This window comes from Camponotus floridanus, unplaced genomic scaffold, assembly GCF_003227725.1.
Source record: "Camponotus floridanus strain SB8 unplaced genomic scaffold, Cflo_v7.5 scaffold87, whole genome shotgun sequence".
In the NCBI taxonomy this organism is placed as follows: domain Eukaryota; kingdom Metazoa; phylum Arthropoda; class Insecta; order Hymenoptera; family Formicidae; genus Camponotus; species Camponotus floridanus.
Window position 1 is genome coordinate 22355 of NW_020229857.1, and position 72089 is coordinate 94443.

At 28.2% G+C, this 72089-nt stretch overlaps 8 protein-coding genes across 12 annotated transcripts; 2 read left to right on the top strand and 6 right to left on the bottom strand.

Moving 5' to 3' along the window:
- Window positions 1-1671: 1671 nt before the first annotated feature.
- Window positions 1672-5602, bottom strand: LOC105247894 (probable cytochrome P450 12a5, mitochondrial). Its single transcript, XM_025414684.1, has 11 exons — window positions 5443-5602; window positions 4989-5264; window positions 4279-4390; window positions 4097-4219; window positions 3517-3658; window positions 3062-3309; window positions 2670-2853; window positions 2425-2597; window positions 2175-2253; window positions 1906-2115; window positions 1672-1837 (listed from the first exon to the last, which is right to left on the bottom strand). The coding sequence occupies exons 1-11, from the start codon at window positions 5600-5602 to the stop codon at window positions 1727-1729; spliced, it is 1818 nt and encodes a 605-aa protein (XP_025270469.1). The 3' UTR covers window positions 1672-1726.
- Window positions 5603-6486: 884 nt separating this feature from the next.
- LOC105253681 (H2.0-like homeobox protein) lies at window positions 6487-9914 on the bottom strand. The gene is made up of 4 exons (XM_011261847.3): window positions 9719-9914; window positions 9220-9426; window positions 6814-7001; window positions 6487-6666 (listed from the first exon to the last, which is right to left on the bottom strand). The coding sequence occupies exons 1-4, from the start codon at window positions 9822-9824 to the stop codon at window positions 6487-6489; spliced, it is 681 nt and encodes a 226-aa protein (XP_011260149.1). The 5' UTR covers window positions 9825-9914.
- A 1624-nt stretch (window positions 9915-11538) lies between these two features.
- Window positions 11539-12986, bottom strand: LOC105253680. Its single transcript, XM_025414690.1, has 4 exons — window positions 12954-12986; window positions 12455-12622; window positions 11997-12286; window positions 11539-11676 (listed from the first exon to the last, which is right to left on the bottom strand). The coding sequence occupies exons 2-4, from the start codon at window positions 12609-12611 to the stop codon at window positions 11539-11541; spliced, it is 585 nt and encodes a 194-aa protein (XP_025270475.1). The 5' UTR covers window positions 12612-12622; window positions 12954-12986.
- A 259-nt stretch (window positions 12987-13245) lies between these two features.
- On the top strand, window positions 13246-14986 carry LOC105253697. Its single transcript, XM_011261896.2, has 4 exons — window positions 13246-13387; window positions 13813-14066; window positions 14157-14267; window positions 14691-14986. The coding sequence occupies exons 1-4, from the start codon at window positions 13309-13311 to the stop codon at window positions 14952-14954; spliced, it is 708 nt and encodes a 235-aa protein (XP_011260198.1). The 5' UTR covers window positions 13246-13308; the 3' UTR covers window positions 14955-14986.
- Window positions 14987-16940: 1954 nt separating this feature from the next.
- Window positions 16941-32138, bottom strand: LOC105253679 (centrosomal protein of 164 kDa). 3 transcript variants are annotated; one of them, XM_025414683.1, is made up of 11 exons: window positions 31707-32138; window positions 27555-27803; window positions 25499-26290; window positions 24338-25206; window positions 23570-23989; window positions 22359-22681; window positions 20465-20892; window positions 19071-19243; window positions 18620-18851; window positions 17946-18140; window positions 16941-17672 (listed from the first exon to the last, which is right to left on the bottom strand). In XM_025414683.1, exons 2-11 carry the CDS (start codon window positions 27721-27723, stop codon window positions 17425-17427), a joined length of 3849 nt encoding a protein of 1282 aa, XP_025270468.1. In that variant the 5' UTR covers window positions 27724-27803; window positions 31707-32138; the 3' UTR covers window positions 16941-17424. The 3 variants fall into 3 exon arrangements, with proteins under 3 accessions (XP_025270468.1, XP_011260146.1, XP_011260147.1); XM_011261844.3 differs by lacking the exon at window positions 31707-32138 and adding an exon at window positions 30390-30468; XM_011261845.3 differs by lacking the exons at window positions 16941-17672; window positions 31707-32138 and adding an exon at window positions 30390-30846 and having other exon boundaries at window positions 17976-18159.
- Window positions 32139-57849: 25711 nt separating this feature from the next.
- LOC112639751 (28S ribosomal protein S5, mitochondrial-like) lies at window positions 57850-60178 on the bottom strand. Of its 3 annotated transcripts, none has more exons than XR_003123655.1 (5): window positions 60164-60178; window positions 59733-60071; window positions 59362-59583; window positions 59102-59286; window positions 57850-58005 (listed from the first exon to the last, which is right to left on the bottom strand). XR_003123655.1 is itself a non-coding variant. In XM_025414689.1 (4 exons), exons 2-4 carry the CDS (start codon window positions 59959-59961, stop codon window positions 59219-59221), a joined length of 519 nt encoding a protein of 172 aa, XP_025270474.1. In that variant the 5' UTR covers window positions 59962-60071; window positions 60164-60178; the 3' UTR covers window positions 59080-59218. The 3 variants fall into 3 exon arrangements, 1 of the variants encoding a protein (XP_025270474.1); XR_003123656.1 differs by lacking the exon at window positions 57850-58005 and adding an exon at window positions 58702-58721; XM_025414689.1 differs by lacking the exon at window positions 57850-58005 and having other exon boundaries at window positions 59080-59286.
- Window positions 60179-60999: 821 nt separating this feature from the next.
- On the top strand, window positions 61000-62138 carry LOC105256154. Its single transcript, XM_011265857.3, has 2 exons — window positions 61000-61186; window positions 61345-62138. Exons 1-2 carry the CDS (start codon window positions 61169-61171, stop codon window positions 62104-62106), a joined length of 780 nt encoding a protein of 259 aa, XP_011264159.1. The 5' UTR covers window positions 61000-61168; the 3' UTR covers window positions 62107-62138.
- Window positions 62139-62181: 43 nt separating this feature from the next.
- Window positions 62182-63898, bottom strand: LOC105256155 (proline-rich protein PRCC). Its single transcript, XM_011265858.3, has 4 exons — window positions 63610-63898; window positions 63329-63535; window positions 63197-63256; window positions 62182-63119 (listed from the first exon to the last, which is right to left on the bottom strand). The coding sequence occupies exons 1-4, from the start codon at window positions 63661-63663 to the stop codon at window positions 62250-62252; spliced, it is 1191 nt and encodes a 396-aa protein (XP_011264160.1). The 5' UTR covers window positions 63664-63898; the 3' UTR covers window positions 62182-62249.
- Window positions 63899-72089: the final 8191 nt, after the last annotated feature.

Below are 72089 nucleotides of genomic sequence, written 5' to 3' on the forward strand. Positions count from 1 at the left end.
AACTTTTCAAAAGTTTTCATATATGAGACAGTTCTACCAATCACTGATGCAAAAAACTCGTCAATTGGCCAGTAGGTGAAACTGTTTCAGTCCTGGGTATTTTCTTAAAACAGCTGTTGGCGCACATACATACGTGTATTATGTTTACGCGCGTCACGCGTTCGAACGTACCTTGACATTCTCACAGGAAGACTCGAGCAGCTCTTTCGAATTAAAAAGATAATAATTTAATTAAATGGTTTAGTTAAGTTAACAATTTTTTTCTCAGTGTACACACATTAATTATTTATTAAACTTCACGAGGTATATTAATCATTTAATAATATAAACATATTTATATCCAAGAATATTTTTGAAATCATACACACACGCACTCACGCACACGTACACACGGATTAATTATTTATTAAACGATTAATATACTTCACGAAGTATATTAATCGTTTAATAAATAATTAATCCGTGTGTACGTGTGTGTGCGCGCGCGTGTGTATGTGTGTGTGACTTTAAAGATATACTTGTATATAAATGTACTTGTATATAACTTTAAAAATATATATTTCCATTATGTTAATTATCCGATTTTTATTCGATCGTTTTATTGCGCGTTCTGAATCAAATTATATTTATATTAGATCAAATAATATCAGAGAGAATATTTATTTATAATATTAGAATTCTAAATGTATGTGTGTGTGTACACATATATATTAGAATAGAAACAAAATAGAAATAGAAGAATAATCATTGCTCGTAAAGATTGCAACAAAGTAATCATTTATAATGTTGATTCCTGTATCGAATAATCGAGTATCGTATTTCGAGATCAATCAACTATTTATTAGTAATAAAATTGTATATAACTTACGAATATATTCCACTTATTCCGGTCGTTAATATCGCGGCAACGACGAATAAACTTTTCAAGAAAGTTCTATTCAACGGTTTCATATATGAGACAGTTCTACCAATCACTGATACAAAAAACTCGTCAATTGACCAGTTGGTGAAACTGTTTCAATCCTGAGTATTTTCTTAAAAGAGCTGTTGGCGCACATACATACGTGTATTAAGGTGCAATTTCATTAATGCTACTTTTTAGCGTCAATGAAATTGCACCTTTATGTTTACGCGCGTCACGCGTTCGAACGAACCTTGACATTCTCGCGGGAAGACTCGAGCAGCTCGTACGTCGTTCGTCGAGATCCTTCAAAGCGCAATCGTTCTTCATCATTTTTGCAATGGGTGATTACTAATTTGTACGATATTTATTTGTGCAGCAAGTGGCGTGTTATTTTGATCCCGAGTGAATCATTCTTTGAGATTTTATTGCATTGTTGTCGCGTAGCAAAACGATTTATTTGTCTTTTATCTGTCAGAAGTAATATTCTAATCCGTGAAACATAGTAAATAAGTATAAGATGTAAAAAAAGTTATACTTTTTTTCTTACAAAAAATTTACTATATAACGTAATTAACATTTGATACATAAGCATAAATAGATACACATATTTGTTATTATCTTTAAATTATCCTTTCAATAAAATAATACGTAAGTTAAGATTAATTTGAGATTATATATCCAATATACTTTTATCTTATACATTGACTTTTTTACAGAAAGATAATTGTAATATGATTATAATAAAGAGATGCATGTTTTTATTTTACTATTATGTCCCTTAAATTCTTGTAATTGTTTAAGCTGTATATATTTTATCATCTTTTAATTCCTATCTAAGAATCGAAAACGAAGTGACTTATTTGGTACGTTAATCATAAGAAATCGACTTTGGATATCAGCATAATCATACTCAATTGTAAATTCTCGTACCAACTGTAAAGAGTAAAATATGTATACTTTTTATGTCACTTTTATTGCTTACTTTATTGCGAGAAATGTACCTTTGCAGTGAGTAACATCATTTGTATTTCAGCCATATCTTTTCCTAGGCAGGATCGTACACCATGCCCGAAAGGTAGACATGAATATTCTTGGTAGGAATTATGCTCATGTTCGTCCTGCTTCAACCATCTTTCCGGCTGATATTTGCCAGGATCTTCAAAATGCTCCTCACGCTGTGATGTTATTTGATTCGCCATTATGATGAAAGTCTAAAATAAAAATTACTTGTTATTTTGTGTATATATTTGAACTCTCACCTGCAACTTACTCCCTTCGGTATTGTGTATCCGTGTAGCGAAATTGCTGATGACAATAATCTCGTCAAGTAAGGAAATGCAGGTCGCAATCTTTCATATGAAAAAATACATATAGTAATCAATTTATTATATAACATTTCTTATTCATTTTTTTACATTATAGTCATTATATATATATATATATATATATAAATAAAGTTTTCTAAATTATGAGAAAAGTTAACATAATGAAACTATTGTTTCTCTTAAATTCTATTATACCTAAGGCTTTCTTTTATGCATGCTTTTAAATATGGCATATTTTTCAAGCTTTCCTTTGTTAGAGTTGTTTGATCTGTTTTAAGTAAAACAGAGGTGATTTCGTCATACAATCGTTTTTGTATTCTAGGATTTCTCGCTAAAAAATAAAGCAGAAATGCCTCGCAATTTATGACCTAGAAATAGAAAGAAATAAATTATTACATATATTTATATTATTTTGTTTGCAGCAGATTGTTGCATATTACAGCTTGGACGCCTAGAATAATCATGTCCATCAAAAGAGTAGCAATATCGTTCAAATGGATACTCTGAATAATCATCTTTTCGAGCAATGATAAATTTTTCTTTTCATTTATAGATTCTACTTGTTTTGTTAATGAAGAAGCTTGCAGCTTGTTCTGTGCTTGACGAATATATTTCCCAATAATCCTGAAAAGTAGAGATCTATGTAAATGTGTCATATTAATAAAACATAATATTACTGAAAGTAAAAAGTTTTGTGGTTAACGCACTCGAATAAAATGTTAAATAAATTTATAATTATTATTATATAATATAAAAATATATACAAAATGGAATAATATATTCGATAAATTCTATCAAATTCAAAATGCTATCAAATTTTTCATTGACTCACTCGTCAAGAATGTCGCAAGCTGCAAAAAGTTTTCTAGCGAATGGAGTTTCGAAAAATCTCCACACCTGAAATCCAGTCTCGCATCGAGCCATATAAGTGTGAGCAGTAATTAACGCATTAATAACTTTTGTAATCTCAGACATTGATTTCGAAGTGGAATCGAGAAAACCGAGATGCCTATTGAACATCACTACATAGAAGCATTCCAGACCCCATACGGTGAGTTCCTGATGAAAATTCGCTGGTACCTATTGTTTAAATAATAATTTAAATATTAATCTTCAAGCTATTATACATTTGATTATACTACATTATCGAGCGTGATATTTACAAAAGATTGTTATTATATAATATTATTCTACTTTTTAAATGTTATACATTTACATGTATACGTTAAATTTAAGATAATTAACGTTAATACACATTAAATAAATGTTTATTAATATGTAATGTACCTCGTCCTGTCGATTGCGTATATTACGAATTCTTTTAACGAGTTCGCCACACACTGAATTCAGTTCTCCGATATAATTCGAAATTGTTTCGTGTAAAGGCCGGTCAATTTTCTCTTTCACTTCTAACCACTCCGAACTTTGTCTAATATTTTATAAAGTTTACACTAAATTGCATTATTAAATACCTAATATAACAAATGATTTTTGTCAAAACTATATAAATACTTCTATGTACGAGAAAAAAATATTTTTTAAGTATATCATAAATGGATGGAGCAGCTGTAAATGGAAAAAATTAGTTTTTGATTGACAATGTATTGGCACAACTCAACATCAATAACTATATATCAATAACTATTTTTTTAATGTACTTACTAATTTTCTCTCATATAAATAAATATTATTAAATTCAAACACATTTATTTAATTCAAGAAAAATGTTTTGCTTATAATATATATTTAAATGTATTTTTTGTATAATTAGCTTCATTATTTTTTATATAATTCAATCTTCCTGCGTTATATATTCTATGTAAAGCCAATTATATTACACTTACAGAGAGAATTATATTATACTTACAAAGAGAACGCACCAGCAGAACGACACTTGCGATGATTAAGGTGATAGTGTTGAAGAATATCAATGCCACTACGAATAGCTGACTTGCTCTCTTGCTTGAGAACTTCTGCTATATGTTCAGGCCTAGAATAATTGATAAATTATTGCTTGAAAACAGAAACATATTAATTGCAATATCTCACCTGTGAATCATAATTATATCATTCATAAAAGGGCCATTAATCCGCACAATGCAGCCATATTCATCGAATAAATATTTAATCGGCGTAATATTGCGATTCCAAAATAATCGTCCTGCAAAATAATCCATGGTTTTAGAATAAAAAATACATTGTAAATTTGATCTCAAATAAAAAATAAGAATTAAATAAGAATTTATTTTTTATTTTAGTTAAATAAGAATTTATTTTTTATTTTAATTATTATAAGTAACTAATTTTAAGACACCTTTTTTATATTAGTTCATTAATTAAGAAAAATTAAAATAACTAAAAAATAATAAAAGTTCAATAAAAAAATGTATATATAATATTAAAAATTTATATTATAATCTTAACATTTTTATTTAAATTATTGACATAAATTATAATAAAAACACTTAATTTTTTTTAAATTTTTTGTTCTTTTTTTCTATCGACAGTAAATAATTTGTTTAAATATGTATCTATATATGTGTGTGTTTCTATAAATTCGAAAAACTTTGCACTTAATTAGACGTAGTTTTTCGACTCTAAATCAGCGAATTTGCTTAAAATTCCTAGAGCCAAAATTTATTTATTTATATTCTACGCATCTTACAAAATTGCGTAACTTTTATTTAAGTCATGGTCAATTTGAAAATACAAAATAGCTCTTCGAATTTTAAGCAATTGAATTCTTCAAGGGATCATACCCTGGGTAAATCTGCTGATTAGCAGACTGCAAAACAGTTGCGTACCCAGAAGTGGCACGTATTTCCAGTATTTTTCCCATAACTTGAGTATCATTGGGCCAGGAATATCCTCAAATGGCAACGGCGCTTTATCCACATGATCAAGTGACACAATTTTTGATGCAGAAATTTCAAAGTCTTCCGTGATCTCGGGATTTACTGCCTCCAATAATGGCATCGCTTTTGCCACAGTTGCAGTAATTGTTGGAATTGCATGTGACTGCGTCACGGTAGTAGCTGATGATAAAGGAAGTTTGAGATTATTAATACAACAATTATTGCAGGGAGGTATTTTCTCTTCTTAGATTTGAAAAGCATAATTTGACGAAGCACAATTTATGACTTAAATTCACTGAAAGTTATTGAATATATATATACGATTAAACATCAAGTAATTAAACACCATATTTCTTACTTATTATATCATTGGTGTTGAGTGGTGCACATTTTTCTTCCTTGTTAGCTGTCAATGTGTTTGCTAGTTTCGTTGTTAAGCGATAGAAACATGTTCCGTATATTTGCAAAGAAACATGCCGGGCAACGACAGTAGATCGTCGCATTAAACAATGTATCATCTTTGGAATTAGGATATTTTTATAAGACGTTGTTTATCTACTAAGAAAATTATGTTAAATATTTATACAATTATAGATATTTGTAAAATCAGACAAAGATGCAAGTAAATATATAATAATATACAATTACAGACTCGAGTATAAGTATATAATGTGTAATATATATATATATATATACTTAGAGATTTAAACTTTTACATACCTGCTACTAAATATACAGCTTGAAAAAACTAAAATGATCATGAATTATGATTGTATATAATGACAGTTAGCCATAAATATTCGCGCCGATGAAAGAAGGAAAGGAAATAACAAAGTCGTTGCTACAGAAGCATATCGAAAAAATAGACAATTGTATTTATCGATTATACAAAAATTCATCCTCTGATATTAATATATATATATATTAATATATATGGTAATATATATAATAATATATAATATATATGGTTGTTTTACAATTTTGGAGATTTAATATTAAACGTTAAGGAAATCCTTTTTATGCTTATATATAAAGCATTAACGAATTTATGTCAAACCATTGGTATATACGCCAATTTTACTGTATTGTAAATTATTTTTACATAAAAAAATACTTCATATAATAAATTTTCTTTATTGTATTATTAACTTGCTTATTATTATATGTTCGCAAAATTGAACTTTAAGACATTTTTCTTTAAAAAATGAATACGTAATTATTGCACACATTATTGCTCTTACTCATATTTAATATACGTTATGTAATGTTATTATAATAACAATTCTTCTAATATTCAAACTTTCTCAAAGAACTTTTAAATGTATCATTAAAAAGAATCCAGAATTATTTTTTCTACATACATATATATATATATATATATATATATATATATATATAAGTTTTATAAATCTACATCAATTTCTACGTCTTCTTCGTTTTGTTGTATCGTATCTTTGACGTTGGGTTTAACTAATTTTTGCGGAATATCTTTTTGCGTAGAATCTGGACCAACCGATGCAGCATTCTCGTTCTCTCTTGTATGTCGCCATTTCATCCGACGATTTTGAAACCAAACTTTGACCTAATGATAAAAAAAGCAAAGATCTATTAATTAAACTATATAAATAAATATCTCTTTTATAAATATTTCCTTAAGTGCAATTTTATTTTATAAATAATATAATGACAGTTAGTTTATATGCAATCATAATTTTATAAATAATATAACCTGTGCATCTGTTAAACCTAAAGTTGCTGCCAACTGTCGTCTATCTGGCTTTGTAATGTACTTTTGCAGTGAAAATCTCCTTTCTAAACCTTTCCGCTGTAGTGAGCTAAACACAGCTCTGGACCATGATCTCTTCCTTCGTGTGTTTGTTTCGGAAGAATTTATTGTTGAAGAAGATGATATAGATGCTGAAAAATGATTGTGTTACCTAAATTTATTTAATAACTTTAATTAATAATTTATTTATCTAAATTTTTCTCTAACAGTCAAATTTATTTTTGTTTCTGTATTATAATCATGACTATAATAAATATAGCATTCCAAAAGAGCCATTAAAAAAGAATTTGTAGCTTTCTTTTTCCAGATTTTTATTTAGAATTGAATTAAAGAGATATCAATATATACTCGTATATTTGTATATATATCAATATACTCGCAAAAGATATTGCAATCTCTTATTAATTATGTGGCCGTTCAACAAATTAAGATATAAGAAATCGAACATTACAATTTTTTGAATTTTATTATAATTTTCTATATATATTTGATAATGTTAAAAATTTTATCTTAATGACACATTAGATATTTTTAATCTACCATAAAAATAAATAAAAATACATATATTTAATCTACCATAAAAATAAATAAAAATACATGTATTTATTAAAAATAGAGAGGATTCTTTATATATAAAATATTATAAATATATTCTAAAACTTTTGTATTACAAAGACGAAAAAAGGGATAAATAAATTGCGAATTAGATGGAGAAGCGTCATGAATGATAAACGCTACTTTTGACTCTACTTTGGGTATCAGTTTCTACAGATCTCAATCCAAAGAAGCCTCCAAGATGGGGTACTTTGGGCTGATTTACAACCACATGAAAGTATACAACATCTGTACGTATTTAAACAGTGTGGTGCTCCCACTCAAGCTAAATCTTCGTACAAATTCGAACAGATACCTCTAACATCACAGTTATTTTGGGATTTCAATGTTAATCTCTCTTTGAGCGTATATTTCTAATTCATGAATTCCGTTACATTTCATAGATATTCATGCTATATAAAGGATTAATATAATTATTTAAGGTATTATGTTGGCATCATATCAAAATGCAATAGAAAACAATGCTAGTGTAATAAAAAAGAGATATTGAAAAGAGATTATGTTTCAAATATTCTTATTCTTATGTTAATCACAATAAATTAATAATAATTTAAAATTAAAATATTGACTTATATATTACTTTATATCTTACATTTATATATAAATTTATTATGTTATTAGTATTTAATATGAACCTTTGAAAATACAGGTTATAAGAAAATAACTTATTTAATGTATACTTATTAGCAGATATTTTATTTATTATCTCTCCATTTATTTATTTATTTTATTATTTTATTTTTATTATTAAAATTTTATGATACATTAATAGCAAATAGTTATTAAGAAGGAACAAGAAGAGATATGGGAACACGCTGTCGAATTTTATAATGATCAAAGAAAAAATGCATATTGAAACCACCGTTTACATCATGCGTATAAACGCTCGGTGGCACTTAAGATGTCGTTTAAACACAGACAGGAAACACGAGAATACACTGACACATAAATATTTTGTTCTGCTTACTCCAGGATATCAGAGGGACAAGACAGTGTGTCCATATGGTAACATTTGTTAATGACGTAACCTGCGACTCCCCCGATTGAATCTTCTTAAAGTAATCTTATAAATCTACGCAATAATCATGCTCGTGTTTAAATTTAATTGCTTATTATTAATTAATTATATTAAATATATTAATATTATAATATATTAATATTATAATTAAATATATTATATATTTATTAAATGTAAAATATTAAATATATTTATTAAATATATTATATTATATATATTATGAGTTAAGAAGATTTCAGCATACAATTTTCTCTTTTTCATTCAAAGTAAAGTCTATCTTTTTAATGGAATCTGTTTATGAAATGTGTATTTTATTTATTTTTTTTATATTAGATATCATTAATTCAAAATTTTATTATATTTACATGCTACATTTTTTATTCAATATATACACACACAAAATTTAAATTTAATTTTCTTTTATTTTTAAATTTGAAAAAATTATATTTTTGAAAATAATATATTTAATCGTAAAAATATAAAAATATCACTGAATGTTTTCTTATTACAAATTTTTTAAAAAGTTTGGAATTCTAATTAATTGAGAATAAATAACAAATGATAAATTAAGTTTCCAAAAAATAAAATAAAATTATGTTCTTAATTTCTATCAAGATTTTATGTTTCTCTTTTTCTTTTAATAGAATTTTAATTTAAAATTTGTAAAATTTTAAGAAAAATATGCAATATTAAATTATTAGCTTATTATAACTCACTTCTCAGTACAGGACGTATTGGTGCCGGCCGATATAAAGTTCCTAACTCCATTAATCCAGTATAAGACGTAGATGCGATGCCCTCAGGTAATGATGAATGAGGGTGCGAAAATGACATGCAAGCTCTGACACTTTCGCATTGGCCGCAACTTTCAATACAAGGGCAACATATTGGTGGAAGTTGTATTGCAACTGGTTTAAGAATATCTATCAACGTATTAGTTTCGAAGAATTAAAATAAATTCGCTTTTTAAGAAAATGAAATATGTAATAGACAATATTAAACGCATATAAAATAGTATATACATATATATACATATAAAATTAAGATCACAATTATGATTTTTGGTTAAATATGACAGAACATTGATTTATATCAAATAAGTTTTTAACTAGACAAAAATATACATAACAAGATAATCGAATTTATTTATTTATATGCTACAAATATATATTATATATATATATTTGTAACTTTTGTACTTTTATCAATTTTTACCTGTTTTCTTCGTGCGAATGTCATTTGATAGAATGCGATCCATGCCAAATTTTAATTGTTTTGAACAATTAGAATTATCCATGACGTGAGTACTAGTGCCAATCATTTTCTTTTTTACAAATTTCACACGATGCTATCAATTGCGTTCACGTCACTAGTACTTAAAAGTGTATGTTACTATTTTATAAATGTTACGTATAATCATGCACAATACAATTATACAATATATACTTCTACACTGAAAATTATTATTAAAACTAAAGTAAATTTTTTAAATGACATTTGTGAATAACTATTAAATTATTTTTTCATCTCAATTCACTGTATGCACTTCTTATAATATTATTTTATGCCTGTGCAATTATATTAGGACTTTGACGAAGAGGAAAATTAATTTAAGCATAGACTTTAAATTACTTCATTATCAAGGAATTATCACTTTTCAGAAAAAAAATATTCGAGAGAATTGCAGAACAGCGTAAAAGTGAATGAATGAACGAGACTGTGCCATGTTAAGAGAAGATTTCTGGTTGAAAAAAAAATCACTGCTACCAGTTGTGATTTAACTGGATTAACTGGATTGGCCCACGAAAATACTGATAGGCGTGGCCACAAGAAGATTGGTCTGATCAAAATGATGTATCAGATGTGGTTGAGAATACAAGTTTCAAAATAATATTCTTCGCCGTGAAAAATGCTGTAAGAAAGTTAAAACACACATTTACATTTTTATAACAGCATAATGATAGATTATGTCTAAAATTTATATTAAATAGCTTTTTAATCTTTTGTTTTACAAATAAGTTTTTTAATTACATATTTTTCAGAGATATTTGAGAATAATATATCTTAGATACTTTTTAGTGTCATTAAAAAATTCTCAATTCAAGTAAAAACATTATTAATATCATTCCTAAATTTTCTAGAATTTTAATTTTCTAGCATCAGTACACACGCATAATTAGATTTACATAATGATTAAATATATTTAAGATTCTAATATTATTCGTCTAATTAAAAAATATAAGCTAGATTAATTAAATAAAAATATAACAAAATAAAAAATGTTATATCTTGTGTCTACTTTTGTCGCTACTTTTGAACATGAATAATACATAATTAGAGATGGATTAGATTTCGAAAAATTTGATATGTTAGAAAAAATTGCATATATCGGTAGAACAATGTATATGTGGTCGATGATATCTCTGGAAGAGCCATATGGTTATCTTTGCGTGTAGAGGTCTGCGAAGTACACAGTCACTTAGGTGTTTATTTGAAGAGCCATGTTTGAAGCTGCCTCTCTACCCACATGCTAAGAATATTCTTCAAGATATGTACACATCGCGGTCCTCTATTCGATTTTATTAGGTTTTAGGATTTTCAAGAGTCTGTCAGATTTGCGTGATAAGCACTCTTCGAATTTAGTTAATCGATCGGCGCAAATAATTCTTATCTAAGTCAAACCACGTAAAAAAGAAAAACTCTTTGAAAATTAATTATAAAATATTTAATTAATTTAGTATAAAATTCTGTTACGATGTTATATATATATGTTGATTTTATTAGTGAAATAAATATAATTAATTCAATACATAATTTTAAAAATAACACATTATTAAGATAATTATTATAAAATAATTTATATTTGTTGCCTACATATCTATTTTATTTTTTATGAATTATTTACTATTATTGATTTACTCTATCTTAATAAATCTTATTATTTTGAATAAGATTTAATAAATATAATGAACATGTATAAATGATAAATCTACCTAAAATATAATACTTTTATATAGTTTATATAATTTGTAATCTCAATTATATAAGGCATAACTTCTCGAAAGCATAATCATTCCTTCATAAAGTTTGTCGGTTTCAAAATTATTCTCCATTGGATCGAATATTAAAACGTTACGCTTGGGGCGACTTAATTTTTGTAGATTTTGCAGATTCTAAAAAAATTAATTAGTAATTTAATAGTATAATCGATTAGTTGGTATTTATCAAGAATCTATTTGTATTCTTGTAATATGTTATAATTTACGATTTCGTAATACTACGGCGGTTTTCTGAAAAAAACCTTTTAAAAGAATAGATTATTTTTTAGAAATTTAATAATAATATATTTAGTATATATAATAGCAGTATATATAATAAAAATGATCTTTAAATTTAGTATATATAATCTATATATAATTTAGTATAATAGTATATATAATTTAAATTTAGTATATATCTCTAAATTTAGTATATATAATAAAAATGATCTTACCGAAAATACAACGACATTCCCGTTAGTATTAGTATTATTGGCCATATTGCGACGAATTGCTGTTATTATAAGTGTAAGGAGATAACCGCCAAATGCGAGAAACGAAAGCGCAGTTACTGCGCTTTGAAAGATTTTTGAAATCTTTGATTCCTTGCCTTTTTCATCATAATGCTCCTCATATCGTCGCATAGGTTTCTTACTACTTCTTTTTAATGGCAAAGCCATTGGCATTGTCAGGGAACTTCTACTAGATACATCTTCGCGCGCGTTTCGATCCTCATCAGTAATATCTGCAAATAACGTAAAAATAGATTAGGGAAAAAATGTCTGCTTAGTATATATTTTAAATCTGATTTTTTTATAATATATAATAATAACAAATAATAAAGATTTAAAAAATTGCTAATATTACATTATAAATTATATTTAATGAAGGATTTATAATGACAATAGTTTACCATTTTCCGGACTTCCAAAGGAAGATCTTATTTGGATTAATTTATTCATTGGCAATTCACTTAAACTGCGAACCTCATCCATATATAAAGATGATTGTTCTCCAGTTGCCATTTTTAAAATGCAAGATGAATAAAATATCAGCAAAGTGCAATGCATAGTCAAATCTTCTGAAATTTGTGAATAAGATAAAATATTGGATGCCCCAAAACTCATGGTACAAATAAGAAGAAATAATTCTACATAAAAAAATAAATCAAACATTTAATACGAAGAGCATAATTATGTACGAAATGAGCATCACTTCAAACAAATTTTTTAAATTAATATAAAATAATGTTCTTGAGAAGTAAATATATTTTGTCTCTTATTATGTAATCTTTTGATATTGATAATCATATAAAAATATTTCATTTTACATGTTTGATTTTTTTTTGTACAGAATATCACTTCCTTCCCATTTATACCATCACTTTTGGCATCCCGGTATAAATATTTTACTTTTAAATGTAACTTTTGCTTAATATGTTAAACACTTTTCGAATAGGTTCTATAAATAGAACGTTGAAAACTATGCAAACTTGAACTGTTACTTCTAGCACCTTCGTTAGCCTTTCTACTGACTTCTAACAGAAATGTGACTAAATCACATACTGCGAAACATGCTGCGGATGTCTCCTTGCGCTTGGCTGGCGAAGCAAGAAGAGCGACAGTCGCCTAACACGCGACTCAATTGGAGCTTCGTCGGAGACGCAGCGGAATAGAAATAAACGCACAATTAACGCGAAACACCCGTTATGATTTACTTTAGAAAGATTCTCGATAGTCTCAGTACTGGACAGTTAGCGTCAACGAAATGTCGAATATCTCGTGTCTCTTCTTTTGCATTATTTGGATAACTATATTTGATAATGTGCTGCTCGCAAAAACCGAAGGTGAGAGCTTATTTTTCTTCTGGAAAAACTACATAAATTATTGCTGATTAAATGTATATATAAATCATCAAATCATTCGCTCTCAATTTATTATAAATAATGACAAAAATTTTAATAAAAAATATTACATATACATAATAGTACTAGAAATGATTCAATATATGTATAGTATAACATATTAGTAATAAAATAAAATTTAAAATAAAAATTAAATAGAAGATAAATTTTATATATTTTTTTTGTTTGATTTAGAAAGGAGATTTTCTACGCAAAAAGATATTTTAGAAAATTAACAATTTTGTATAAATATAGAAAGTATTAGTAATTGTATAAATAATTCACATATTGTAAAAATATTCTGCAAATTATCTTAGATTAAAAATAAATTGCATTATGAAAACAATTATTATATACCTTAATTCCAGATGTCCTGCATAAGATAAAAACAGGATTGCAGTATGCAAGTAATTATTTGGAAACAGCCAAGGATATCGCCGATTTAGTATCTAAGAGTTTAGGCGGTAAACAGAAGCAGAAGCGCGGTGACAATGAAAATGATGATGCAAAACAGCCATTTGGTCCTTCAAATCTTGTCTCCGCATTCTTTCACCTCATTGGACTTGATTCGCAAAAAGTCGCAGCAATCGCGGTCAACAGCGTTATATTTCTTGCACAGATGGTAAATATTATATGCAATATTATTAAGTATCAGTACTTTTCATATTTAAGTCAAATTCACAATATGTTTTTCCTATTTTTCTTTTAACAGATAAGTTCGCTCTTTGGATTAAAATCACAAGAAAATATCGCCAAAAATATAGATGACAAAGTACTCGCTTGGGACCCTTTAAAATTTACTTTAGAAAATAAAAATGAAAAAGTAAGTTATTGTAAACATGAAGATGACTTTGATTTCGATTTTGATTTAAATAATAGTTTAAAAAAGATTACTTGGATTTAATTTATTCAAATTTTTATCGAGTTTTAATTTATTTAAATTTTTATCAATTTTTCTATAATAATCAAATCTAAGATTTGTATAATTTTAGACAAATTTTTTAGATTTTTAAAATTATATATAAATACAAAAAATTCTGTTACATGTAATTATAATTCATATAATTAACATTATATATTGTACATGTAAACTTTCTCTTCCTCCCTTTCTTTCTCTCTCTCTTTGATAAGAACTTCATATTTAAAAGAGCTATAAATTTAAGTCTAAAATTAATTTATAATTAAAATATATTTATATAAGCAAATGCAATGCAATTGCAACACATTTTTTAATTCTATTCAATAGATTCAACGTTTGGTTGAGCAAGCAAAAAATCCGAATCTACCAAATCAATTGATTGCAAGAATGGCTGGTCCTGATTCTGCTTGTATCAGATTACTAGTATGCAAATCATCTCCGGTAATAAAAGCGGCGCAAAATTCTCTTAATAATAAATCGCAGAATCATATGCATCGATTAATCGCTTGGCTACCTTCTAAAGAGGAATTTGAAACAAACAGCGACGAATGCGAGGATAATCATACCGATTGTAGTTTATTTTTGTCGTAATAACAATTATCAGTGTGAGAGAAAAAAATAAAATTTCTTATCAGAAAATTCAAAGATATATGCGTAATTATATATCAAATAATTAATCTTAAAATTATAAGATATAATTATAAGATCAAATAATTATATTTTCAACAGCGCATTATTTTGATTTTAAAACGAGGAAGAAGTTGTTTTCTTTTTCCCTTTATACTATATTATATAAAACATATAATAATAATATATAAATAACAAAAAGTGATAAATATATTACATTATATAATTGTACATTCCATATAGATTTTCTATTCATATTGCTTTGTCCATTCTTTGCGCAATAATATTTAGAATTCTCATTAAAAGCTATCATTAATAATCATTTTCCATAATATATGGCACGAAAAGTTAAATATAAAAATTTATAATACTCTCTCACATAATCTTTCTTGCGTTTGAAATACCTTTTACGCACATTTACCAAGTATCTGTTGATTAAATATCCCAAATTCGGGAAACATTTCTGTTCCTCATGATCTAAAAATAAAAATTTACTAGTAGATAATTATATCTTTTAATGAGAAAAGATTCTGTTCATTTCGACTTTTTTAACAAATTAGAAATTACATAAAGTACACAATTATTCAAGTCAACATTATATCTACATTTCAACCGTCAATTAGTCTACATCGTACATTTAATGAGATGCGATCACATCATATTGTGATATTACATACGTTATGTGGTTATATCATCTTTCTCTAAGAATTGTCCAAGGTCAATACATCGAAGTAATCGTCGCTGGATAAATTCGATCGACATCAAAAATGTTTGGCATATGGGTTCAATTCTCTATTTATAATATATATAATTTACATGATGTATATATAGTGTGATGTCTATTATTTGCTAAGAGAAAGTTTTGGCATTTGAAAAATGACTGATTAAGTATAGAGGCATTTTTGCCACGATTGCGCGCGATATTCACAATAATAATAGTCTTCAAAAATAGTAGCAATATCTTACGCATACGTCTTATCACTTTTCTTATCACGCAAGTAAAAAATGTTTATATTCAACATAAATATCCAAAATTTGGTTTATATATAAAAGAGATATAAATTATAGAAATCTATAAAGTCTTCTATAAAGTATATATTATGATAGAATGTCTATATTTTTGATTCGAGTTTCGTAAAATCACAAGTGATTCATTAGAATATCGCGCACGATCAATTATAATATACGATATACCACATATTCGTCGAACGCGTTTAATAATATATAATATAGTTATATTATGTTACAACATATGTGCACACGCGCACGCATATGTTACATATCTTAATCGAGATCTCGAAAATATATAAAGAATCAACAGACTATCGAAGAAATGGATCGTTATATGCATTGTACCGCATGAGAGAGGGATCTCTCTTTTAACTTTGATAATATATGTATATTGAAATATAATATATATCGTATTTACAAACGCGTTCCATAAAGATCCCATTTATATATATAGGTGCCTACGCATTCATCCTATATCATTAATTTACAAGCTTTACATGTACATAGCATTATATATGTATATATAAAGTTTATTTACCGAAAGTCAAAGCATATGTGTCATCGCGTATAGATATGCTTACGCTAAAGAAGAGCTGATTAAGTTCAAAACACGCTGGAAGACAAAAGAGGGAACTAACTTTTCTAGAATCATTTCTTAAGTCTCTTTGATATTATTGAACAATATTCATTCTTTGTTTATTCACATTTTGTTCTAAAAAATTCAAGAAGGCAATAGTCTCGTCACTTAAGACACTTTATTTAAATTGAATTTATTTGAATTATGCAATACCGTAGTCGATCTATAAAATTTGTGGGACTTATAATTAAATTTATTGATTAAATTGATTCAAATTTATCAAGGAATGATTAATTAAATTCATGAAAACTCGAATAATTAAAGAACGGTGCTCTATATAAATAATTATTGGAAATTATGCATTTACATCACATTGTTCAACTTTATTCTCTTTCACACGTGAATTATTTATCGCACAATGACACGTACAATATTCTTAATAATTTTGATCGTCGATTCAATAACGAAGGAAACAAGATTCGGAGCAGCAAGCGAGCGCAAATTTGAAATCCGTACAAATCGGGAATGTAGATTCATATGCCGGACAGGATTATCACTTCAAAAGGATTTGACAATTTCTAATTTCTCGAGAGAATTGCAAAATTGTTTCTAGCTGATTCCTAATCATATAAAATCTACGTAAAATAAATAAATTTGAGAAGTACATTGCACAATAAGCTATTCTATAAATAAAATATTACGCTAATTGCTTATCACTAATTAAGTAATAACAATATTATACCTTCAATTAATATTTGATTCAAAGTCATATGATTAATTGAGAATAAGGATTAATTTTACAGATGAAAAGAGGTTTGGAAAAAGAGAATTGTTTTTTCTGGACGTTTAAAGGGTTGCTTGACCCGGACTGATCAGATCGGTGGTTTCGACACGAGCTTGGCGTAGCCAATCTCTTAGGTTTCTGGTCCTTTCCATCAAATTAGAAGCGTTTCTCTCGACTGTGCCAACGCTCGTGGTAAAGCCGCTATTAGGGCCGTATTGAGCGATAATATTTTGAGTTGTGGTAGTAGGAGGTTGGGCAGCGGTTAATTGAGATAAAATGTTGGATTGTATGTTGGGCGTACCAAAGGCACCTACAACAAATAAACATATCTATAATATGTTTCTGACAAACAAGAACAAATAACCAGATTATAAACAAATTTCTTTTATCGCACGTGTATGGGACCATTTATAAAAATCTATATAAATCCAATTTCGTGAAAAATATGTATAATCAATATCAAATAATATTACTTTGTATATTATTAAAATGGATATCAAATTATATATAAAATTAAAATTATTTTATATTGGTTTGCAATAATAATTAAATTTTTGCATACACTATATCTGTCTTTCTTTACCTTGCATGCTGTTAGGCTGCGTGGTGAGATGATGAAACCGCAACCATCGCAAATAAGAGTACATAAGAGCCGGTGTTGGTGGTATGTTGTTATCCTGACGCTTATTCAAGACATCCCAAATTTCTCGTATTTCTGAGTTCAAGTTCTCTAAACTTGCGATGATTTCAGTAGATTCTTGATAATGATCTGGCTTATCTAGATTTCCAACAACAGACTATACAATATAACGCATATTTATGCTGTCATTCATATAGTAATTATGTATCACGTTAAATACAATTTTATTTCTTTCATAATTTTTAAAAAATAAGCTATTTGATTTTTTCTATGAAACTGATAATAATCTATGAAACAAATAGAAATAATTACGCTAAGAAAAAATTTATATTTTTATTATATTTTCAGTTAAATATTTATCTTTAAATAGTCGAGCCTAAAAGACTTCCGACTGACATAAGTAAGAATATATATATTTAATAAATTGGCAAGCAAATTGCGTGCACGACAATTAAGAATTATAAAGATTAAATACGAAATGATAGTTAAGTAAAATATTTTTTTATTATTTTTAATAATATTAAGACTTTATATCTTATCATTGTTTATATATATTATCTAAAATTTATATCTTCTACGAAATAATTTAATTTCGAAACTTTATCTGTGCAGCATACCTATAAAAGTGTCAGTTCCCAAATCAGTCGAGCTGAAACCGCTGCTGGCGCTCGACATATCGCTCAGTGTCAATTCATCATTTTTTATGGAAGACGCATCGTTTTCATTTCGCTTGTCGTTTGCCACTCGTTCCAAAGACTGTTCCAGGTGTCTTAGATGTATAACTTTCTCACCCAGAAGACTTCTGGTACGATGCAAACTCACCTCCATGTCAGAAAGCTCGCGTTCCTCCTGCGAATAAATATTTCAAAATTTTTTTAAAACAATAATACTATCATATTAAAGACAATCTTTCCTTCATGCTTTTTATATTATTAAAAAAATAGAAATATTTAGTATAGTCGCAATAATGGTGACTAAAACTTTATATACTATTTAAATAACGTCAAAAAATGAAAGATAGTTACAAATTTGAACAAGTAACTTTTAATTTGTGATAATTAATAATACCTGCACCAATTGTTCCAGAGTGGCCCTCGCGCTCCGTTGTTTCCAAGCTCTTTGCCTACCCTGAAAGGCACTTCTCTGTTGTCTCAGCGCTTCGCGAGCCCTTCTCACCGAGTCCCTCTCCACATGGATCCGGTGTCGGAAGAATTCTAGCTCCGAAGAGGCATTCGCTGGCGCTGTAAGAGAAAGCATTTGCTTTCGTTTTGAAGCAGGATCTTGTTTCTAATAAAGTAGTAAATCTTAAGCTTCATATGTTCAAAGCCTAATATGAAAATGATAGGATTTGTGAATAGAGCGTGCGAAAGCAAAACTAATGGTGCACTTACGAACAAGTCGAAAGATATAAGCCAGATTAACCAAAGTAAAGTGTATATAATCCTATGGAACAGAAAAGAAATAATATATATAAAACGTAAACGTAGATATATTTTGTCGATAAGAATAATAGATACAAATAACGAGATATAATAAATATAATATATATACTGCGGTTCAATCTAGAGGGATTAAATATTACTAATTTGCAACTAGTTTTGAAATTGAATTATTTACACATTTATAGAATCGAGGTATTAACAATAACTGTGCCAAAAAATGAGATAATACAATCGACAAATTAATATAATCGACTAGAAATAACTGCAATATATACATACATAATATATTATATACATGTACAATATATCATTTATACAAATCATTTCGTAATATTTTAGCAAAAACATAAGACAGCGAGAAAGAAAGAGAGAAAAAATACAAATATAAGAAACTTAGAATAATATTGATATAAAAAAGGGAGTCTAAATATAATAAAATTATACTTATTTACAGTATGCAAATAGACAAATTTTTCCAATTATTAATTTTTTCCAACATCATGAAATGGTGTAAAACGTTATTTATATTTCTCTAAAATTTCAAATACGAGTAGGATATTATTTCACAATCTATTAAAAACAGCATATCTTGAAAAATAGCTAAATTCATATTAAAATTGCATTCTTTAAAAAGCTAATGTACAATGCTATCTACAAAACATTACAAAAAAAAGATTATTTTAATAAAATTGACTTTCTCTAATAATTGTGCAGTGTTATTAAAGTCTTACATTGATAAATATACAATAATAAAATCTTGTTATATAAGTTTTATTTAAAAATGTTCAGAAAAAAAATAAAGTCATGTATGCTTCCTTATTATTGGAAAGAATAAATTGTGTCGTTTCATCAACAAAGTTATATATCACTTTTTAGAAGAAAGAAGTGCTGTTTTTCAATGTTTGATCGAGACCTGATTTGACCTAGTTTTAAATCTTTAGAGGCTTTGTGAGCAAAACTTATATTGCCTCGGAAATAGACTGGAAATAACGATGCGCGAGATAGATTTAAAACAATCACCTTTATCTTGGAAAGGATATCGCACTGTATAGGCCGTTTCGTTGCTCGGCAGCTGATCGCCGAGATCTTCCAGCTTCTTTAGCTGCTTTCTGATATTCTCCACGGGGTTCTCCACAGGGTTGTTGTTACTGCCACCGCTTGAACGACCCGCGTTCGAAGCGACTTTCTTACTAAAGCTCTTCTTCTTCTTCATCATCATCATCATGTTAGTATTGGTCTCGCTGGCGGTAGTGGTATCGTCAGACTCAAATTTTGTTGCGCTCTTCGAGTCAGTGACGGGGGTTGCGTGTTTCTGAAACCCCGCGGCCGCCCTCTGACTCCTCGAATTGTCCGGATCGTTTTGCTCTCCGACTTGTTCGCTCGTACTCTGCCCCTCCTGCGATTTCGCGTTTGTCACTGGGCTCGAGCTCGCGTTCTTCAGCGGAGTACTGCGAGCACGATTTAAGGCCTATAGCCAGACATTAGGGCAAATCGCATGAACATGACGAAGCACCTTCACAGTCCGTTTGATCGGAATACGCGCCGTGAGGCGCTTGGCAAATTAAAACTGATAGGTATAGACTGCGAAGGTACTAGTGAGAATGATATATTGAAAATGAACGTGCAACATTAATGTTTCGATACAGAAACTAGCGAGAATAATATATCTACAGAATATATTTACAGAATTAATTATGTTTTTTAATACAAAGTATAAAAAATCAGTGCACCAGTTGTCAATGATAGAATCTTGAGGTCACTTGGAAATGATTTTTCTTCAGCGTAAATGTCGAGGTATCAATAATTTCTGAATTATAAACGATTTAAAAAGAAGTTTAGAGAGTTAAAATATTACAACAATTACATTGCTTAGTGAATTTCAGGTAGAGTTTAATAGAATTTTAATTTAAAGCTTAATAATTATAATATAAATATGTGTTAACAAAATTGGAAATTTGCAAAAAATAATGACTTTTCTCGACTCGATTTTCGCTAGGGAAAAATTGTCTCCAAATGATCTTAAAAATCTGCCATTAGTAAATAATACTCTTTAGGATATTCTATATGTAAAGAGATCAATTTTTCAACAAAATTGATTCCATAAAATGGTTTGTCCATTTAAGCAATTAATATTGATAATTTTTATATAAAACATTTTTTTCTAACATATACTATTTCTGATTTAAAGCTATTTTTGTCTACCTTGTAGAATATTATTAATATTCTAGTATTACATATATAACACTATATCATGTATATAACACTATTAAGTATAAAATAAATCTTTTTTATTACTTTAATATTATATATCACATATTAATTTCTCGCTAATTACCGTAAAAACATCAAGTGATTACATTAAGAAGAAAAATATTAATGAGATATAACATGAAATGGCATGCTTGTGCTGTAAGCAAGGCGTGCTCGTATTAAAAATTATAGAAATTGATTATTATTGTGATGATTATTGTTATTTATGAATAAAACTGATAGAAATTTTCTTCATTATTATACAGCAAATCAAATTCAGTATACTTAAATAGATCAGAAAACCGAGAAATATAAAAAATAATTATTATCTAATTTTCCATCTATTTTAAAATGTATATATACATATATATACACAATTATAATAGATAATTATTATTCGTCTTTATAATATTTTTAACTATTAGCTTTCTTGTTTAATCACATATGGAAAAAAATCACGTGAAAAATTGAGAGAAGGATTCTAGAACTCCATAAAACTAACATATATATATATATATATATATATATATATATATATATATAAATAATATTAAAATTTCTTTTCTGTATAGTTTTGTAAGTATTCAGCTATATAAGTATTATTGGATATATAAAATCATAAGTATTGATTCTCTCTTCAATTACATAAGTAAATAAAACTCACTTTTGTTCTGACGACTCGGTCCTGTCCGTCTTCGTCCTGGTGGATGTCGATCTCTCGGTTTCCGAGGCTGTCGTATATCCCTCTTTTCTCCTGCTCCTTCTCTCGACCGCGAGACGAACATCGTTCTTCAATTTCATGTACTTCTCTTTGAGCGCCGTGTACTTGTCCTGCAGCAGCCGCTTCTCGCAACGCATCTTTTCAAAATCTATGCTATCCTGAAGAATCCGCTCGTTCTGTTTCCTTGCTTCCTTTTCTGTTTCTCGCGCGAAATCCGCGCGGATTTCTTCCAATCGCTCTTTATACATCTTACGAGCGAGAGCTTCCTATAATGCCACAACAAACAAATTATCCTCAAATATTTTTTCGGTTGCGAGCATCGATCATGATTGAAGAATATCCTTGTGATTGATCATCTCTGTGAACGTCGCTAATATCTAAGTTTATGAATTACTTAGGATACACATATGCTTACAAATATTCAAATTCAGAGATATATTTTTTCGATTGTCATGTTGAAAAAATATTATTTACAATTTATCTTTTATAGTTTATTAAAAATCTACATAATTTTGAACATAAAAAGAAATATAGTAATTTATCTTATGTTATATATTATATTTTTCCTCAGTATTCCACACGATATTTTTACTCAAGATATATATATGACAACAAATTCACTCATTAAAAAACATAATTATAATATAGAAAATTTTAAATAAAAAGATTACAACTGTATTTGTCTATTTTTTATTTTTTTTTTTAAATCATTACATTTTAAATATTAAAATCATGAAATAAATAATATTTACTAATCATGTATTTGAAAAGTCATACTCTTTTATAGAATATTAACAATTTCACATTTTTAGAACATTGACAATAAAATAGTAAAATCTTAAAATTTATAATAAAGAGAATAAAGTATCCCACATTTATATCACATATATATCTTTTTCTTTAAAGAATATAAAAATTGTAATATAAATATTTAAACAAAATATATAATTATTTTTGGATTATACTTTAATATGCGTATTTGGGAATTAAGTAACTAAGAATTTATAACATACTAAAAATTTTAAATGAAATATGAAATTGTGTTTTCTTTTTATTAAAATCTTTACTCGTAATAAATCTTCCCTTTCAAAAGCCACAAAGACTTTTATAGTGACTTATTAAATCTATATTTTTAGTACATCTTAATTACTCACATCCATTCTAAAATCACGAAGGATTTCAGCTAGACACTGCTCGTGATCTTCAGTGAATTTAGTAATTTTCTCTCGTTGTTGCGTTCTTAGTTCATTTCGTAAATCTTCAAGTTCTTTTTCCAGTTCTTTCTTTAAGAGTTCGATACTTTCTGTTTGCTGCTTTCTTAGCTCATACTCATTCAGTTTTGCGAGCTTCTCCTCTCCCAGATCGCGTTCATGCTCGTTTTCTAGTTTCCCCATTTCTTGATTTCTTAGCTCCAAAAGTTCTCTTTTTCTCTCATCAAGTTCTGTTTTCAAATTGGTTAATATCTCTTGTCTTTCTTTCTCGTAACAAACTTCCAGCTCTGTACGGACTTTTTTCAAATTCTCTATCCTAGCTTGATCCATTTCAGTAATTAATGCTTGAATTTCCTGTTCTTCCTATAAAAAAAACAGTAGTTTTTATTGAAATCCATGAGAGAAAATTATTTTAAATTTTCATTTACTTTTTAAATTAATAAAAGAAATAAACTATTTATATCATTTTTTGGATTTTTTAAATAAAAATGTAACAAAAAAAGTATAGTTTTAAAAAATTAACAATGCTAATGAATTACAGTAGTAAAATAATATTAGGGTCCATCCGCATTTATAATATAAAATATAATATTTGTATCAGAGAAATATCAGTCTATTTACGATAAAATCCTCTCTATCAATTCAGAAAGAAGGCATAATTTATATTATACGTTTCAAGAATTTATGATATGATAAAAATAATCTAAATACCTTTTGAGCCATTTCCTGTTTCACCTCTTCTAATTTTTGATCCAAATATTGTTGCAGCAAGAGCTTCTGCTGCGCAAAATTTTCTTCAAGTTCCTTTTTCTTTTCCTGCAATTTAACTTCGAGCTCGATTTTAAAAGCTTCAATTTCTCTCTCATGTTCTCTGTTCATCTTCATTTTCATATCATCAATACTTCGAGAATATTCTAGTTTAGGTCTGACAAATCGTTCTTTCTGCGCATAGTGTTGACTGATTTTTGATATATCGGATGATTCATCGTCTTCAAGTTGCCAATTTGATAAGCGGTTCGTCACGTGTCTTGCCTTTTCAATAATCGATCTTGTTCTGCGTATCTCATCGGAATCGCTGCTTTTTGCAGTGCTGCAATCTGTCTCGCTTTTAGATATTAAATCAATATTTTTCACTTTTTCGCTTAATTTATTAGGCAAATAATCGAGACTATTGTCCATTTCTAGACTGTTCCTCATCTGATTGCTTGTCATCTGATTATGATGCTCGTTCTCTGAAACATTCTGCACGAGGAATCTCTTTCCAACTAGCTTTGTGTTTTTAGATATGGATTCGATTTTTTCCAAAGGTAGATGCTGCTTGTTAATCTCCGAATCCATTTTATCCTGATCTTTTTCAGAATAATCGTTCTTGTTATCGTCATTGTCTTCAGAAGTTGGTTTCCGTGGTGATAAAATGGAACCAGTAATTTTATTACTGATCACGGCCGATATTCGTAGATTTTTATCTTCAGATTCGGACTCCCAATCGTCTTCGGACTCTGAATACGTAAAATTGAAGTTGATCTCCTTTTCCAAATCAAACCGCACGCTTTTACGTTCCTCATCCAATGGTCGATCGTCTATCAATAATCGAATAAAAATTGAATAATAATTGTTAATAAATTGTATTAACGCTAACTAAAAAATTAAAAATGTCACTTAAAATTTTCATATGTTTAAATTGTTACTTTTCTATCCCACTCGTCTGTATGTTCCTTAGTTTTTAAAAGAATAAAAATATTTTTTTAATTTAAGTAGATTATATATGTCTTATATCTTATACAGTTATCTTATCCAAAACTAAATAGTAAATGTTTAAATAAAGAACTATTCTGAGAAATTATATTCTGGAATACTACACATCAATCTTACCATCGTCCAATTGTTTTTCTCTTAGAATGGATTTGGGTCTATCTCCGCCAGCGTTATTAATTTCATCGGAAATCATTAATGCCTGGAAGTCCTCTAATTTTCCGCCATCTTGACTAGGTGTGTTATCCCTACTCCTATTACTTTTCAGAAACATCGAACCGCCACCACTGAGAGTCAACTCCTTTTGTTGACCTAACTGGCTTGGATGCTTTTCTTTATCGAATTTCTCAGGTCTTTCGGGCCTCGCCAATGTGCTGGCACTAAGTTTATCGATATCAATTATGTTCTCTTCAGAACTAAACTTGCTGGATAGTTGCTCCCAATCTTTCTCGTGCCACGGACTTAGCGATTCAGATCTCTTCAATACTTCTTTCAAGTCAAGCTCTTTCTTTGCAGGTACTGTTGTGGTTGTTGTCGCGATCGTATCTGCTTTTTCCAGCAATTTTGGACATTCATAAAACTTTGGATCTTGAAATTTCAAGTTTGTGTAATCCCTGGAGGCTCGATCGCTCGACAAGGATATTATATTGTCAGATTTCGAATCACTTTCCCTTCTTGATTGAAGCCTATCGAAAGACGAAGGACGATCCCTTTTACGCGAGCCGTCGATTCTTTCGATTTTCCGTAGAGGCGCCAGTTTCATGGGAATCTTGGTGCCTACTATGGCAGGTTTTGGATGGTTAGTTTCTTTAGTACTTTCCCTTGGAGTAGTAGGTTCTTTCAGAGTTTCTTTCGGCAAGGTTGCATCCTCATGAGATTCAAGATCCTTTGCTGTAGTTTTTGAATCTTCTTCTGCAGCAAAATAATTTTTTTATTAATTATCATTATTCGTTGTTATATTCAAACTTGTATTAGATTCAAATTATTTATATAGAAGTTATTAAATATATTAAAGCAAAATTATATATATAAGACTGACCATTATAATATAGGAAAGGCGCAACATTAATAATTGTGAGAGAATGTTTGAAGGGATACACCAAAGTTAAGGAGATCATAATTAAATTTCGAATTAATAATCCAAAATAAATACAAAATATTTACATTTAAATTTATATTCACACTTAAAAATGCTTATGTTTCGGTAATAAATAAAAATGCTTATGTTTTGATAATAAATAAATTTGAGGAAAAAGTACCGAAATTTACAAAAGCTAAATTGCATATTATTCCATTTTGTAGTGTGTGTGTATAATCGAAATATTTCTAAAAATAATTATATCTGTATAAAAAAAGTTGAAAATACTGATATTCGTTAAATGAGAAAAGCACTTGTGTGACAATAAAATTGAGAAACACTGCATTAAATTCCCGCTAACAGTCGTAGCATGATATTCATGGCCGATATTTTGCGGAAGAATCTAAAAATATGGCCACGCTTTTCGTAATTTTGACGCAAAGCCAGAGGCGCATTTCACACTGCCAAGTTGCATCATTTTACTGATTACTGATGAAGCATCTAGACTATATCGCGTTAACAATGCTGAGAGTTAGGTGGCAATTATACAGCATGTGCAATTAACACCGACTTGTAGATTAAATTAGATTAAATTACTTAATCTCCCGGGAAAACTGAAAACTGAGTCATTATTCAGATCAAAGTAACTTGTGGATAACATTATTACATTACGTTAATTGCAATAATGTCAAGGTAGTGAAATTAATCCAGCAAACGGATGGATAGAAAAAAATAATTAAGTCGCTCATAATTAAAAAAACATGTGCTTTAAATTGAAAAAGTAATTACATCTCTTTAGTATAATTCACACTAAATTATTCTAAATAAGTAAGTTATTTATAATTTATTTATTTATTAATTTATGATAAATTAATTTATAATATGAAAATTATTTTTCCTTTTAATAAAATATAGTATATATCCTCAATTATTAATAAAAATGTTAAGAAAAATAAAAAAATAAAAACAGAATACTATAAGGGGAAAATTGCAAATAGGAAATATATGAAAATAAACATATTAAAATATATCTGCTGTGTCATAATTTCACTCAAATAAACAAATATTAAAACAAATATAAAATATTAAGATACGTACCAAGGCTCATTTGCCTCTTGTTGCCCATTCTAGCCTGCTCCACAAGTCCTCTGTAAACTGCGTCAAGGGGATGTTCCCAGGTAGTGGTGCCCGTGGATGCCTGATAATAATACCAGGCACCACTAGCTTCGTGAAAACATGGGGACCAACCTTTGGGCAAGGCCGCCATGAGGCCCTCGCGGGCCAAATCCAGAAGGTGCGGTTCCGCATCGGGATCAATTCCCAAACGTTTCGCATAATCCAACAACTCTGAAATTTATTGATTAATCGATTAGTATGCCACTAAGTACTTACAATATAAATTAAATAATCGATATTTCTGCGAAATTATTTGAGAAGTTGACATAAAAAAATTTTATTTAATTAATTGATTATCTTTCTTTATATTCTTCGTTCTTTATAAAAGATAATTTCTATATTAATGAACAATATACAAATATATGAATAAAATTTACAATAAACATACACTAAAATTTCTCCTTACTTTATAAAACAAAATCTTTTGTTGTAATTTCAATATAAAAGTCATTTCCTTACTGGACAAAAAATAGAAGGTTTTCGATGAGTTCAAAATATAATGTTTATTTAATTGTTTATGCAATGTAATATTATCTACAATATACAATATATTTTATTAATAATTCCCTTGTAAACTTAAATAAGTAGAAAGCAGTTATCGCTGCTTTCTTATTATATTGAGCTCATAAATTATACAATTCATTGATCACAGGTTAAAAATATTAAAGCATGAAGTCTCTTTAACTCATTTCATGGAAAATGTTGTCAAGAAATACTCTTCTAGCCATTAATATGTTCATTATTTAAATAAAATTGTTAATACGATAGTGATTAGTTTTTTTTATAAAATAGAAAAAATCAGTATATAGTAGCAATTAAATTTAATAATTGTGATTAACATATCTACTTATATTAATTACTGATATTTTATAATGACTACATAAAAGATATAAAAATATAAAATAAAATGTAAACTTTTATTGATCCTTTAAATATTAATTTTCTCAATTATCAAAATTCACAGATATTTAACACACTTGCTATACGCGTAATGTGTAAAATATAATAGATAAAAATATTAAACTTAGATGTACGTCACAGATGAAATTTTCAATATCATGTGAATAAAAATATAAAGAAATTAATTCTGATAATTTTATATCACATTTCTCTTCGATAATTTTATTCTATACTTAACATGAAAAGTTACATCATTGATAAAATAATATTTGATTTATATTAAACAACAAATAAATTATAAATTAAAAATATTTTCGTCGTATTAATTCATTGAATGCAAAAAGAAAATATTTAATATTATATTAATTTTCAATCGGATTAAATTGAAAATTTGATTTTATAAATGATAAATTAAAATTGCAATTAAAGATACAACATAATGAAACTCTCTTTATATATATATATATTATATTATATTAATACGTTCTATGATATAGAACAGACAAAAAATAATTGACATTTTAGAAAATTAAAATCAAAATCAACAGGAAGAAATTTTCACAAAAAAAAAACCTATTTGCGTGCGAATGACATACATTCAACTCTCACAATAAACTACCATCTCTCTCATAGTGCCTAAGGTGCTATTCGATTCTAAACGTTCTTTGAGATGAATTAAAAACGAAAATCCTGAAAGAGAAACGAAAATGACCGCTAGTAGCTTTGAGTCAAACGTGAGGTCGTGGAGTCATAAATGCAAGATTTTTGCTTGCTAGGGGTCGCGAAAGAGCGCCACAAGTGTAAAGGACCCCGATAAAAAATTCCATCAACCCCAACGGCTGGACAGGTGATGCGATGGCTGCCATATGGGGACAAGACCACAGAGCCACCATCTGCCCTCCAACTCCGCCGGTTAAAGTGTTGGTTTGCATCTCGTCGACTCGATCGAACGTGATTCCAGCTACTCCCGAGGAAGTCGAGCCTCGCGAATGACAATTCCGGCGGAAAAATCGCCGTTCCAGATTCCGCATGCGGTGCGAAAAGTTTTGGCCGGTGACCAAAATTACTTTATTCGACCGGAGTGACACGGAGGCGGTCGAATGCTACGACAAAACTTTCGCCGCACTGCGAATTATTGATTTTCCAGGAGCGCGCGCGGCTGGGGAACGGGCTCGGTATTCCCGCCTGGTGCGATGTAAATAAACAAGGAAACTTCTTGCTACCGGATCTCTTTTCTTCCACTTCTTTTCAGACTGATTTTAAATGGCAAGTTTCTTTAAGACAAGGCGTGTTTACTTTGCTTTTACGCAATTTTTTCGCTATTCCTTACGAATTTCAATGACCGATAATGTACGCAATTCTGCGAAATTTAAAAACAGACAAGAATTAAATTACAAATTTCTGATATATAATAAATTTATAAAAATCAGGGCTAAAATTGACCACATCATGACAGTAGACGACAGTTACTATGATGGCGATGTAAAAATTGATGACATGAAATTCATACATATGTATATGGATAAATAAAAGATTTCTTGGTCAAGCTTTCCGATGATATCTCTGATTCGTTAGTCGAGCACGGTGTATATTTCAATCGTTCGTAAGAAAAACGACAGAGAATTCGCGCATACTCGATAAAATCCACGGAGAATTATATTCGAAGGACACAAGACGTTACGGGAAGAAACGACGTAACATCGATCAGTTTGACAATCAACGCCCCGTTCAGGTAATCTCCTCGCTCCGATAATCGACGAGCTCAATCCAACCTGGATTTGCGGACGCGAACACGATCAGGTGGTGCAAAAAGGGACGCGCAAATTCCAATCATCTGTCACGTATGTGCGTACGTACCTTCGTTCGTCGGATGAGACGTCTCGTCGAAAACCTCCCTGCACACGATGGTAGCGGCGCTGTCTTGAGAAATGCTCATGCTAACGCGACACCCCGACACCCCATGAATGCGATGTTCACATTACGTGATTAGACACGCGACGAGACACGAGGGATTGACAGGCCAATTCATTCTTTAACGTAGCGATACGTGCGCGCCTTTTGCACTGCGCGAGGCTCGCTTGTCGGCGGTCAATGTTGAATTCAACTTGAACGTAGGTGGTGGTAGAAAAGGAAGAGGGGAAGAGAGAGAGAGAGAGAAAGAGGAAGAGAACCGCCGGTCGCGCCTCCGGTTGTCAACTAAGGAATCAGCTGGCTGATAAGGAATGTTGTCAATGATCGTAGGTGCGCAAAAATGCGCGAAAACATATTTAGCAGGTGAAGACCAGTTTATGTATGGAATAGCCTTGAAGCGCACTCTTCTGAAGGTAAACATAGTTGATAACATGATAAGATAGCGCATTCTTGATTCTGTTATTCTTATCGATAAACTAATTATACTGCTAATACTGATGATGTAAGAAATAGAATAATGTAAAAAGAAAATAATATTCAAAATAGCTCTTTTTTTGATTATATGCACTATCTATAAATTAAAAAATGCATTTTAATAAGATATATTTAAGATATATTTGAGATAATAATCATCATATTAAATTTAAATACGAAATAGAAGTTATGACGAAAGTAAAATTCTTTTTTTTCTTAGAATCAATAGCTATATATTAGAAGAAAAATACATTTTTAATTTCTAAGATGATTATCTCTTTTATTTAACACATGTATTCTTCTCAATATATTAACAGAAATATCTGTATGTTATTAATTATTATGTATCAATATCAATATATTTAAACATCTTTATCGACTACAAATAATAAAGTTGGCGGAATCAGTAAAGTTAGAGATATACCATCTAGTATTACATAGTCAATGACAAGAAAATAGCTTTATAGATATATGTGTAGCCAAAGTAAAAAATACTTTACTTTTAATTTTAATATATGTATTTTAATTTTAGAATTTAAGTTTTTATATTAATAATAATTCTCATCGATGCGGAAAAAACAAAATTATATTATTCAGTAAATGTAATTAAATAGAAATAAACTCAAACTCAATTCTAAATGTGTGTGTGTGTGTGTGTGTGTGTACACATATATATTAGAATAGAAACGAAGTAGTAATTTATAATTTTGATTCCTGTATCGTATAATCGAGTATCATATTTCGAGAGCAATCAACTATTTATTAATAATAAAATTGTATATAACTTACGAATATTCCATTTATTCCGGACGTTAATATCGCATCAACGACGAATAAACTTTTCAAAAAAGTTCAACGGTTTCATATATGAGACAATTCTACCAATCACTGATACAAAAAATTCGTCAATTGGCCAGTAGGTGAAACTATTTCAGTCCTGGATATTTTCTTAAAAGAGCTGTTGGCGCACATACATACGTGTATTAAGGTGCAATTTCATTGACGCTAAAAAGCAGCGTCAACCATTGGTTGAACAAAGAAGTAGTTGCTTCATTGTTTACACCTTTATGTTTACGCGCGTCACGCGTTCCAACGTACCTTGACATTCTCACGGGAAGACTCGACCAGCTCGTACATACGTCGTTCGTCGAGATCCTTCAGCGTTTGATTGACCTGTCATGAAACGCTTCAAAGCATTCCCAGCGTCTCCTTGACCATAGCCTTTATTTTATTATATTTATTATTTGTGAAATTAATTATTTGCTTTTATCCTTCATAATAATTTATTTGATCAATGTCATAATTTGTTTGATCAAAGGATCCTCAGTCTTCTTGACCGTAGCTACAATATAATAATAAAACTAATACAATATAAATATAAAAATAAAACAGGTTATAAGTTACTTGTGCTTCGCCATCGCATGATGTGTTCGCTGGATCGTTATTGTCATTTCTCTTGTTCAGTTTTTTCCTGCTCCTTCATGACACTCGCTCGGTATTCACTCACGAAAAAGATAATCACGCACTAATCGGCATACGATTATCTAGCAATTTATTTAGTCACGCTTTGTACAACACTCGCGACGTTACATCACGTCTTTTGTCGTTTTGCTACGCGACAACAATGCAATATAATCTCAAAGAATGACTCACTCGGCATCAAAATAACACGCCACTCGCTGCACAAATAAAAATCGTACAAATTAGTAATCACCCATTGCAAAAATGATGAAGAATGATCACGCTTTGAAGGATCTCGACGAACGACGTACGGGCTGCTCGAGTCTTCCCGCGAGAATGTCAAGGTTCGTTCGAACGCGTGACGCGCGTGAACATAATAAACGTATGTATGTGCGCCAACAGCTCTTTTAAGAAAATACCCAGGATTGAAACAGTTTCACCTACTGGCCAATTGACGAGTTTTTTGTATCAGTGATTGGTAGAACTGTCTTATATAAGAAACCGTTGAACTTTTTTGAAAAGTTTATTCGTCGTTGACGCGATATTAACGTCCAGAATAAGTGGAATATATTCGTAAGTTATATACAATTTTATTACTAATAAATAGTTGATTGCTCTCGAAATACGATACTTGATTATTCGATACAGGAATCAACATTATAAATGATTACTTTGTTGCAATCTTTACGAGCAATGATTATACTTCTATTTCTATTTCGTTTCTATTCTAATATATATGTGTACACACACACACACATTTAGAATTCTAATATTATAAATAAATATTCTCTCTGATATTATTTGATCTAAATATAATTTGATTCAGAACGCGCAATAAAACGGTCGAATAAAAATCGGATAATTAACATAATGGAAATATATATTTTTAAAGTTATATACAAGTATATTTATATACAAGTATATCTTTAAAGTCACATACACACACACACGTACACGTACACACGGATTAATTATTTATTAAACACACATTTTTAAAGTCACATACACACACACACACACACACACACACACACACACACACACACACTGAGAAAAAAAGTTGTTAACTCGACTAAATCGTTTAACTAAATTATTTTTTTTTAATTGAAATATCGAAATATTGAAGTTAAATAAATGTCATGTTAGATTTATAATAGTTAAATATTCCAATTAAAAAGATAATAATTTAGTTAAATGGTTTAGTTAACAACTTTTTTTCTCAGTGTACACAGTTTAATTATTTATTAAACCTCACGAGATGTATTAATCATTTAATAATATAAGTGTATTTATATCCAAGTATATTTTTAAAGTCTCACACACACACGTACATTGAGAAAAAAAAGTTTTTGTTAACTCAACTAAACCGTTTAACTAAATTATTATTTTTTAAATTAAAATATTGAAATATTTAAGTTAAATAAATGTCATGTTAGATTTATAATAGTTAAATATTCCAGTTAAAAAGATAATAATTTAGTTAAATGGTTTAGTTAAGTTAACAACATTTTTTCTTTTACAATTAGTCTTTTCTTTGTCTACTATTTGATTGTTTTATTACACTTTTAGAAAGTAAAGTTCTATAATGTAACTTTTAATTTTGTATTTCATATGAAATTATTATTTTAAACATAATAATTTTCTTTCTTTGCATTTCTATCATGAATAGACATTTCCAACCTTTACTAAAAAAACTAAAAATATCCCTCAATTTTTTCTCTCTTCGGACAATTTATTTACATTTATATATAATTCTCTTTATTCCTTTAAAAATGAACATCGAGAACAAGGTACACGAGTATTGTAAATGTCAAAAAATGATCGCGCGAATATTATAGTTGTGAATATATAAAAATAAATTTCCATTTTTTATTTAAAAAAAAAAATTAAAAATATCTCTCAATTTTTTCTCTTCCTTCAGGCAAGTCTACATATATGACCAATATGATTAATTGATTCCATCTTTATATATTTATCATTATGTGCTATTAATTAAAGCCGTAAACAATATTTCAGAAATCAAAGTTACGCGCAGGAATGGCCATGCGCAGAAACGAATGCGTACTGGTTCGGCCGCCATGTTGGCGCGTGACTGCATCGTCACTGCTACGTCACTGCTACGTCAAACGCGTCATACGGCCGCCATGTTGGCGCGTGAATCGGAGTCATACGCAGTTACACGGATCGGCGTACGTCCGCATTTTTCGCATCTTTTAACCGTTTTTAAACGAATATCGCGAGTGAACGAGCGTCGAGAGTGTCGAAGGATGATCGCGCGACTTTTATAGTGTGTCGATGGAAACGCGCGACAGCGATTTTTGACGATATTCAGTGATGGCGTCATTGCGAAGATGGAGCGAAGTTGCGTCGCGTTATTCGCTCCCTTGATGATGATTATCGGATGCGAGCGAATATCGGGAGTGCCGAATAAAGTGTCGCGCGTTCGCGTTGATGATATCGTGTGGATTTGTGAGCATCAAGATCGGAATAGGACGTCCCGAGGCGAGCGAACTGTCCCGAGGAGGAGCGGCCTGTGGAACAGCCGGTGAGTAGATTTGATTTATCATATTTGCGTGATAATTTGTGCTCATTCGACGCTTATACAGCATCGCAATGTCCCGAATTACATTCGGACAAATCGGCATCATAATTCGATTCGGTGCAATTCAAATAAAGTTGATCGCGTGAAGATGGTTCGGTTAGAAGCGATTTCAAATTTATTTTATATACGCGCAGTGCTGCACAGCCTATCTCGTAGGGCTGCCAACTGTTAAACGATAAATTTTTTCGATCTAACCTAACCTAATCTAACCTCTCAGTGCTTTGGATGTCGAATGTAAACACAAGCGTATGCTGCCTGGATTTTATCATGCTTTCAAAAATAATATTTAATAATTTTTATATTAATATTAAATAATATTTAATTATTTTTATATTAATCGTATTAAATGTGCGACGTACAGTTTTACACATTTTAATGAAAAGCATATAATATAATTGGTTTAATATAATTGGTTTTAAATTAAAACAAGCTGCTGTGATTCATTTAACGTAATAGCATTAATTTGACGAATGTGCAGCTATTGAAGTTACATGATATTTGTGGATACATTTTTAAAGTAATCATGAGTGTCTTATCTCATCTTGATTATATGAAATTAAAATATAAAATATTTATGTATTCCACATTAACATTCATTACAAGTACTATATTACTTTTCTTATATCTCAATCATATTCAACCATTTATTTCATCGATGAAGCTTTTCATATATCGCAGACAATATGATACTGTGTGTGGAATTTTACACAGGTAATACATGGCACAAAAATAATTTGTTCTCAAGTATTGTGCGCATTTCTAAAAAATAAATCAAATTAAATCATTTTAAGTAGGATCCAAAAATCACTACATTGCCAGGATCGTATCTTATTATAACTGCGATATTATCACCTTTTAATATGTGTGCGCAGTATTACATACATAAAATATATAAATTTATTTGAAACATACAGAAATCTTTATCTTATTTATAATATTTATGATATAAAAGAAAATTGCAACTCTAATGAAACAGAGCGGTGGAATAACTGGTTGATACTTATGCTGGTATACAATATTTATCCTTTTTTCATCATTAGATTTTTGATGCTTTTTTTATTATACAGATGTTATCTGTAAATATAGTACTTGTAATGTTGCTTCTGTATCACTGTACACACACAAAAATGATAGCATTTGCAGGTAATTATGTTATACTTATATATCATAAGAAAGAGAAAATAAAATTAAAGTTGAATACTGAATGTGCTCTAAAGTAAATCTCATCTAAATAAATAAATGCATAAATGTGCGCCCCACATTCCTCATGAAAAAAATACATAATATTAATTTTTATGTATTATTATTTTTAGATTTTTATTCTTTTAAATTCTCTAGATGCACTTTTCATTTTTCCTCTCTTTCTTTCCAACTACTAAATATAGATCTATCATTTTTAATATAGATCTGTCATTTTTAGTGTACATTATTGCAGTAAGTGGAATAAAGAGCAAATCTTTTGGCATATTTAAAATGTACAGGAAAGTTTTTCTGATGCGTTTTTTTCAATAGAAATATCTGAAAAAAATGCATATGTCTTTTTTAATCTTAGTCTTTCTAAATAAAAATTAGAATAATAAATTTGCAAAATAATTTGCTTTAATATATTTTTATTACAAACATATGAAGCAAAGTGCTCAAGGTGCATCACTATGAAAACATCGATAGAATAAAAAATAGATCACATACAAAAAAATTAAAATATTTACATTAATCAAATATTTATTTCTTCTCTTTTATATAATATTAATTATATTAATCAAATATTACATATTTGATATTTCTGCAAATATTTCCATTATTTTGAGATTGATTTGTTTCATGATATATTGCAATAATTAAAGTATGATTTCTGATATAATCTGACATGAGACTGCAGAGAAAGCCAGCTTTAATTCTTTATTTTGTTCAATATTTTTAATAATATAATAATTAAATTAAAGTTCTATGAAAATATGCTTGAAATACTAAATAAAAAAGATTGTTTCTTATGTACAACCTTATACAGTTTAAGTAAACAAAAAATTATTGTTAATAATATACATATATAAATTGATAATTAAATAAAACAATTAATTAATTAATCGACACAATCCACGTTTTTTTTTAGCTTTATGTCTAACATATATATATATATATATATATATATATATATATATATATGTATATATATTTTTATAAATAAAAAATGTTTCTTTCTAATACAAATTAAATAAAAAGTATAATATGCCTTTAAATACTTTATATACATACCTGTTGCAATAAACCAATAAAGAATGTTTTTATATTCCTTCTTGTACTTTGGCATACATATTCTTTATGCCAATTATCTCGCAATACGCTTTTATCGCATGATGACAAACAAGCACATTATTCTTCATGAATTTTCTTTACAAATATTTTTATATTCTCAAACTGTGTAAAGAAATCATGTAACACTGAAAAATACAAAGTGATATTAAAAGAGAAGAAATAAATTTTATATTATATAGTATTGACAATTATTTTCTTATCAATGTATTCCTTATATGTAGGAATATACATTAGTCTTTGACCAGCCCTATTTTTAACCGTCTTTAGGGATGCTTTGGCTTTTGATAACGCAAATCCAGCTAATCCATTTCCATTTCCAGTTACTATAAATGAACTGATTCTAGTCCTACGTGCTAAATTACAAGTTATCATTTTGTTTTCCAAAATCCAGATTTCAGAACTTTCAAATGTATCTACAGAAAACAAAGATATTAATTATATAAGATTCTAATATTTAGAACTGAAACATCAAAAAAAAAATTGAAAATAGACATCGTATCACATGATTTTTGTATGTGTGTGATTTAACCATTATAATCCAATAATAGCATAAATATTAACCTTTTCCAATAAAATCTGATTCAATGCTTCTGCCATCCATTGTAACACTCGTCCAACCACATTCCAATGGTGATAATTTTATTTGCATTGGTCTGGTCTGACTTTGTGCTAATTCCATAAGTTTTTGCTTTCTTTCAAGATTTACAAGCAGTTTTTGCTGTTGAATTAATTCTTTTCCTCTAAACACAGGAGTATTTAGACCAGGAAATCGTATCAGAATTTTTCCCATGCCAATAATTTGCTCCTTATTTAGGAGCTCTCTCTTTTCACTACTCTTCTTGCTCTACCTCTGCATCTTCCTGCATTACTGATACTTGTCACACCCTTTCATAATTCATCTTCAGGTCCTATGGAACAAAAGCACAGTGAAATACAAATTATTTTCTACTGTAAATATAAACTATTATCAAAATGCTATATCCATAAAAGTTCTACTTACTATTCGCAAAAAACATAGAGTTTCTCACATTATTTAATAAAGTGACTATTTTTAATAAATGTGAATGACCGACAAGCAATAAATTAAACAATATTAAACAATAATATACCTGAAAAAAATTTCATAATTTTATTAGAGTTAAATTGATAAATTAATTTTAAATACATATTATACGTTAATTACATATAATGATTTAGAGACAATGATATATTTCATTTGCGTTACCATTGTTTACAGATTGAACATTTTTATCAAATTATTTACAACTCTACAAATATGTAGCATACGACAAGCCATTTTTAAAATCTATAAATTAAACAACAAAATTGTTCATAGTTTTCACTCTGTTTTGTCATAGTCTGCTTTTAGGCGATCTCTGAAAGCAATGCATCCTATAAACAAAAAAATATAAACATGAATTACGTAGTCAAATTTACGAATGTTTTCAATGGGTAACATAATTTCGGATTATATTCCATGCCTCGTACACGAAATGTCGATAATATAAGTAACGCAAAACATTTGTATATATTAAATAAATTTGTAATATAAATAAGTTTTGTGATCTCTCTCTCTCTATCTATTTATTTATCTATCTATCTATCAAGTATAATTATTAAAATATATTATCCGATATTATATTATATTATATATTAATCACACATTATCTATCACTACCATCGCCAGTATTATATGTAATTTAATATATTCTACCGTTTAATTAAAAAAACATTTGCCTCAATTAATTTCAATCAGAAAGAAGAATAAGAAACATCATAGATCACTTATGTAATTCCTAAAGGCAATACGAAATAAATAAAAACTGAAATAAAAACGTGGACATGAAACGAAGCTAAATCATGAATGTTTTCAGTAGGTAACATTATTTTGGATTGTTCCATCAGTAACACAAGTATCGATAATGCAAAACGCTAAATTTTTAATACAAATCTAAAGTTTTGGGTGATCTTTCTCTCCCTGTATTAATAATATAATTAATTATTAATATATTCCTTGATACAATATATTAATCACACATCATCCATCATCACCATCGCAACCGCCATTTTTACGTGATCTTTATCACAACGGTTCATCATTGAAAATAAATTATAACACAAAAAATATTCTAGTTTATTTTTAAATATTATTTTTAAATATTAAATAATATAAGTATTAAAATTAAAATAAAAAATTGGCTCAAATAATAATAATTAAAAATTAACTAAACAATTGATAACTAAGAGCCAATGAAAAGATAACTGGAGCACAAGAAAAATCCTTTCTCTTTTAATTATTATTATATTTCAAATTATTAGTATATTTCAAATTACTCGTCACAATACATACAATAAATACGAACGTTTCGGATTATCTTTTAATCTACCTTCAACGTGACATTAATATTATTACACATTCGAAAATATTAGACAACGACATATGAAAAATTATATAAATCAGATGCAGATAGCATTTGTAATATCTGCATGCCGATTATGAAACGATTTATATAATTTCATATTTATTCATATTTATATAATTTTATATGTTATTGTCTAATATTTTTTAATGAGTAATATAATGATACGCCGTTAAATTTCTTTTCTAGATGCGATCGCGATCAACACCGAAAATTATTCATTATAACTATATGATTAATTAACTTTTATAAATAACACATAATTAATATCTATATACAAATCGCGACAAAAATTCTCTATCGCATTTAATCGTAATTTATTCATTTAATCAACTAAGAATTATAGTAACAGAAATCTAAAATAATAAATTATTATTTCGATATGAAATCAATTTTTACAAGCAGAAATTATTTCTTTAGTATTTATAGATATTTATAGAGTCAAATACAATATATCTGCGATGCTTTATTTTTCAATCATTGAAATATTTTGAATTGTGAGAACGCACAATAATATAATTGAATCATGAATCTAAACATAATGAAAGACTCCATACATCAATCTTAATAAATAATCCTATAATTAAAAAATCTATGTAATCTAAAATACTGTTATATACTTAAATATATTCCATATATACATATATGTATATATTAAAATACGTAAAATATGTCGATGACGAACAAACAATAACCGATCTTGGTGCCGTAATAGCGCGCTAATGTTTATATGCTATAGTCTTGAAAAATGTTTGGATAAAAAAATAATAATAACATGGTTTTTCGGACTAACTTTTTCGGTTCTATTATTATTCGCGCGTCGACACTCAAAGAGTAAAGTAGTGGTATACAAGACGCTCCGTTAAATCCTTTTCTAGACGCGATCGCGATCAATATCGAAAAATTATTTGCTGTATTTATTATATTATATTATAATATAAATTATAATATAATATAATACAATATATTTCGATATGACGAACGAACAATAACACGGTTCGCGTTCGACCTTGACGTAAACAATAGCGCGCTAGTCATACGGTCTTAGTATCATTCACAAAGCGACACTCAAGCAGTAAAGATCGTAGTGCGAAATATGTCGTATATTCTTATCGCTCGTATATGTTTATATGCCATAGTCTTGAAAAATGTTTCGGTACAAAAATAATAATAACACGGTCTTTTGGATTAATTTGTTCGGTTCTATTATCATTCGCGCGATGACACTCAAAGAGTAAAGTAGTAGTATAAGACGCTCCGTTAAATTCTTTTCTAGACGCGATCGCGATCAATATCGAAAAATTATTTGCTGTATTAAAATATGTAAAATATAATATAATATAATATAATATAATATAATATAATAAAAATACGTATTGTTTACGCCAAGATTGATATTATTATCTATTTGTGATCGAAATATCCTACGTACGTTAACATATTTATATTACCTTATATTGTAATATAAAATATAATACAATATATTTCGATATGACGAACGAACAATAACACGGCATTCGATCTTGACGTAAACAATAGCGCGCTAGTCGTACAACGTATGGCCTTCGTATCGTTTATAAAGCGATACTCGAGCAATAAAGATCGTAGTGCGAAATACGTCGTATATTCTTAAATTAATTATTAATTAAACGATTGTTGTATCGTGACTTTCAATTATATTAAACTTTCGACTATAATCGTATTAATATACATGTATTGCATATATATATATCAATAATGAAAACAACAAATTCATTCACGCGTAATAATTAGTTTTACAAAATGAATTATTTTGAGTTTTATAAAGAAGATTTATAATTATATATCTATTAATTATATATTATATTATATATAAAATTATATATAATATAACCCTCCCACGGGGTACACCTTGTCGCGGTGGGAGGGCTTAGTACTTGGATGGTGCCTTGAAGTTTATTTTAAATTTTTTAATTTAGAATAAATCTCAAGGAGCCTGAAGAGGAAGCTAAGTACCCTTTCGCGTCGTCGGTGCCGTCAACGTGTCGCGGATGGCGGCGTCTCGTTACCGCGTTTTCGCGTTTAGCTTTTTCGCGTCATCGCGTCATCGCGTTTTCGCGTTGGACTTTCTCGCAATCCCAATTTCATTTATTTGTCATCGAGTTGTCATCTTCCGACGTCAATTAACTGGGATGTTCATTGAGTCGTTGCTGCAACGATCTTTGTCTCACGCCTGGTGCAACGCGGCACTTAGGTGATGCCGGCGCGCATGCGGATGCCAGTACTGTGTATGTGGGCGCGCGATTTTGAGCTTTTGCTCAAAAGTCCGGCTGATTGAGGTCACGCTCTGCTTCTGGCTCCAGTTCGGTACGGATCGGTTAGGATTCGATCGATTGCTTGGAATCGTCGTTAATGGATCCCCTCTCTTGTTCCGTCTGAGATAGGATATTAGGCGCGGACAAGAGTCGAGTGAACTCCATTCGCGTTGATTCCATCACTCGATAGTTTTCTTCCGTTTTGGACTTAACTCTTGTTCGGAGGTAAGATGCGTTGAATTCCCGACCTGTTGACTCGAAGATGACTCTTGTAAAAGTGAAACGGGATTTTCGCTCGTACCGAAACCGGGAGTGCCGTTTAAAGTATATATATATTAAATATATACATCGCGCGACAAAACAGAAAATTTTTAATCGTATCGAATAGTGCGGGAGTGCCGTTCAGTATCGCGCGTAAAAGTGCGAAAATAGCGATATAAAAATATCGCACGTGAGTGCGGGAGTGCCGCTAAAAGTTTCGCGCGATTAAGACTGAGAGGAGGAGGAGGCCTAGGAGAGGCATCGAGCTTCGGCAGAGCAACCGTCTGGTAAATAGTTTATTTATTTGCAATTATATATATATATATATATATATATATATATAAATTAAATATTGAATATATTTATTATAATTTAAATTAAGCAATTAATCGTAATTTGATTTTTTTATTTATATGATTTAAATACGAATTTTAAAGAAAAAGATTTTTATATAAAATTTATAATTTTGTAAAAGTTTTATAAAGTTATTCAAGAATTATTAGTAATATTTTATTTTATTAATCTGCTATTATTATATGCGTCGGATATAAAATTCAATGCATACAATAATTTTTAAAATATTAATTATTTTGGACGTTATTACAATTTAGATTTTCTTTTTCTATGTATAGATCGCAGCCTTGATGATCTGAGAGGAGGAGCAGGCCTAGGAGAGGCATCCTGCACCGGCGGAACAACCTGATGGTGAGTATCATTATTTATATTATTATCTATAAATCGCGTACATATATTAATTTGATTCATTTATTTGAATGATTCAAAGAAAGTAGCAAAATTTTTATAAACATTCTTTCTATAAAAGTTTCTACTTAAAAATTAACTATTTCTAAAATCATTTCATATTTATATATTTATTTATAATTACGTATAAAATTCATTGCATATATAATAATAATTTCTTAAAATATTAATTATTTTAAGCGCTATTATAATTTGGATTTTATATTTGTATGTTACAGACAACGTAGCTTCAATATTAACAACTCCGCTGTTGCGCATCAATACCGGTGAGTACTCGACGAAATTTTTATTTTGAAGCAGTGGATTTATATAAATGCATGTAAATAAATCCGTTGTTTCTACCTCTTGGGCAGCTATTTTATTTTATATATATTTCATTTAAGTAAATAAAATTTTTAAAATATTATTTGTATAACAATACAAATTTCTTTTTCAAATTTACGAAATTTCAATCTATTTATGTATTAATACATTTTGAAATTAATGAATTAACTTTATTTTATTGTCAACTGGTAAATATGTTGTGCCTTACTGTTTCTGAGTTTAACACATAAAGGAAGCAGTTGTACGGTTTGCGTATTAAAATTATTATGCTGAATAAAGTATGCTCGAAAAGTATTTTCTTATATTTTAACATATTATAATAACAAAATTAATATAATAATATGAAATATATATAATATGAAATATTTACAGCAATTTTTGAAAGTTTTATCAAAAATATTAACCGAGAAAAAATATAAAAAATATTAGTATTAAGTAACTATAATACTTAAAGAATAAAAAATGTTAACATAAAAGTATTAATGATTTTTGATGTTTTAACGTCGTTTTGTATTTTAACGTCATTTATAAATATAATAATGTATTAGTGTATATATACATATAATATATACATATAATATATACATATAATTATTTAAAAAATATATATATATATATATAATTTATATATTTATTACTTACATTAGATAAATTATATACATTTTGTTACTTTATTTGTATATGACGTTAATACTTATTTCATATGGCACGCGCATTTAACGCTCTGGATGCAGATTGCGTCGTCGACTTTTCGTCGTCGGTGCCGTCAACGTGTCGCGGACGGCGGCGTCTCGTTACCGCGTTTTCGCGTTTAGCTTTTTCGCGTCATCGCGTCATCGCGTCATCGCGTTGGACTTTTTCGCAATCCCAGTTTCATTTATTTGTCATCGAGTTGTCATCTTCCGACGTCAATTAACTGGGATGTTCATTGAGTCGTTGCTGCAACGATCTTTGTCTCACGCCTGGTGCAACGCGGCACTTAGGTGATGCCGGCGCGCATGCGGATGCCAGTACTGTGTATGTGGGCGCGCGATTTTGAGCTTTTGCTCAAAAGTCCGGCTGATTGAGGTCACGCTCTGCTTCGGGCTCCAGTTCGGTACGAATCGGTTAGGATTCGATCGATTGCTTGGAATCGTCGTTAATGGATCCCTTCTCTTGTTCCGGCTGAGATAGGATATTAGGCGCGGACAAGAGTCGAGTGAACTTCATTCGCGTTGATTCCATCAATCGATAGTTTTCTTCCGTTTCGGACTTAACTCTTGTTCGGAGGTAAGATGCGTTGAATTCCCGACCTGTTGACTCGAAGATGACTCTTGTAAAAGTGAAACGGGATTTTCGCTCGTACCGAAACCGGGAGTGCCGTTTAAAGTATATATATATTAAATATATACATCGCGCGACAAAACAGAAAATTTTTAATCGTATCGAATAGTGCGGGAGTGCTGTTCAGTATCGCGCGTAAAAATGCGAAAATAGCGATATAAAAATATCGCACGTGAGTGCGGGAGTGCCGCTAAAAGTTTCGCGCGATTAAGACTGAGAGGAGGAGGAGGCCTAGGAGAGGCATCAGGCTCCGGCAGAGCAACCTTCTGGTAAGCAATTTATTTATTTGTAATTATATATTAAATATTAAATATTTTTATTATAATTTAAATCAAACAATTAATCGCAACTTTTTCCGCAATCAAACAATTAATTTGATTTGTTTATTTATATGATTTAAAGAAGAGAGAATTGTAGAAAAAGGTTTTTAAATAGAAACTATAATCTTGTAAAAATATAAGCTTTTATAAAGTTATTGAAGAATTATTAATAATGCTTTTTCTTCTAAAATTTATAGATAATTATTTTATTAATCTGCTATTATTATATGGATCGAATATAAAATTCGATACATACAATAATAATTTTTTGAAAAATTAATTATTTTGGTCATTATTACAATTTAGATTTTTTTTTGTATGTTATAGATCGACGCAGCATTGATGATCTGAGAGGAGGAGCAGGCCTAGGATAGGCATCCTGCACCGGCGGAACAACCTGATGGTGAGTATTATTATTTATATTGTTATCTGTAAATCGCGTACATATATTAATTTGATTCATTTATTTGCATGATTCAAACAAGAACAAAGTAGGAAATTTTTTATAAAAATTCTTTCTATAAAAGTTTCTACTTAAAAATTAACTATTTCTAAAATTATTTAATATTTATATGTTTATTTATAATTACGTATAAAATTCAATGCATATATAATAATAATTTCTTAAAATATTAATTATTTTAAGCGCTATTATAATTTGGATTTTATATTTGTATGTTACAGACAACGTAGCTTCAGTAGTAACAATTCCGCTGTTGCGCATCAATGCCGGTGAGTACTCGACGAAATTTTTATTTTGACGCAGTGGATTTATATAAATGCATGTAAATAAATCCGTTGTTTCTACCTCTTGGGCAGCTATTTTATTTTATATATATTTTATTTAAGTAAATAAAATTTTTAAAATATTATTATTTGTATAACAATACAAATTTCTTTTTCAAATTTACGAAATTTCAATCTATTTATGTATTAATACATTTTGAAATTAATGAATTAACTTTATTTTATTGTCTGCTGGTAAAAATGTTGTGCCTTACTGTTTCTGAGCTTAACACATAGAGGAAGCAGCTGTACGGTTTGCGTATTAAAATTATTATGCTGAATAAAGTGTGCTCCAAAAGTATTTTCTTATATTTTTACATATTATAATAACAAAATAATATAATATAATAATATGAAATATATATAATATGAAATAGTTACAGCTTTGATAGAACTTTCAAAAATATTAACAGAGAAAAAATATAAAAAAGATTAGTATTAAGAAACCATAATACTTAAAGAATAAAAAAATGTTAACGTAAAAGTATTAATGATTTTTGATGTTTATATTTTAACGTCATTTATAAATATAATCATGTATTAGTGCATATATATACATATAATATATTATTAAAATATATATATATATATATATATATATATATATATATATTAGATAAATTATATACATTTTGTTACTTTATTTGTATATGACGTTAATACTTATTACTTTATTAAATATTTATACATTTATGCATCAACAGAATTTATTGTTTTTATTATTATCTTTAATTTTATCTTTGGAGTTCAAATTTTTTTTATATTTGTCGAATAATTTTAGCTTAGTAAAACATTTCTTGCTATTTTTGAAATTAGATTAATTATTAATACTTTTATGTATATATATGTGCGGATGCGGGCGTGCACTCTTAATTACAAATAACAAATACAAAATAATTCTTTTAAAGTGTGGGAATATCAGGTAAAAATAATGAATACAAATAAAAGAGGCAGTAATAATGGATATAATAAATATTAAATTAAAGATGCAATTTTGATTTTTTATTAATGTATACTTTAAATTTGATTAAATTTTAAATTTATTAAATTTTAATTCTATTAAAATGTATCTGCAGTTGCATGATCAATATAATATGTTATCGTCTTTCTAATTTTATTAATAAAAAGAAATAAAATAACATAATAAAAATAATATATCCCCAATATTACTTTTATCTATTTTTTGAGAAAAACTAAATTAAAAACGAATTAAAGTAAAATTAATATATAAAAAAATATTTAAACAAAAAAGCGGACATATGTATATATCTATATATATCTTGAAAACAATGAATTGAAACAATATTTAACACACTATCCCAATATAATAAAATAATCAAATAAAATGTATGAAACACAATTTCTTCTTTTGAAAATGAAATCGATCAATCATATTTTCATTTTTATATCCATTATTACTGTCTCTTTTATTTATAACTTCATCATGTATACAATCTTATTAAAATTAAATATTTAACATTTTCAAGAAAAATTTCTGTCGAGACTACCGTTCTTATTGTTCCGAAATATTATTTTTCTCGCGACTAACTTTGCGATATCCAATCATTTTAGGAGTAAATTTTTTCTTAACGAACGGCAAGCCTGCTTTCACGGTTCTCAAACGGAATGAAAATAATAATCAGAAGGCAGATATTATTCGCCTGGGAAACCGCGCGCACTACACGCGCGCGCTCATAGAAATGTTCATTAAAATAATAAAAAACTCGACTTGTGTTCGCAGTAAGAGCGGGGATACCAATTTCAAAACGCTCGCTAGCCGATAAANACAACCCAGATGATCTGAGAGGAGAGAGCAGGCCTAGGAGAGGCTCCTGCACCAGCGGAACAACCTGATGGTGATATTATTATTTTATTAATTGGTATATAAATGAATTAATTAATTTATTATGATTTATGTGAATGATTTAACAAGAAAAAATTGGGAAAATTTGTAATAATTTCTTTCTTTATATAATTCTTTCTAAAGGTTTACTTGAAAAAATATTAATTTATAAAATTATTTTAATTTATTACTATTTATAATTGCGCACATCGGAATACAAATTCATGATCCATAATAAATTTCTTAAAATATTAATTATTTAACATTGATGTAATTTGCATTTCATATTTGTATGTTACAGACAACGTAGCTTCAATATCAATTCCGCTGTTGGCCATCAGTGCCGGTAAGTCACAACCTTTTATTTTGAAGCAAAGGATTTATAAATGCATGAAGAAATCCATTGCTTCTAACTCTCCGTTGGCGGGACAATACGCGAGTAAAAATTAAAGTGAAAAAGTAAAGGAAAAATATTTTTAATAAAGATAGATGATATTTTTATTGCAATTGTATGATGGACATACATGAAATATTCTAAAATTCTATTATATATCGGTCTCTATAAAAAACAATTTTATAAAAATATAGGTTTTTAATCGATAAATATTTAATCTATAAAATAGAGATATTTCTAACCAATCTGCCAACCGAGAGTTAAAATGCATGCTTTTTATCTTTTATGCATGATAATTTATAACTTGTAATTTTTGACTGAATAACGTGCGTAAAGAAACGATCATAATATCGCATGATCGTTTTTGAAACAAATTAGTCGTCAGAATGAATGGCCAGAAGTGGAGATAACTGGCTGAAAAATACATGGTCAATATTGGCCAAAAGATGTGTTGCGCGATTAAATTTTATTGCGAATTTCCGATTAGGGCTCCCCAAATTGCACCTTATCGCGAATTTTTGCTGGTGTAAGCCAGCAAGTAAGGCGGCTAGGGCTGTTAGGACTGCTAGGACTGTTAGGGATGTTAGGCCTGTTAGGGAATATAAAAATTAAATTTATTTCCAGAGAAAAAAAACATAAATATTATTAAAAAAAGAAAAATATATATATATATTTCTTTTCGTCGTCGGGGCCGTCAACGTGTCGCGGACGGCGGCGTCTCGTTACTGCGTTTTCGCGTTTAGCTTTTCGCGTCATCGCGTTATCGCGTTTTCGCGTTGGACTTTCTCGCAATCCCACTTTCACAAGTGAAACGGGATTTTCGTTCGTACCGAAACCGGGGAGTGCCGTTTAAAGTATAATATATATTAAATATATACATCGCGCGACAAAACAGAAAATTTTTAATCGTATCGAATAGTGCGGGAGTGCCGTTCAGTATCGCGCGTAAAAGTGCGAAAATAGCGATATAAAAATATCGCTCGTGAGTGCGGGAGTGCCGTTAATATCGCGCGTCTAACTGAGAGGAGGAGGAGGCCTAGGAGAGGCATCAGGCTCCGGCAGAGCAACCTTTTGGTAAGCAATTTATTTATTTGTAATTATATATTAAATATTAAATATATTTATTATAATTTAAATCAAACAATTAATCGCAACAATTAATGTGATTTGTTTATTTATATGATTTAAATAAGAGAGAAAAATATTTTTAAATAAAAGCTATAATCTCTTGTAAAGATATAAGCTTTTATAAAATTATTAAAGAATTATTAATAATGTTTTCCTTTAATTTATAGAATTATTTTATGAATCTACTTATTATTATATGGATTGAATATAAGATACACAATACATACAATAATAATTCTTTGAAATATTAATTATTTTGGACGTTATTATAATTTCGATTTTCTATGTGTATGTTAGATGTAACCAACCCAGATGATCTGAGAGGAGGAGCAGGCCTAGGAAAGGCATCTTGCACCAGCGGAACAACCTGATGGTATGTATTATTATTTACATTAATTTTATATTAATTAATTAATTAATTTGATTTACATAAATGATTTAAACATGAAAGATTGGACAAATTTTTATATTAATAATTCTTTCTATAAAAGTTTCTACTTAAAAAAAATTAATTACTTATAAAATTATTTCATATTTATACATCTATTTATAATTGCGTACATCGGATATAAAATTCAAGGAGTCCAATAATAATTTCTTAAAATATTAATTATTTTGAACATTGATATAATTTGCATTTTATATTTGTATGTTACAGACAACATAGCTTCAATATCAATTTCGCTGTTGCGCATCAGTGCCGGTAAGTGACAACTTTTTATTTTGAAGCAAAGGATTTGTAAATGCATAAAGAAATCCGTTGCTTCTAACTCTTGATTGGCGGGACAATACGTGTAAAAATTAAAGTAAAAGAACAAATATTTGTAAAATAACAATAGATATAGACATACATGAAATATTTATTTCCATTATATATATATGGACACACAGACTTTTACAAAACGATTTTAAAAATAGATTTTTAATTTCTAAATATTTAATCTAAAAAATAAAAATATTTATAAGCAACCCGCCGACCGAGAGTTAAAATGCATGCTAATTATATTTTATGCATGATAATTTATTTTGCGATTTCTGACGACTAAATGACGCACGTTAAAATACGATCATAATATCGATATACGATCGTACGAATAGTCGACGACTAAACTAATAGTCGTGAAAATGAATATAGCCAGAAGCAGAGATAACTGGCTTGGAAAATACATCAATATTGGCAATATTGGCCAAAAGATGTGTTGCGCCGCTAAGGCTTCCTTTTATCGCGAATTTCCGGTTAGGGCTTCCTAAATTTTTCATTATCGCGGATTCCTAATTAGGGTTGAAATTAGGGTTCCCCAAATTTCACTTGAGCGTGAATTTCTGCTGGCGTAAGCCAGCAAGTAGGGTGGCTAGGGCTGTTAGGTCTTTGTTAGGTCTGTTAGGGCTGTTAGGACTGTTAGGTTTGTTAAGCCTATTAGGTTTGTTAGGGCTATTAGGTTAGGATTGTTAAGATTGTTAGGGCTATTAGGGCATATAAAAATTAAATATATATATAATTTATTTCATATAAAATTAAATAAATTATATATAAAGAATTGAAATTAATTACAAAAAAAACTATAAATAAAAATAAAAAAATTAATGTATGGAAAATGTAAAAAATGTAACTTAAATACACAATGTACATTTAAGTTGCATTTTATTATACGTATAACATGTACTAAATTTAATATTTTATTTTTTGTAAATTGTTTTAATATTTTATTTTATCACTACTAAAAATTGTATTTTTTTTTTAAATTATAATTTTAAATTCAAAGATGAATGTTATTAGTATCTAATATGATAATATTTATTTGATAAAATATTGAGAGACAAAAGTAATTCAATTTAAATAATTTTTTTTCTAACTTATTTGAAATCATATACATTGATTATCATTGAATAATCATTTTAAATAATAAAAATTTTGCAATTTTTTTATGTTGAGAATATTGATACTAATAGCATTAATTATTAAATTGTAATTAACATTATAATTATATCTATAAATTGTAATTATATTATTTTTTATTTTTCATAATTTTCTTTGCAATTGTATAGAAATTATAATCTAATTGTAATAATGTAAAAGAAATCTATTGTACGTTACACGAAATTAGGTGAATACGTATAATAACAAAATTTGTTTAATTAACACATTTGATATATTTTATTTGAATATTTTTATTGCAAAATTATTCAAATATTTGGATAGCTTATTTTTATACTAAAAGATTATTAATAAATTCGAGAAACTTTCGTAATCGCGCAAATACCGTAAAAAATTTTTTTTTACATAATATAAAGGTTATTAAATAAAAGTGAATCAAGAAAAACACGATGTTAACTCAATAATTAGATATTAGCTTTTTACGTAAAATTTGTCGTTCTTTTAATATTATAGAAAACACAAGTATATTCGAAAATAAAATATTGCGAAATATTAAACATTATCAATCATGCGGAAATTAAAATCTGTAAAACAAAATAATTTTCTTTGATTATCGTTTTTAATTTAATGTATTTCGAGAATTTCGCATCCCGTTAAATATTTATAGATTACGATTTATTGATTTACGATTTTATAATAAATTATATTGCAAACAATTGTGTTCTTTTCACGTTTTTGGATGTGATCGCTGTCTCGACGACGAAGCCTTATCGCTGTCCCTCATGTCAGGTGGACGCTAGCAAATGCGCGGTTTGTACTGGCGGAGAATCGAAACGATTTTCATTGCGGAAAGTTATTTCTCGCCGGTTTTTGTGAGATCTATCCGCAACGCTTAGTTCGGTGCCTCATTGAAAATTGAAAGTTTCATTACAGAGTAGGAATTAAACCCAGGTTTTCGTGGCGGTTCCTGAAAACAATGTTTTGGCAGTGATTTAACGACAATCACCGTACATTGTTTGAAATCGAATTACAAAATTCATTATACTTTGAAAGAAGATATATTTTCTCTTTTTGTTAAAAATGTTCTTCTATTAATATCCTCCTATTAATATCACTATTATTTTAATAATGAAAATAATAATTCAAAAATGGATATAATAGATAAAATTCACTTTTTCAAATATAAATTTAATTTAATAAGTTTTTGCAAACTTTTTTGTGCAAAATTTTTATTATTTGAAAAATTATGGTTACAAACAAGTATATTTTATTAATTAATTTTGAATTAATTTTATTTTTGGTCTCTTTTAAGAAACCACTTGCAGGAATTACTGGATGCTCCACTATCTTATGTATATTATAATTAGTTTATTTTAGATAAGAGTGTACATATAATAAAATACATGTGCGTAAATTGTGACATATTTGAAAAACTATTTTTTAATATTATTCTTAATAATATATTAGGAATGCATGATATAATATAAAATGTGTGATTAATTAAAAAATTCGAGACAAATCGAATGGGTACTCTGATATCAGTAAGATATCTGCAAATTATTGTTACGTGCTAAGTCTTAACTGTTAAATGCAACAGAAAAATTAATTTCTTGATAATCTTTCATTTGATGTTGCTAAATATTCAAGTTGAATTTTTTTTTAATCTTGCTGTTATCAGATTTGATTTGTCTCGAATTTTGAACATTTGGTACCCTAAAATTATTATTATTCACACATTTAATCAAGCAACGATAAAAGCGCATGTATTTCATTTTACCTTTAAATATATTTGATTGTAACATATATATAAAAACTATTATATCCAGTCATTTTTTAGTAAAAAGAAAAGATTTCTTAAAATGGAAGAAGATGTTTTTTTACGCGAATTTTAATATTATATATTGAAAATGATAAGAAGGGTAACAGTCGTTAATCCGCTGCCGAAATCGCTGTTATCGGGAGCAGTCAGGAAGATCGGGGTTTCGTTCTTTCTTGTAAAGAAGCTTCTAATGTTTAATGAATCACTTAACTATCCGTTGTGGATCGATTTCGCGAGATCCGAAATAGAAGAAATAAGACAAATTGAAGTCGCTTCCCACTTTTAGGATCGTTCTTCTCTCTGTCAGATATTAACCAGCGTGTCACTCGGCAGAGGGATTTTGATCTGGTCTAATCGTTGGGCCAGTTATTCTTCATTGAGCGTGGCGATAACGCGATTATTTTAAGGCATAAGGATATTAAAGTTTAGCCTGTTTGCAATTGTTCGCGGAACAAGATATATATTTTACTTTTGATCGCGAAATTTACATGAAATTGTATATTTGAAAAGAAATCGACTATTAGATTCTGCATCCGCGTTTGATTCCTTACGTATATTATAATATTGTGTAAATTATATGAAATGCGCCTCTAATGTTGCAATATTTTTATTGTCGCACAAAATGATAATAATTATATTGCGCATGTTGTATTCCGATTATTATAGAAATTATGTGTATTATAGTTAAATATTACTGTTATTATTAATTTATTTATTTATCATATATATTCGCGAAATTTAAACCGCGAAATTTAATTTTTTCTCTGATTTAATTATTGGGTAACATCAAAGTTTTACTTATCTTTCCGTGTCATCAAACATTTCTTTTAGAAAATCTTATAAAATGAATTAAAATTTCGCATTAAAATTACTTTTTCTTAATTGAGAGGAACACAAGCGATAAATTTATTAATGATTTTTTTAGTCGCGATAGATTATCAGCTACGCTAATCTAAAAATTTTTTAAAAATTTCTAATCAATTTTACGTTGTACGTATTGCGGATATTTTCGTGTAATATAGTAAAGTAATCTATGTATATATTCTACATAACAATTTTTTATGTATTATATATAATATATATTTTATTGTTATGTATTACACTATATATTTTCAACGAAAAGTTTTATATATTATCTTATGTATTAACAATTTTATGTATTTTATATATATATATATATATATATATATATATATATGTGTGTGTGTGTGTGTATTATGTATATATATTTTATTATTGTTATTGTTATACATTATATATTTTCAATTTGATTGTATTATTATATATTAAATTAATTTTCTAATTTATATTTTATAACTCTATTGTATTTAGAGTTAAAATAAAATATTATATATTAAGTTATACTATTATGAAAATGATAACAAAAATATGTGTAAAAGATATTTGTAACAATAGAAAATAAATCTTGAATAAATGTCGAAAAATGGAAAATATATCTTCATTTTTCGAAAAATTATTTTATTCTCCGAATTTTCCTTTTTTTTTCTTTCTATATATATAGTATTATTATAAGTCCAAGAATGTGTGTGTGCTCTCAACATCATTATCCGTATTATTGAAAATATTTGAATAAATTCGAATACATATTTATTTGATGTTGATACCAATTTATAAATTGTACTATAATTATAATATATATTTTGTAATATATTTTTATATGACTGCAAGCTATGTAATTATGCATTATAATATTTTATAATTATATAATATATATATAATATATGTATATATACATCCTTTGTATTATATTTTCTATTTGGAAAATTTGAAAAACCTACATTATATTAAAAGAAAATAAAATAAAAAAATTGTACCTCTTCGATGGTATCTCCACCTTAACGAAGGCATTTGCCGGGTGAGGAGGTTTGAGTACTCTAATGATCCGGAGAGCTATGCCGGCGGTAATGTAGGCCGATATTCATACAATTTGTTTTTATATTTAATCATCTTAAATATAATCTTAGATCGCATCTTAAAATTCTGTTCAATCTCAATGAAATAACAAACATTTTCTAAATTTTACTTAAAACGATTTTAAATATAAGACTGTGTAAACACCGGCCTTAATTACTGGTAGGGTCACCCATGCCGGATAGGTCAAAGAGAAAGAGTCAGACTAAGAGAGATACCGTAATTATAATTATTATATTAATAATTATTAATTATTAATATAATAATTATATTATATTATAATATATTATAATACTTAGTTAATAATTATATATTTTGAATAAGATGGAAGAGAGAAAAGAATAATAAAACGATAAGAAGAAAGAAGCACGAGTCCCTATAGTCCCTATAGATGGAAGAGAGAAAAGAATGATAAAACGATAAGAAGAAAGAAGCACGAGTCCCTATAGTCTTGGGAATGCGACAGATCACAACATTGCAAAGATTTGAAGAAGAAGATGCATCGGATAAACATGTGTAGTAATTAGGAATAGCTTGCAATTAAGTCGACTAATAATAGTAAAACTTTTTAATTATGTTACACTTTATAATTTAGCACATTGTATTATATATACATATAAAGGATCAAGCATTAAATATTTTGCTGTTATGAAAATTGTAATAGAACAATATAAAAAATTTGCTACATAAAGTGTAACATTCGAAAGCATTTTTTTTCACTGACGAGATACTATTAAAGATCAATGATTTCACAAGATTTATCGTGACACGAAATATTTATGTATATACATATACATATATATTTATGTATATACATATATATATATTTATTTATATTTAAAATAATCTAGATCGCGTCTTGAGATTCCGTTCAGTTAGTAAAATAGTTATATTTTCCAACTTACTTAAGAGGATCTTAAATATAAGAGTGAATTATGAATGCGATGTATTTTTGTGCGGACATTTATCGAAAGGAATGCACGTGCTTCTCCAAATTGAAATGAGGTAAGATTGCAAAATATCGAAGTTTTATGCAATGTGTGTAACCTAAATCTGTTAACGTACAAGTATTCGAGTAACGGAATAAAAGATAAAGATTTTGAGATCATACAAGTTCGTATGATATATATGTAATATTAATATCAATCTTTATTATATATTTATATATTTATTTATTTATGAGTCTTCTTTTTCTTTTTCTCAACATCATTTATTTATTTATTTAATTCGCTCTCAGTCTTTTAAAATGCAAAACTAAATATTATAAGATTTGACTTTGGGAAAGCGCGATAAAACAATCGAATCATTCGTAATTCATATCATTAGCATAATATACTATGAATTTTCTACGTTATATATTGAATCGAAATTGCGCGAAAGAGGAAAAAAAGAACAAGCCTATGAATAGACATTTCCATCCTTTATTAAAAGAAAAAGAAATTAAAAATATATCTCAATTTTTTTTCTATTTCTTCGGGCAAGTCTACATATATGACCAATATGATTAATTGATTCCATCTTTATATATTTATCATTATGTGCTATTAATTAAAGCCGTAGACAATATTCAGAAATCAAAGTTGCGCGCAGGAATGGCCATACGCAGAAACGAATGCGCACTGGTTCGGCCGCCATGTTGGCGCGTGCTGCTACGTCACTGCTACGTCAAACGCGTCATACGGCCGCCATGTTGGCGCGTGAATCGGAGTCATACGCAGTTACACGGATCGTCGTACGTCCGCATTTTTCGCATCTTTTAACCGTTTTTAAATGAATATCGTGAGTGAACGAGCGTCGAGAGTGTCGAAGGATGATCGCGCGACTTTTATAGTGTGTCGATGGAAACGCGCGACAGCGATTTTTGACGATATTCAGTGATGGCGTCATTGCGAAGATGGAGCGAAGTTGCGTCGCGTTATTCGCGCCCTTGATGATGATTATCGGATGCGAGCGAATATCGGGAGTGCCGAATAAAGTGTCGCGCGTTCGCGTTGATGATATCGTGTGAGTTTGTGTGCATCAAGATCGGAATGGGACGTCCCGAGGCGAGCGAGTGGAGCGGCCTGTGGAACAGCCGATAAACGGTGAGTAGATGTGATTTATCATATTTGCGTGCACAGTTCGTGCTCATTCGACGCTTATACAGCATCGCGATGTCCCGAATTACGTTCGAACAAATCGGCGCCGCATCATAATTCGATGCGATGCCGTGTAATTCAAATAAAGTCGATCGCGTGAAGATGGTTAGCTAGAAGCGATTTCAAATTTATTTTATATACGCGCAGTGCTGCACAGCCTATCTCGTAGGGCTGCCAACTGTTAAACGATAAATTTTTTCGATCTAACCTAACCTAACCTAACCTCTCAGTGCTTTGGATGTCGAATATAAACACAAGCGTATGCTGCCTGGATTTTATCATGCTTTCAAAAATAATATTTAATTATTTCATTAGTGTGTTACATTTTATTACGTAGTATATTAATCGTATTAAATGTGCGACGTACAGTTTTACACATTTTAATGAGAAGCATATAATATAATTGGTTAGGTTAGATTAAATTAAAACAAGCTGCTGTGATTCATTTAACGTAATAGGATTAATTTGACGAATCTGCAGCTACTGAAGTTACATGATATTTGTGGACACATTTTTAAAGTAATCATGAGTGTCTTATTTCATCTTGATTATATGAAATTAAAATATAAAATATTTATGTATTCCACATTAACGTTATGCATTACAAGTACTATACAAGAAAAGTATATTACTTTTCTTATATCTCAATCATATTCAACCATTTATTTCATCGATGAAGCTTTTCATATATCGCAGACAATATGATACTGTGTGTGGAACTTTACACAGGTAATACATGGCACAAAAATAAATCAAATTAAATTATTTTCAGTAGGATCCAAAAATCACTACATTGCCAGGATTGTATCTTATTATAACTGCGATATTATCACCTTTTAATATGTGTGCGCAGTATTACATACATAAAATATATAAATTTATTTGAAACGTACGGAAATCTTTATCTTATTTATAATATTTATGATATAAAAGAAAATTGCAACTCTAATGAAACAGAGCGGTGGAATAATTGATTGATACTTATCCTGGTCTACAATATTTATCCTTTTTTCATCATTAGATTTTTGGTGCTTTTTTTATTATACAGATGTTATCTGTAAATATAGTACTTGTAATGTTGCTTCTGTATCACTGTAAGCACACAAAAATGATAGCATTTGCAGGTAATTATGTTATATATCGTTACTTATATATCGTAAGAAAGAGAAAATAAAATTAAAGTTGAATACTGAATGTGCTCTAAAGTAAATCTCATCTAAATAAATAAATGCATAAATGTGCGCCCCACATTCCTCATGAAAAAAATACATAATATTAATTTTTATGTATTATTATTTTTAGATTTTTATTCTTTTAAATTCTCTAGATGCACCTTTCATTTCTCCTCTCTTTCTTTCCAACTACTAAATATAGATCTATCATTTTTAATATAAATCTGTCATTTTTAGTGTACATTATTGCAGTAAGTGGAATAAAGAGCAAATCTTTTGGTGCATTTAAAATGTACAGGAAAGTTTTATCTGATGCGTTTTTTTCAATAGAAATATCTGAAACAAAATGCATACGTCTTTTTTAATCTTAGTCTTTCTAAATAAAAATTAGAATAATAAATTTGCAAAATAATTTGCTTTAATATATTTTTATTGCAAACATATGAAGCAAAGTGCTCAAGATGCATCACTATGAAAACATCGATAGAATAAAATATAGATCGCATACAAAAAAATTAAAATATTTACATTACATATTTGATATTTCTGCAAATATTTCCATTATTTTGAGATTGATTTGTTTCATGATATATTGCAATAATTAAAGTATGATTTCTGATATAATCTGCCATGAGACTGCAGAGAAAGCCAGCTTTAATTCTTTATTTTGTTCAATATTTTTAATAATATAATAATTAAATTAAAGTTCTATGAAAATATGCTTGAAATACTAAATAAAAAAGATTGTTTCTTATGTACAACCTTATATAGTTTAAGTAAACAAAAAATTATTGTTAATAATATACATATATAAATTGATAATTAAATAAAACAATTAATTAATTAATCGACACAATCCACGTTTTTTTTTTTAGCTTTATGTCTAACATATATATATATATATATATATATATATATATATATATGTATATATATTTTTATAAATAAAAAATGTTTCTTTCTAATATAAATTAAATAAAAAGTATAATATGCCTTTAAATACTTTATATACATACCTGTTGCAATAAACCAATAAAGAATGCTTTTACATTCCTCCTTATACTTTGGCATACATATCCTTTATGCCAATTATCTCGCAACACGCTTTTATCGCATGATGACAAACAAGCACATTATTCTTCATGAATTTTCTTTATAAATATTTTTATATTCTCAAACTGTGTAAAGAAATCATGTAACACTGAAAAATACAAAGTGATATTAAAAGAGAAGAAATAAATTTTATATTATATAGTATTGACAATTATTTTCTTACTAGTGTATTCCTTATATGTAGGAATATATATTAGTCTTTGACCAGCCCTATTTTTAACCGTGTTTAGGGATGCTTTGGCTTTTGATAACGCAAATCCAGCTAATCCATTTCCATTTCCAGTTACTATAAATGAACTGATTCTAGTCTTACGTGCTAATTTACCGGTCATACAAGTTATCATTTTGTTTTCCAAAATCCAGGTTTCAAAACTTTCAAATGTATCTGCAGAAAACAAAGATATTAATTATATAAGATTCTAATATTTAGAACTGAAACATCAAAAAAAAAAATTGAAAATAGACATCGTATCACATGATTTTTGTATGTGTGTGATTTAACTATTATAATCCAATAATAGCATAAATATTAACCTTTTCCAATAAGATCTGATTCAATGCTTCTGTCATCCATTGTAACACTCGTCCAACCACATTCCAATGGCGATAATTTTATTTGCATTGGTCTGGTCTGACTTTGTGGTAATTCCATAAGTTTTTGTTTTCTTTCAAGATTTACAAGCAGTTTTTGCTGTTGAATTAATTCTTTTCCTCTAAACACAGGAGTGTTTAGACCAGGAAATTGTATCGGAATTTTTCCCATGCCAATAATTTGCTCCTTATTTAGGAGCTTTCTCTTTTCACTACTCTTCTTGCTCTATCTCTGCGTCTTCCTGATACTTGTCACACCCTTTCATAATTCATCTTCAGATCCTATAGAACAAAAGCACAGTGAAATACAAATTATTTTCTACTGTAAATATAAACTATTATCAAAATGCTATATCCATAAAAGTTCTACTTACTATTCGCAAAAAATATAGAGTTTCTCACATTATTTAATAAAGTGACTATTTTTAATAAATGTGGCAATAAATTAAGCAATATTAAACAATAATATACCTGAAAAAATTTCATAATTTTATTGGAGTTAAATTGATAAATTAATTTTAAATACACATTATATGTTAATTACATATAATGATTTAGAGACAATGATATATTTCATTTGCGTTACCATTGTTTATAGATTGAACATTTTTTATCAAATTATTTACAACTCTAAATATGTAGCATACGACAAGCCATTTTTAAAATCTATAAAATAAACAACAAAGTTGTTCATAGTTTTCACTCTTTTTTGTCATAGTCTGCTTTTAGGCGATCTTAAAGTCACTAGATTAACAAAGTATCCGGCTTTAGGTTATTTCTGAAAGGACGATGCGTCCTCTATAAACATAAAATTATGAACTTAAGGTGTTTTTGTTATGCTAATTATTTGAATTTATTCGATTATTTTATTTTCAAAGTCAAATTCTATAATATTTAGTTTTGCATTTTAGAAGACTGACTTATAGCGAGCTAAATAAATAAATAAATAAAAAATAAATAAATGATGTTGAGAAGAAAAAGAACACACGTAAATAAATAAATAAATAATAGCGTGGAAAGAGAGAACATACTATTATTTTTATATAATAAATTATTTTATATAATAAATTATTTTTATATAATTATTATTAATTAAATTATTTATATTTTTATTTAATTATTTATGTTATTTACATTATCAAGAGAAGACATATATGTTACCCTCTGAGAACATTGGCCTTGTAGTTCACAAAGCTTGTGTCTACGTTTTTAATGTAGAAGGAGTATCGCTTTTAGAGATCATTTAAAAACGGTGGCTATATCATCTCTCACCTCTCCGTCTTCTCTCTGCTCGTTCTCTCCTTCCTCTACGCTATTCAAATTCAGCAATTTATTTTGACAGTGTTTGACAGTACGATTAGATTAAAATAATTGATCAAATGGATAACAACAATGAGGTATATTTATTTCTGACAGAATTTACTTAATATAAAAACTAAAATAATGCTATAAATTTTATTATTAAAATTATACTAATATATTAGTAATATATAAATGATCAATAAATAGATATAATAGCAAAAGAATGCATTAATTATATATTAATTAAATATAGGCAACATCACTTTCATACAATGACTCTATTTCTGCTGCAACTGGGATCATGAATTGTCATAGTGAAAATATGTCTGCTGAAGAGAGTTTGTTGCTTCGACACTTGCAGAGGGGCATTTCAGAGACAACAGAGGAGAATATTACATTTACAAAAGAGATTACCAATTTATTATTCAAATTACATCTTGAAATTAAGATTTTACCCAATGATATAAAAGAAGGCTTGGAGAAATTGTCTTTGATCTTAAATGCAGAAAAGTTGTTTGAATTTGATGAAACAGTGCTACGTGTAATTAGAGAACGTAAGATTATAGAAGAGAAAAGGCGACAACAAGAGGAGAAGCGGATGTCAGTGATACATGACAAATTACTTAGAAATTGCATGAAATTACAGACAAAACTCAATCATCTACAAGATGCAGTAGATTCGCTCCAGAATACTATTGACACTACAGAGAATGAGAAGCATAATTTATATTGTAACAAGATTTTCTTATCTACAAAAATGAAAGAATATCAACAAGCTGTGGAGAAATTAGAGACAGATTTAAGTGATATGCAAGTTGATGAACTGTATCCCGAGAAAATATTAAATAAATATAAATTATATTTAGAAGGTACAAGCAAATTGGCAGATGTTAATCAATCACTCGCTCAATATGGTGATTTGCCACCTAATTTATTGCAGGCTAAATTATTACTAGAAAATAAAAGGAAAGAGTATGAAAATTTGGATCGACTGTTTTTAGAAAAAACTCAGTGATTTTGGTTTTTAATCTTAAACTTATTTGTACATTTCACTATCTACAATACTTTTCTTTTCATAAATGATCAAATTGTAATTATTAATATAAGACACTATACATAAAAATATAAAAATTTTTACAGAAAATCCTTTTCTTGTTCTTAGAAACCATATTTCGATTTTGCTTGTTTTCGCGCCATTCTATTTTGAGACCATTGATTTTTCAGTTCTAATTCCATAGCTTTTGCTTGATGCGCCAAATAAGTTATTTGATGTTTCTTCTTGGATTGCGAGTTAATTCCACAGCTTTGCATAGATACTGGTCTCTGCACAGGCTCCTCCGTCAATGCTTTCACCATCCATTCTCTTTGATCTGGTTTTATATCTTCACCGTTTATTTCGATTATATCTGCTTCCTTAAGCTCTTTGCGTTTTATACCTCGTTTTCCACAAAGATATTCAATTGCTTTTTCGTCAAAGACTACATTACCTTGTGTATCAACATTATATTCTTGCTCAGGCACTGGTAGTTTTGGACCAACTTCTGCTTTATTTTTCAATAATATTTCTTCCTTAGGTAAATTTATAACATTACTTATTAATGTTTTGCTTGAGTTATTTGATTGATCATTTGTTGAAATATCAGAATTAACGGAGGAAGGATTATGTGTTGTATGATCTAAATGTTTTACAAGCGAAGCTTCCTTAGTACTTGATTTATATATGAGGTCATCCAAAGGCAACTCTAGTAATGTTGATACCGAATCATCTGATATAGTTTTATTTGTATCTAATCCAAAGAAATCTATTGATGCATCTTCTTCATCATCAAAATTTGATTCATCACACGATTCATTTGAAGTTTGTCCTTTCACTTTAGAATCATTCTGACTTGCATCAGATTTTCTCGTTATGTTTGGCTTCTGGATATTTGTTCGTGTTGCTGCATTCTTAACAATTTGAGGTATTAAAGATTTCCTTGCAAGCTCCTGTTTTGGTAATCCTAAGATTGCAAAGAGTCCACAACCTTTCTAAAATAATGAATAATTCATGAATTTTGATCTTATTTTATTTGAAATTTTAAGCAAAGAAATTTTTTAAAACCTACTTGTGATGGCTGTATAATCCTAGCAGGTTTCTCCTCCCTCTCATCCTCAAGATCCTTAAACTAATACATCAAATAATATAGATGTAATTGAATAAAGTAATTTATATTTTCTATATTTTATATGTGCTTTACCTCTGATAAAGAAGGAATCGATATCTTCACAGTTTGCTTTTTTGTTGGCTTTATGAATTGATTTTCCATCTTATTTTTCAACAAGATATCATCATCGTTCTCTTCGACATCCTTTGCAGAATTTACATGTCTGGGCTTTGGTAGCGTGTTGAGTAAATCTTTCACATTATGTTCTGCATCGTTGCTTTTTTCTTCCTCATCCTTAAACTAATACAGTTTATTAGTTAATGTAGGTGGAATATTTATAAGTAATTTATACATTTTCTGTTCTGTGCAAATACCTCCTCCTCATTTTCGGAACCCTCGTCACTACTGTCATATGCTACAAGGCTCATCTTGAATTAGAAAAATAATTTACACTTGCTTATGTACACTCATGCACTAACGATGAAATACTCGAGAAGATTAGAGGAAATGTGTTTTTTTTTAAATATATATTTAATCTTTAAGGAAAATATCAATTTATCTCAAAACCAATAGTTATAATATAATAGTTATTATATATGGACACAATGCGTCTTGCTCGAAGATACCTAATGACGAAAATGTTAGAGAGGTTAGAAAGCAACGCACGATCATATGTAAGGGATAAGAGAGACAAGTCTCTTCAAATTCTCCGACAGAGGTCTTCCAATCACTTCCATATGTATATGAATGATCCCATTCATTAAACAATTCACTAACAGTCACTTATATGAATGAATGTATGAATGATACATATTTATATGAATGAATGTATGAATGATTTTTCAATACTGTCGATATTGATGATCCACGTGCAAATTTAAATGCATTTTACGTACAAAAGCATTGTATACACAAAAAACTACCATGCAAACCGTACAATATGATAATAAAATTGAAATAAAATGACATATTAAAATTTTTTATTATAATATATGACTAGTGATTTTTTAATATAATTTTTTTAATATAATTTTTAATATAATATATAATAATTTTAATGTAATATATGATAATAATTAATAATTAATTATCTTTCATTAATAATATGTAATCGATAGATCTCGAAATATTTATTTCGTATATATGTATATATATACTGTAGTATGGAATATATTTTAACAATAAAATAATATCATGGTTTTCGATCATGAATGTTGTCGTACGAATAATAACAAAAGTCGAAACATAACATTAGCCTGACGTCATATGCTACCGTCAAGGTATGTGACGTCACGCTAATGTTATGTTTCGACTCTTATGGCTCTTCTGTTATCATTCGTACGACACACTCAAAGAATAAAGTAGTAGTGCGAAATATTCCGTTAAATTCCTTTTCTAAAATCAAACGCGGAAAATTATTATTTATAATAATATGATTAATTAACTTTTAACTTATAACATATATCTAATACTTATATATATCGCGACGAAAATTCTCGAACTATATAATTCGCGTAATTCATTTAATCGTACAGAATCGTAACAGAAATGCAAAATAATAAATTATCGTTCCGATATAAAATTGAAATATAATTCGCCCGCGACTCTTTATTGTTCTATTTTTCGAACATTTAAATATATAATTTGGATTCAGAACGCACAGTAAAACAATCAATCGAAATAATTAACACAATGAAAGGTTCCGTGATATATTAATCTTTCAATAAATAATTATATAATTAATTTAATGCAATTTAATATCAAATTTATAATCTATAATATATAATATATAATAATAACATATAAAATCATTATATAAAATCTTTTTTATACTTTAATATTTCGCGCATATATTTGTTAAAGTACGTAAAATATTTCGATGAGACGAACCGACAATAATACAGTGTTCGGCCTTGACAACGTAAACAATAGCGCGCTAGTGTTTATGCCCTACGGGCTTTTGGCATTTGGCACGCGAGCTACACGCAACCGCGAGTGGAGGGGGTAACGATCGTATGAACGATTCATGTTCCGTTACCCTCTCCATTCAAGGTTGCGTGTCGCTCGCGTGGGAATTCTGGCATCAGTGGGGCTTGATATCAGTCGTGCTTCGCACGATAACATTGGAGCAATACAATAGTGGTACGAAATACGTCGTATATTTTCAAATTAATTACTAATTAAACGATTATTATATAAAGACTTTTAATTATATTAAACATTCGAGCTATAATTCATCTTAATATACATGTACTACATATATATATATCAACAATAAAAACAACATTTGTAAGGAATTAGTATTTAATTTGAATAAACGTCATATAAATCGTGGTTTTCTATCCTTTACACGATAAATGCGTTTCTCGTGTAATTATTCCGCAAGTGCCGTGTAAAGTGTCTCGCGATCGTTCCATGTATAACGAATCATTATTAATCGTATTTTCGGGAGTGAATATGAGTGCCCCGAAGAAACAGCAAAGGACGAACAAGAGAAGAAAGGGAGGTTGAAAAAAAGCAACAACATAAATAAACAACGAAATATGCGGTAAGTCATCATTTATAAATTATTTATCATTTATATTACTGTCTGACATATTGCTTGTTCCTTTTTTCATTTTTGTGAAAGTAATTTATATAATATAAATTATCTTAATATCGCTAGTCAATTAATCAACGGATCGTTGAAAATAATAATCGATCAAACTAGCCAGAAATTTTATGTTTATTGTTTACGACGTTTCGATTATATGGTTGTGATTCTTTTCAAGTAAATACTGAAATATAACAATTAAATAATTAGATCTTTTAAATTTTGAACAATGAGTACACACACGCATTAAATGTGAACAATCAGAATACATACGGATGGCAGATATAAATCATAATGTTGTAAAATGCACAAGTCACGTTTATTATATCTTAATAAATTTAAAATCGAGAGGTAAAAACAATGTGTCAGTGTGAGACTTCGTCAACGAAGTGTCAACTGAGTGTCAAATCAAAAATAACAAACACTTTATTATTTTGTCGTAGATGTTGTTTAAACTATCTGTGTCTTTCTGTAGGTTTATTAAATTATTGAATTTTTTAATATAAAACATTTGAGCAATTTCTCTCTTTCGTACATATTTTTCATTGTGTAAAATATTAGATTTCGACCAGTCAAATTCATATCCAGATTCCAATCTATGCTTACTTATGACGGAATGATTCGTTTCATGTAATTTAATATTACTAAAATCTTCTTTAATTCTAGTACGTAGATATCTTTTTATTGGACCAATATATGACAAATTATAATTTTCTAGACATGAATTTGACGAAACCTAATATTTTACACAATGAAAAATATGTACGAAAGAGAGAAATTGCTGAAATGTTTTATATTAAAAAATTCAATAATTTAATCAACTTATAGAAAGACACAGATAGTTTAAACAACATTTACGACAAAATAATAAAGGTCGTGTAGTTTGTTATTTTTGATTTGATACTCAGTTCGTTGACGAAGTCTCACACCGACACATTGTTTTTATCTCTCAATTTTAAATTTATTAAGATATAATGATCGTGCAAACGTAACTTGTGCATTTTACAACATTATGATTTATATCTGCCATTTGATCCATATGTATTCTAATTGTTCACATTTAATGCGTGTGTGTACTCGTTGTTGAAACCGTTAAAAGATCTAATTGTTTAATTGTTATATTCCAGTATTTATTTGAAAAGGACTACAACCATATAGTCGAAACGTCGTAAATAATAAACATAAAATTTTTGGCAAGTTTGGTCGATTATTATTTCCAACGATCCTTTAAAGTAATTTATTTTAAATTATCATCTAATATATAATGCATGTATAAAACATATTTTAGTTTTTATTTTAAAATATCCCAATTAATAAAATATTTTTTGTATTAATTAATATTTTTATATAGATAATTCTGTAGATAATTTTTTAATAGATTGAATTTATTAAAAGTTTATATTCAAGACAATTCTTGATAATTACAATTTACAATATTAAATATCTTTAGAAGGTAAAATAATTAATTGAGCGTAATAATTAATTTTACAATCAATTAATTTGGATAGTTTTAAACAAAATAAATCTATCAAAATATTAAAATTGAATGTATTTGCACTTCATTTGTGTTTATTCTTTGTGTTTATTAGTAATGTATTAGGATTAAAACAATTAATGTCATAAATGTTTACATATACATATATATTATTTTAATTTTCAGTTATAAAGTGTTGTTGTAATGTACATTATATTAATTCATTGATAATTTCTTCATTTAGAAAAAAATATATTTAAAACATTTTAACTATATCTTTTAAAAAATTATTTGCAGATTTTATTTATTGTTCTATATAAATAATTCGCAAGTAATGTTAAAATTTAAATGTTAAATGATATTTAAATGTTACATTTAAATAAGCATTGTATCTTAAATTTTAACATTATTTGCGAATTATTTATATAGAATAATAAATAAAATCTGCAAATAATTTTTTAAATATAACATTTAAATGATACATTGTGTTACTTTATTAATCAATTTTCATTGATTCAGTTTAAGATAGTATGTTTTATGTATAATTAGACATCTTTCTTATCCAAATTGCTTTTATCTTTCGGTCGACATGTAGAAACGAAAATAAATAATAAGAAAAAGAGTTAGGCAGTTTGTATTAATATGAACGGTATTGCAAATCTAAGAATAGCAGCAATTGTGGAAATAATTATTATATATAATATACAATGTAAAAAATATACAATATAATATTATACATAATATAATTATTACGTAATTTTCTCATTGTTATTTATTATTATAACATCTCATCTGTGAATTAGATTCCAATTTTCTTTTATTAAAACATTGATCATCGTGTAATCTTTTATTCAATAATATATAAGTAGACATTACGATGAGAAAAAGATTATTATTTCAACTACGTGCATTTATTGCGTACATGACATAAAAACCGAAAGCGCAATAATGATTCAGATTACATTATTGAATGATATAATAAATTCCATACATAAATTATATAAAATTATATATAATATAAATTTCTCTCTCTCTCTCTCTCTCTTTCATAAATTATATTATAAATTTATATAATACAACCCTCCCATGGGGTACACCTTGTCGCGGTGGGAGGGCTTAGTACTTGGATGGTACCTTGAGATTTATCTTAAATTTTTCTATTTATGATAAATCTTAAGGTGCCTGAATGGGAAGCTAAGTACCCTTTCGCGTCATCGGTGCTGTCAACGTGCCGCGGACGGCAAGCGTTTCGACGGTTATCGCGTTTTCGCGTTGTAGTATTCTCGCGTCGTCGCGTTTTCGCGGAATTTTTGGACTTTTCCATATAAAATCCCAATTTCATTTATTGTCACGAGTCTCTACTTCCGATGCCAGTTAACTGGGATGTTCGAGTTTGCACACGTTGCTCTGCAACGTACACTCTTGCTTCGTGCTTCGTTAAGTGATTCGGCTCAAATTAGTTAGAATTCGATCACTTCATTTTCCTCTATTTCCGTCAATCGTTTCGTCTTCTTTCCGGTTTGAGCTTAGTCCTTGCTCGTTGTATCGTTGCATTCCCGACTTATTGACTCGAAGTGGATTCTCTTAAGTGAAATGGGATTTTCGTTCGTACCGAAACCGGGAGTGCCGTTAAAGGTATATACATATTAAGTATATACATCGTGCGATCAAATATAAAATTTTTAATCGAAATAGTGCGGGAGTGCCGTTCAGTATCGCGCGTAAAATAACGAAAATAGCGATATAAAAATATTGCTCGTGAGTGCGGGAGTGTCGTTGAAAGTATCGCGCGTCAACAATATGAGAGGAGGAGGAGGCCTAGGAGAGGCATCAGGCTCCGGCAGAGCAACCTTCTGGTGAGCAATATGTTTATTTGTAATTATATATTAAATATGAAATATATTTATTATAATTTAAATTAAACAATTAATCGTAACAATTAATTTGATGTTTTTATTTATATTTTTTTATTTATATTTAAATAAGGCAAAATTAAAGAAAAAGATTTTTAAATTAAAGCTATAATATTGTAAAGCTGTAAGCTTTTATAAAGTTATAAGAGAATTATTAGTAATGTTTTTTAAAATTTATAGAATTATTTTATTAATCTGCTATTATTATATGCATCGAATATAAAATTCAATGTATATACAATAATTTTTGAAATATTAATTATTTTCAATGCCGCTACATTGGAATCTTCTTTTGTATGTTATAGATCGATGCAACAACTCTGATGATCTGAGAGGAGGAGCAGGCCTAGGAGAGGCATCCTGCATCAGCGGAACAACCTGATGGTGAATATTATTATTTATATTAATTATTATATCGCATACACATATTAATTTGGTTCATTTATTTGAATGATTTAACAAGAAAAATAAAAAAGAAGATTTTACATAAATCCTATAAAAATTGCTATTTAAAAAATAGTCTTTTTAGAATTTAAAAAATTATTTCAGATTTATATATTTATTTATTATTGTACGCATCGAATATAAAATTCGGATATAAAATTGCGTATAATAATAATTGAATTATAATGAAATATAATAAAATATTAATTATTTTAAGAGATGCTATAATTTGAATTTTATATTTGTATGTTACAGACAACGTAGCTTCAATATTGACAACTCCGCTGTTGCGCATCAGTGTCGGTGAGTGAAAAGCTTTTATTTAATTTTAAGATAACGGAGCTTTTGTAGAGCTTGTTGATTGTCCGTTATCTTAAAATGGATGGGCTAGAATGAATTAGATAAATTACAAATTATATAACTTTTAATAGTTTTTTTTCAATATATGTGTATATTAACACAGCATATTACGAATGCAAATTAAAATTAAATGAATATAGAAAAAAATTTCAATTTTTTTATTATAATCAATTATTTATTTTATTTAATAAATAACGCGTTAATAATTTTATTAATATTGTACATAATAATTAATTTTTTTATAACTCATGATTCTCGTGATTTTATTTTAATTTGTTGTAGTCCATCTGTCTCTGTAGTGTAGTGTATATTATGTAGTGTATATGCATGTCGAAAACTTTGCTTTGACTAATATAAATCTAAATTATCAATTACATCATATAAATATTTAAAAAAATAATTAAATAAATAAATTAGTATAAAGAAAAAATATAATAAATAAAAATATAAAAATGAATATTTAATTAATTTAATTTTATTACAAATTTTATTTATTTTATAAATATTATTATATATTATAAAAATATATATTACATTACATATAAAAATTTCAATCAATCAATTTTGATTGATAATTTAGTATTATATATTAGTTAAAGCAAAGTATGTGTTATATTAAAACGACAACAATGATCATCAACAATGACATATTATGATCATAAACGAGTAAAATTACACTCATGCATCAAAAATAAATAACCTGCAATGAAAGGAGTTTTTCCTCCTCATTGACTTCTAATAGAGAAGTCGAATTTTTTGGCTAAAAGTAGCCAAATTAAACGCGACCGAGATCAGTAAAAAGTAAGTTTGACTGATCCAACGAATAATTATTTTAAACAAGATAGATGAGAGAACAAAATATTGGTCAAAAGTATTGGTATAAATAATATTTGAAAAAAAGATATATATGCATTTCTACGTGCACAATGGCATATAATAAAATAAACGTATAAAATAAACGGGGTATACATAAAATAAATAACATTTAAAAAATAAACAAAGACGCGAAAAATAAATGAAAAAATCTATCGCGAATAAAATCCTCATTAAAGCACATTTCTCAAATCTTGAGGAATCGTGGATTTCCGCTGGCATAATTAGTAAATAAAAAAACCGTTAGGGCTGATCAATAGAGCTGATCGATAGGACTGATCGATAGGGCTGATCGATAGGGCTGTTAGGATCGGTAAGGCTATTAGGATCAGGAAGACTATTAGAATCGATAGGGTTATTAGGATTGATAGGACTGTTAGCATCGATAAGATTGTTAGAATTGATAGGGCTGTTAGGATCGATTGAATCGTTAGGATTGATAGGGCTGTTAGGCTTGATAGGATTGTTAGGATATCGATAAAGCTGTTAAGATCGGTAGGGCTGTAAATTGTTAGATTATAGTATTTTATATAGTATGATCGCTATATAATATACTATAAAGCATTCCTTTCTTAAAGTATAAGATTATAATTTAAGATACTTATATATTACTTTTAAAAAAGTTATACAATCAAGATTGGTGTATGATTGATGTTTTACATCATTCTTGATTTTTTTTTAAACATTTACATTGTTTATATAATGTGATTTACACGTAATGTGAATGTTTAATAATTGATTGTATTGTAAATTACATTTTTATATTGTATGAATATATATATATATATATATATATATATATATATATATAATTTATATTATATAAATTGTATATATTATTATAAACATTTTATATAATATTAACTTCAAATGTAAATGCTGTCAGTATCCAATAATTCTGATAATATTAAATAAAGCTAAATTATATTAAAACATAAGTAATTTCTTCAATAAGTAATTTCTTGGAAAAATTTAAAAAAAATTCTTTTAAAATTTCTAATTTATTTAATTTGATAAAATTTGTTATTATCGATTTAAATAATAAAAGAAACGTTTTTATAAATCCAACTGATATTGATTTATTCGATAGTGATAGCATCAAATATAATTTATATTGTGAATTTATATTATGTATAAATCTATATATGTACAATGTATATATTGTAATTTATATACATATATTATAATAATGTGTAA

Excerpts from the sequence above, each read along its gene's own strand:
- LOC105253697 (XM_011261896.2), top strand. The coding sequence starts at position 13,309 with ATGTCGAATATCTCGTGTCTCTTCTTTTGCATTATTTGGATAACTATA. Across the intron at positions 13,388-13,812 it reads GCTGCTCGCAAAAACCGAAG|ATGTCCTGCATAAGATAAAA; the intron begins GTGAGAGCTTAT and ends CCTTAATTCCAG. Across the intron at positions 14,067-14,156 it reads TTATATTTCTTGCACAGATG|ATAAGTTCGCTCTTTGGATT; the intron begins GTAAATATTATA and ends TTCTTTTAACAG.
- LOC105253681 (XM_011261847.3), bottom strand. The coding sequence starts at position 9,824 with ATGATTGGCACTAGTACTCACGTCATGGATAATTCTAATTGTTCAAAA. Across the intron at positions 7,002-9,219 it reads AATACGTCCTGTACTGAGAA|CATCTATATCATCTTCTTCA; the intron begins GTGAGTTATAAT and ends ATCATTTTTCAG. Across the intron at positions 6,667-6,813 it reads TAGGTTTAACAGATGCACAG|GTCAAAGTTTGGTTTCAAAA; the intron begins GTTATATTATTT and ends TTTTATCATTAG.
- LOC105256155 (XM_011265858.3), bottom strand. The coding sequence starts at position 63,663 with ATGAGCCTTGTAGCATATGACAGTAGTGACGAGGGTTCCGAAAATGAG. Across the intron at positions 63,536-63,609 it reads GTTCCGAAAATGAGGAGGAG|TTTAAGGATGAGGAAGAAAA; the intron begins GTATTTGCACAG and ends AAACTGTATTAG. Across the intron at positions 63,257-63,328 it reads CGATTCCTTCTTTATCAGAG|TTTAAGGATCTTGAGGATGA; the intron begins GTAAAGCACATA and ends TTGATGTATTAG.
- LOC105247894 (XM_025414684.1), bottom strand. The coding sequence starts at position 5,602 with ATGATACATTGTTTAATGCGACGATCTACTGTCGTTGCCCGGCATGTT. Across the intron at positions 3,659-4,096 it reads TCTGCTGGTGCGTTCTCTTT|ACAAAGTTCGGAGTGGTTAG; the intron begins GTAAGTATAATA and ends ATAAAATATTAG. Across the intron at positions 2,854-3,061 it reads GCTTGCGACATTCTTGACGA|GATTATTGGGAAATATATTC; the intron begins GTGAGTCAATGA and ends TCTACTTTTCAG.
- LOC112639751 (XM_025414689.1), bottom strand. The coding sequence starts at position 59,961 with ATGGGAAAAATTCCGATACAATTTCCTGGTCTAAACACTCCTGTGTTT. Across the intron at positions 59,584-59,732 it reads ATCAGATCTTATTGGAAAAG|ATACATTTGAAAGTTTTGAA; the intron begins GTTAATATTTAT and ends TGTTTTCTGCAG. Across the intron at positions 59,287-59,361 it reads TACATATAAGGAATACACTA|TGTTACATGATTTCTTTACA; the intron begins GTAAGAAAATAA and ends TGTATTTTTCAG.
- LOC105253680 (XM_025414690.1), bottom strand. The coding sequence starts at position 12,611 with ATGCATTGCACTTTGCTGATATTTTATTCATCTTGCATTTTAAAAATG. Across the intron at positions 12,287-12,454 it reads CTTTGGAAGTCCGGAAAATG|ATATTACTGATGAGGATCGA; the intron begins GTAAACTATTGT and ends CGTTATTTGCAG. Across the intron at positions 11,677-11,996 it reads GGAATGTCGTTGTATTTTCG|AATCTGCAAAATCTACAAAA; the intron begins GTAAGATCATTT and ends TAATTTTTTTAG.
- LOC105253679 (XM_011261844.3), bottom strand. The coding sequence starts at position 30,468 with ATGAGCATTTCTCAAGACAGCGCCGCTACCATCGTGTGCAGGGAGGTT. Across the intron at positions 25,207-25,498 it reads AGAAAAACAATTGGACGATG|ACGATCGACCATTGGATGAG; the intron begins GTAAGATTGATG and ends GATTATTGATAG. Across the intron at positions 23,990-24,337 it reads AACAGGAAATGGCTCAAAAG|GAAGAACAGGAAATTCAAGC; the intron begins GTATTTAGATTA and ends TTTTTTTTATAG.